General features: G+C 29.8%; 3 protein-coding genes across 6 annotated transcripts in view; all 3 read right to left on the bottom strand.

The window, feature by feature from the left end:
- LOC136202371 (probable LRR receptor-like serine/threonine-protein kinase At3g47570) overlaps nucleotides 1-1,858 on the bottom strand; it is an 8,958-nt gene extending 7,100 nt beyond the window's left edge. The window contains exons 1-2 of one of the 2 annotated variants that reach the window (XM_065992943.1): nucleotides 1,334-1,858; nucleotides 992-1,063 (exon numbers count right to left, since the gene is read on the bottom strand). In XM_065992943.1, coding sequence (XP_065849015.1) covers nucleotides 992-1,063; nucleotides 1,334-1,817 — 556 coding nt within the window. In that variant the 5' untranslated portion in view covers nucleotides 1,818-1,858. The remainder of the gene's footprint in view (nucleotides 1-991; nucleotides 1,064-1,333) is intronic. The other variant, XM_065992944.1, reaches the window with a different exon arrangement.
- A 17,770-nt stretch (nucleotides 1,859-19,628) lies between these two features.
- On the bottom strand, nucleotides 19,629-28,586 carry LOC136202597 (probable LRR receptor-like serine/threonine-protein kinase At3g47570). Of its 2 annotated transcripts, XM_065993319.1 has the most exons (5): nucleotides 28,065-28,586; nucleotides 27,723-27,794; nucleotides 24,781-24,924; nucleotides 20,120-22,105; nucleotides 19,629-20,036 (listed from the first exon to the last, which is right to left on the bottom strand). In XM_065993319.1, the coding sequence occupies exons 1-5, from the start codon at nucleotides 28,546-28,548 to the stop codon at nucleotides 19,681-19,683; spliced, it is 3,042 nt and encodes a 1,013-aa protein (XP_065849391.1). In that variant the 5' UTR covers nucleotides 28,549-28,586; the 3' UTR covers nucleotides 19,629-19,680. The 2 variants fall into 2 exon arrangements, with proteins under 2 accessions (XP_065849391.1, XP_065849392.1); XM_065993320.1 differs by lacking the exon at nucleotides 27,723-27,794.
- A 17,042-nt stretch (nucleotides 28,587-45,628) lies between these two features.
- On the bottom strand, nucleotides 45,629-54,586 carry LOC136202379 (probable LRR receptor-like serine/threonine-protein kinase At3g47570). 2 transcript variants are annotated; one of them, XM_065992952.1, is made up of 5 exons: nucleotides 54,062-54,586; nucleotides 53,720-53,791; nucleotides 50,781-50,924; nucleotides 46,120-48,105; nucleotides 45,629-46,036 (listed from the first exon to the last, which is right to left on the bottom strand). In XM_065992952.1, exons 1-5 carry the CDS (start codon nucleotides 54,543-54,545, stop codon nucleotides 45,681-45,683), a joined length of 3,042 nt encoding a protein of 1,013 aa, XP_065849024.1. In that variant the 5' UTR covers nucleotides 54,546-54,586; the 3' UTR covers nucleotides 45,629-45,680. The 2 variants fall into 2 exon arrangements, with proteins under 2 accessions (XP_065849024.1, XP_065849025.1); XM_065992953.1 differs by lacking the exon at nucleotides 53,720-53,791.
- Between the last annotated feature and the right edge of the window lie 17,503 nt (nucleotides 54,587-72,089).

The following is a 72,089-nucleotide window of genomic DNA, read 5'->3' as shown; positions in this document are numbered from 1 at the left end:
TGCCCAAAGTTTTTATTAGGAAATTTGGAAAGAATCCGAGATAAATTAGGGAATTTAGAAAGAATATTTAATAACTGATGCCAACGTTTTTTATTTGGAAAAACTAATTTGGAAAGAATCTAAAGTCAACGTCAACTATATTTTTTTTTAATTTAATCAAGTATAATTTAATAGGTACTAATGCATCACTATAATTAGGGCCCTTCTCATCCTTGGGCCCTGGGCAGGCGCCCCTACTGTCCATGCTCAGGGACGGGGCTGATGATTTTTTCCATATTAATAGTCTCCAATGAAATCTCAAGAAATGTTATCTGTGTCTAATAAGATTTATAAAAAATGATTTTTTTATATAGAAAGCACAATATTTAATCAAGCAAATGTTTAGTGTCTAAACATAACTTGAAGATAGATGAATTTGGTTGAGAATAAATACATTTGTTACCATATAATTAATATTTTTTTACATGTCAATTCAATATGTTAATCCATGTCATTTGAATTAATTTAATATAAATATCAAAAATTTACCAAATTAGTCATATATTTTATATAATGTAAATTTCTTCTAAATCCCAATAAAATGGGCTCTTATTCATATTTATTAAACACACGAATTATTATTTTTAAATATCATAAAACTCAACTTTTATTTCTATAATATATACCAAAAGTAATTAAAAACTTCAATTTCATATATATGTTAGTGTTTTAGGTTAATTTCATTATGTTTTATTTTACTATGTTTTTTTGTACCGAATTATACTTTTAATTTTAATTAAATTTTATATAAGTTTCACTAAATTACACATGCAATTCAGTAGGTTCACATGAATTTAAAATAGAAAATTGTAAGAGACAAAAGTTAATGCACGAATATGAGCAAATGTATTTGATGAAAGATTGCTGTTAGATCTATGGAAAAATCCAACCATCGAAGTGATGACACTAATTATGAGTAATATAAACAATTATTTATAGTAGATATATTGACCTTCAATATTATTGATTCCCAAATAAAGATGATGGAGTTTTGATAAGTTGCATATTTGTAAGGGAATGCCACCTGTAACGATACATGAAAATTAATATATGAAATTATTCCCATCATTAAAACATTATTTATGTCAATGGAGATTAAAAAGACGGTCATTTCATCCTATTGGGTAAAAAAATTCATCTTTTGTTAATGAAGTTTAAAATTGAACAATCTAGTAGACCTTAGGTTTAAGATTGCACCGTTGTACATTGAGACTAAATCTCCAAATTAAGCTTAAGATTGAAATGTTTTTACAACATGAAAAAAGGTAACAAATAAGGGAAAGAAGAAATTAACCTCCAAAGTGATTAGTGTCGAGACCAAGTAACTGAAGTTGGGAGAAAGATCCAATCCAAGAGGGGATAGTCCCAGTGAAAAGATTATATGCCAAGAGAAAAAACTTCAATCGGCGTAAATTGGAAAGTTCAACCGGCAAAGAGCCATGGAATGAGTTATTGAATAAAGAGAATGTGCCTAGGAATGAAAGGTTCCCAATTTGTGGAGGAACGGTTCCTGTTAATCTGGTGTTTTCAAGTAGTATCTTCGTAACTCTGCGATGACGAGTTCCACAAGTAATACCAATCCAATTGCACACTGATGTATCTTTAGACCAGTTTGATGCTAATAGATTTTGAGGATCATTAGTGATACGAGCTTTCAAGGCAAGCAACGCATCCTCATCAGCATTGATATTACTTATGGCTTTGCTTTCATCTATGCATTTCAGTAAACACATGAAACACAAAATAATTATGACTGAAAAAGAATTTATTTTCTCCATGACTCACTCAATATTGAGAAAGGTGTTGAGGAGTTGTTATAAAATAAAAGTATTTGAAACTACATATATATATATATATAGTTCCAATTTGAAGCAGTAAGTACAAAAAAAAAAAAAAAAAATAATAATAAATAAAATAAAAACTCCTTAATGTCTATTATTCCCTTACCCCACTTCTTAGCAAACTTGACCACTGAAATTTCTATGAAAAACAATTAAAAGTATTATATTTAATAATTAAAAAAAAGTATTATAAATATTAATGAAACAGGTAAAGGCTATGCTTATTTTGTTTTTGACAAAGTAAGCCTTACTTTGTGTGTTTTCACCATTGGATTAATTTTATACTCCATCATCCAATGGTGAAAACATATCAAGTAATGGTACTTTGTCAAAAACAAAGTAACCATAGAAGGCATATATTATTTTAACTATGTATACTATTCATTCGTATACTACGTTGTAATATCAATTAAAAGAAAAGAAATTTTGGCAGTAACGAAATTAGATTAACATAATTAATTTTTTATAGATGAATTATCCATAGGTAACTATCTATTCAGTATGTGTGGTGAAGCTCTTAGCCTAGTGGTTGAGAGCTTACCTATGCCTTGGGAGGTCATGGGTTCGAATCACATCCAGGTTTGGTGGGGATTTTTCTTTCTTCTTTAATGTAAGCGCATTGTGCGCAAATTTTTTTTTTTAAAAAAAAAAAATATTTGTTTTTGTTAGTTATTTATTTGACAAAAAAAAAACATTATCAAGTTCTGATTTTTTATTTTTTATTCATTAAGGTCTTTATTTTATATTTTTGATCATATATAGCACTAATGACCAAAAATAATAATTTTGAATATAAAATTCGGTTAATAAATAGTTTTTCATTTTACCTGCATTTAAAATATGCATTTTTCACGGTTTTAGAGCAGTTGAAAATAGATTTTTATGTGTGTAACATGACTATAGGCAAACTATAAAACCTTATTTCAAACGGTAAAAAATATAATTTCAAACACAAATGAAATTACATATATATTTTTTACTAAATTAAATGTTTAGAACTAACTAATTTCGTAAGTAAGGTCTTAATGCAATAAAAAAACAAAAATCGGAAACTTAATGTATCCAAATAAAATATTAGTGGCTTAATGAACTAAAAACTGAAAAATTAAAGGCCTCATATAATGTTTTTTGCCTAATTATTTTTATGTGTTAATTGCAAATGCGTTTTTGTTCAAATATTCCTCCCATGCAGTAATAATTGTTGTTGTTTACTTGATTAATAATTACTAAAAATCTACGAAACTGTTTCAATTTATTGAGAAATTTGTTTGGAAAGTCTGATATGACAGTTAAATAACAGTTAAGCAAGTCTTACAAATTTTCGATACCACGTGATCAAAATTGATCTTGTTTAAAAACATTCGATGTAAGTTTACATTCGGTTTAATTGTTAGAGTTAGATTTGACATTTATTCCCGTTAAAATTAATTATATTTCTTAAATATTTGTGACTTAATCTTATCTACTTGTAAGAGATGCAGCATTCGAGTTTAATTATGTAGGGCTTCTTAAATTAATTATCATAAAGTAGTTTGGTAGCCAGCCATCTACAAAGTTTTGAATTTTCTATTAGCTGGTCATTTAAGCAAACTGTACATCCTTGAAAAATGAAAATTGGGGCTATGAAAATTAATTATGAAGCTTGCGGACTTGGATGATTAAAAAGATGTTTGAAGACTAGAAAACTAATTATGAAATTTGATTCTAAGAATTTTTTTTTTTTTTTTTCTGAAGGGAAATGAGATTTCTCATTAAATAAAATACAAAGCATCAGAATAGAATACAATGCAGATTCCAGAAAAAGGAGGAATTGTAAAAGAAGTAAAAGGATTAGCATTGGAAATGGCATTTTTAGCTAAAGTATGAGCTACCATGTTCGCTAACTATGGACGAAAAGACACGCTAATATCATGTCGGTTTTGAAAAAGTAATTGACAATCTTTTATAATATTTCCGAAATCCGAGAGATCCTCCTTGGATGAGTGGAAACTATCCACAACTGTCTTGGCATCTGACACGATCATTACTGACTGAAAACCTAACTCCAGAATTCTAAGAAGTTTTGATTTAGTAAATTTAACTCTAACATTTTCAAGAAATATCAATTTTAGCTTATATTACCAAATTTTTTAAAATATTAGTTTAACTATTATTTAAACATATTAGTCTGTCCAAACAAGTTTATCAATGAACTGAAATAGTTTCGTGCATTTTCTATTGGCTACTTGTAACTATATTAGTAATACGGTAAACGTTTTAGACACTTTCACAAATTTTTTTATGATTAACTTATGTGTCGGACTTAATTATTAACATTTTAACAGGTCTTTTGTAACTATGTGAGTAAGGCCTGTTCTTTATCACTTAATTTCAGTAACAATCAGTTCAGTTCAGTTCAGTTCAGTTCAGTTCAGTTCAGCATTCAGTTTTAGCATTCAGTTTCAGCATCCAGTTTCAGTATTCAGTTTCAGTATTCAGTAATTTATCCTTATTTATTATATTATAATTATTTATATATAATTTATAATAATAATAATTATTATTTAATTTATTATTATTTATTATTATTATTATTTATAGTTTATCATTTCTATAAATTAGATAAAAGTTAAGAAATGATAGTCAAGAAATGATAGTTTATTAAAGTATATATCGTTTAATAAAAAAAATTAAAACTAAAGTATACTTCCATATTTAAAAATTAGGAATTGCACTCAAATTTATCGAATTTATCAATGTTAGGGATAAAATTGCACCATTTTAGATGTTAGAGGTAAAATTACCCATGACCCAAAAATTTAGGGATATTTTTACACTTTAACCCTTAATTAGAATAAAAAGTTAAGAGTTTGTATTCATATAAAAATTTGTATTTGATTTCATAGGCTTTAAACTATATGTAAATTTGTGTTTGGATATAATTTGTATTTTTAATTTAAATTAGACTCATTTTTATTTAATTTTATAGGTTTTTATCGAGCCAAAATTTTATCAAGCCGAGCTTTTATTTGATATTCAATTTAGTTTTATCTTTAATAATATATTTATTTATTTATTATTGATATTATTAAATTTATTAGAACCATCATTATTATTATTATAAGTTTATTAATGTCCACTATTATCAATTAAATTATTTTAAAGTCTAATATCATCATTAGTGTTTAGTTCGGTTCAGTTCGGTAGTATTCAGTTAAGTTCAGTAGTATTCAATTAAATTCAGTTCAGTTCAGTTCAGTTCAATTCAGTTCAGTTCAGTTCAGTTCAGTTCAGTTTTTTTCAGCAATAAAGAACAAAGCCTAACACATTAAATATTTTCAAAATAATTGATGTCTGATGTGATAGTTAAATAACAGTCAAACAAGTCTTTTCAAATTTTTGATAATGTATGGTTAAAATTGAACTTGCTTGGAAATATTTTAGGGGTTCAATTTGAATCATTTTTTAAATTAGGATTAAATCTGAACTTTACCAAATATATTGGGTGAAATTTGACATTATCCCAGCAAATTAATTATGTAGGGCTTCTTCCATAGTTAATGTAGTAGTTGGTGACAGGATGTTGATATTACTACTTGTGGCTTGCTATTTAGGAAATTAATTAGTACCGTTGAAAATGAAACAGAAAATAGTTTCAGTACTGTTTGGTAAAGAGTTTTTTGGGGTAAAATTAGAAGTTTGAGCCATTTTATAGGTTTTGATTAGTCAATTTTTTATTTTTTTTTTGTTACAATGGAGGAGCTAACCTTAAGAAAACATCAAATACAGACCGATCTTTAAAGAATGGTCATTCTGGGAAGCCCATACCCACAAAAATTAGAAAAAAGAATGTCATGAATGCTTGCAGGAAGCGCATCACACTCGTGAAGACCTAAACTCAAACTCTCTGCGTAGTTTGCCATCCAGTCAGATACCCCGTTCCCTCGTAGGATATGAACGAGCCGCACCTCCCAATCTCTATCATATAGATCACGACACGTCATAATAAGTCAAGAAAAACGATGTCGTTGAACCACCTCATGACTAACAAGCCGAATTACTACCAAAGAGTCCATTTCGAATACTACCATGCGGACCTCTTGGAAAGTCCTCGTGTTGCACCCCTAAACTTTAGAGTCCCTTTGGGAGATCCGATGATTAGTTTGTTTGGTGAATAGATGTTTGAAAGAGCTTGTTGGATCTAAAAAGCTAATTTTGAAAATACTCATCTTATGAGTTTTTTCAATTAGCTTATTCATTGTTCCATCTCTTTTGAATAACATTTTTACCCCTGTTTATTACCATCTAACTCCAAATAAAGACTTTATCATGTCCTTATTTATCATTACGCAAACAACTATTAATAATCAGTTAAGTTTTACCAAACAATTTTACATAATCAGCTAGTCAAATCAGCTAACCAAAAAGATAATCAGCTATCAACTAACAGCTAACGATTATTTGCCAAACAGGCCTCAATTTAACTATTTAAGGCTTACTTTGTAAAAAACTCATAAAAAACACTTTAATCTTAATATTTTCAAACAAGATCAATTTTAAAAGTTTCAAAAGTTTAAATGGACTAGTTTAACGGTTATATGATTAACATATCGGACATTTCAAATAAATTTATAGATAAACTGACATCGCTTTGTACATTTTCTATGAGATTATTTCTAATTATTTTAATAACATAATAAAATTTTATTGTTAATGGTATAAAGCAATCAATCAGTGATAAAGTAACATTGAAATTTCATTCCTATTTTGCTTTTATTTATGTTTTATCCAATTTGAATCGATTTATGAGACGTTCTAAACAAGTTTATAAGCAAAATAACACATTTTGTATATTTTCTGTTAATTATTTCTAGTTATTTTAGTAACACACTAAAAATATGTTATCCGATTGCTTATATTTGGCTATTTTTTATTTATTTATTTATTATTTTGAACCTGAAAAATGATATTCATATATAAGTGGGATTGACATACTCAACAATAACGTTTGACAGCCATTCCGGCACTACAGTTGACAAAAAAATCGCTAGCATTGGAACAGGCCTGCCTAGCTACCAAATGTGCAGCCCTATTCGCTAAACGAGGAATAAAAGACAATGTAAAAGAAGAGTTGGATTTCAAAATAGCTCGGCAATCATGAATAAGCGATCCAAACTCCAAGATATCTTGTTTACAAGACTGAATTGCATCAACAACAAGCTTAGCATCACATTCAAATTCAACATTCGTATACGTCATAGTAGCAAGCCAAATCAGGCTCGTGCGTAGAGCAAGTGCCTCAATCACCCGTGGTTCTCTTATACCTGGAATGAAGCTACTACTACAAAATAGGAATGCTCCCACTTCATCTCCGATTACTGCGCCCATATCACAACTCTTTATTTCCTTGAAAATGGCGCAGTGAATATTGCACTCTGAACCGGCGGCCGGCGGCTTCCATTTCTGATTTGCCATCGTTTGCAATGAGAGCCTGCTGTACAGGAACACTGATGTTTGTGCTGCTGTTTGGGATATGGCACTGATGTTCGACCGAATTCGCTGGTGTTCCCGGAGCTGGCGCTGCTGTTCCGCGAAAAAACAAAATTAATTCATTTATTTATTTTTGTTTCTGATCAATTTAAGTCGAGTCATCAATTATACACTAGCGCAAAAAAAAAAAAAAACAAAATTAATTCATTAATCATAAGAAAAAAAATGTCAGCCGAGAGAATTGTGTGGAAATAAAGAGGAAACATCCACATTGTGATAAGCGGATAATATTCATATGGTTGTAATGAAAGATGATGTTGTTAGTCTTTATTTTGTATTATAGTTATTTAAAGGACAAATTAGCCTAATTCAACAGGTTCATTTATATATCTAATTCACTTTAGTTCTATCTCATCAAATTAGACACTTTTATCTATTTTAGACAAAATTATCGCTAGTTCTATTCGATCGATCCATCTGCTCCTGCTCCAGCTTCTTCTTCTTCTTTCGCTTCGTCCGCTTATTCTTCTTCTTTTTGTTTCAACTTTTTCTTAGGTTCATATTCTTCAATTTCTGATACCAATCATTAACGGTTTTTGAAATTATTGAAGTATTATGTTCAATTTTCCGTAGAAGATGTTGAGAGTCTGGGGAAGAAGGTGAAAGGTATTTTTGTCCAAAGTGGATGAAAGTATCTAATTTGATGAGATGAAAACAAAGTGAGTCAAATATATTAACGGACCTCTTCAAATCAGCTAGATTAATAATTAGCCCTAAAAAAATGTATTGGTGAGTTTTTGAATAAATGTCCCATTAGCTAGATTTCAAAATGTTAATAGAAGAAAAATAAAAAATTTGGCGTTGTATTATTATAGAAATTGCTGGGAAACTCATTTGAGTGAGGTGTAAATATATATGTGGTATTTTATCAAATATATATATATATAGTAAAACCTTTATAAATTAATAATGTTGGGATCATGAAATTTTATTAATTTATAGAGGTTATTAATTTATCGAGTATAAAATTAGTGATCTGGTCCAAATCGGGACCAGAAGAAATTATTATTTTAAAGAGGTTATTAATTTATCGAGTATTAATTTATGAAGGTTTGCCTGTATATATATAGGGGTGAAGATCTAGTGTGACAAGGGGTTAGGATATGACAATGAGCTTATTGTGTTACATAACAAAACTACGTAGTTTTGATTATAATTAAAAAGGGCAATGTGGCAAATTTGTAAATAAAATGAAAGAGAGGATAGAGAAAATTGTTTTATTTCTTTTCTTTAAAATACATTTTCCCAATATCTCTAACATCGTTTTTCAAAATTTTTTATACTATTAGACTCGTCTAAATTAGACGGTCATTTTAAGACCCCTGAAGCTCAAGTAAAAAAAATTCTGGTGAACGGAATCCGGGTGGACGTTTTTTGGCGAGACAAAAAGTTCCAAAAAATTCTCAAAAAAATCCAGAAAATGTAAAACATTATTCTAAGAAACTTTAATTCTTGGGTCGAAGCATAATTTCTTACGGTTTAGTCCCAATAAAACATTTTTCTTAATTTTATCCATTTTACAAGCTTCAACAATTTATTGGGTTATAACCGTAAGGAATCTCGTTTTGAGCCAAGAATTAAAATTTTTTAAAATGATGTTTTAAATATTTTGAAATTTTTTGATAATTTTCTGGGCACGTTTTTTGTCCTACTTACATTGTTCAAAATCAGTGTACCATTTGTTCCACCATAATACTTATATTGTTCCAACAGAAAATTGTTTTATTTCTTTTCTTTAAAATACATTTTTCTGACATTTCTAACCTCATTTTTCGAAAAATTTTATACTATTAGACTTGTCTAAATTAGACGGTCATTTTAAGATCCCTGAAGTTCAAGTAAAAAAAATTCCGGTGAACGGAATCCGGGTGGGCATTTTCTGGTGAGAAAAAAAGTGTTCAAAAAATTCTCAAAAAATTTCAAAAAATGTGAAACATTATTCTAAAAAATTTTAATTCTTGGGTCGAAGCGGGATTTCTTATGGTTTAATCCCAATAAAACTTGTTCCTTAATTTTATGCATTTTACATGATTGAACAATTTATTGGGTTAAAACTATAAGGAATCACGCTTTGAGCCAAGAATTAAAATTTCTTAAAATGATGTTTTACATGTTTTGGAATTTTTTGATAATTTTCTGGGCACATTTTTTTTTCTACTTACATTGTTCCAAATCAGTGTACCATTTGTTCCAACATAATACTTATATTGTTCCAACAGAAAAATGTTTTATTTCTTTTCTTTAAAATACATTTTCTTGATATTTCTAACCTCGTTTTTCAAAAAATTTTATACTATTAGACTCGTCTAAATTAGACGGTCATTTTAAGATCCCTGAAGCTCAAGTAAAAAAAATTCCGGTGAACGGAATCCGGGTGGGCGTTTTCTGGCGAGCAATAAGGTGCCCATAAAATTCTCAAAAAATTTCAGAAAATGTAAAATATTATTCTAAGAAACTTTAATTCTTGGGCCAAAGTGGGATTTCTTACGGTTTTGACCTAATAAATTATTGAAGGATGTAAAATGGATAAAATTAAGGAAAACGTTTTATTGGGACTAAACCGTAAGAAATCCTACTTTGACTCAAGAATTAAAGTTTCTCAAAATAATGTTTTACATTGTTTGGAAGGTTTTGAGAATTTTCTGGGTACTTTCGGGTTTTTTTATCGGAAAACGCTCATCTAACCGCCGGATTCCGTTGATTTGGGACTAAACCGTAAGGAATCTCATTTTGAGTGAATTAAAGTTTCTTAGAATAACGTTTTACATTTTCTGGAATTTTTTGAGAATTTTCTGGACATTTTTTTCTCACAGAAAAACATATCGTCGGATTCCATTCACCGGAAATTTTTTTACCCAAGCTTCTGGGATCTTAAAATGACCATCTAATTAAGACGAGTCCAACGGTATAAATTTTTTTGAAAAACAAGGTTGAAAAAGTTGGGAAAATGCATTTTGAAGAAAAAAATAAAATAATTTTTTCTTTCCTTTTATTTACAAATTTGCCACCTCATTTTGGTTAGTTACAAAATTGGTCATTGTCACATCGATCTCATCTCTCTCTCTATATATATATATAGTCACATTTAATAGAAAATGTACGTGGAGGTGATAGGTTTGATTCAAAATCTAATAATTAGTTATTTTGATTTATTAGTTATGAAAAAATATTTAATATATTTTAATAAATAAAGTTACTAAAATTAATATGTAATAAATAACTTAAGGGTTACCGTAACTAATAGCTACTAAATAGGTTAGTAGTTACTAAATATTGGTCTATATATAGGCTAATTGTTTATGATTTAAAAAGAACCAAGAACCAATATCAATAATAAAATAGAAATTAAGTGGAGATGTAGATCCTTTAATTTTATTAGTTTCCCTATTTATTTTATTTCTTTATTTCTATCTAAAAAACCCAACAAAGTGACATAAATTAGGGATGACAAGGGGTAGGTTACTTGTAGATAATGTAAATCTCAAACTCTTCGTACTCGTTTCATTACTTTAACGGTATACTTTATGAATTCCATTCTCATCCCATTTAAATCGCGGGTAACCGCAAGTAGCTTTACGCATTAAAAATCAATAGATAAAATAAAAATATTACAAAGAATAAATTTAATAATTATCTGCAAATTAACAATTCAAAATTAAAATTAAAATCCTAAATCCCCCAATTATCAATAAATTAAGCAAATATATGACGGGTACCGAATAACATGTACCTAGGAGTCTTCTCATACCTGTCTCATACTTATTTATACAGAGTACACATAATCTCATTAGGATCGGATAGTGTTGGGTACCCACTAGTGCATTCCCCATTACCATCATTAACATAAATTGTACATCTTTCATGGATACTTAAATTAAGGGGGTAATACATCATTTCATAATTAAATAACAGTTAAATCAGCTTATTCAAATTTTAGGTAACATAAGACTATGTTTAAAAACGTTATGATTAAATTTACAAAATTTCATATTTAGAGCTAAATTTGTACTTCTTAAAAATGTTAGGATCAAAATTGATCCTTATTAGTAATAAAATAAAATAAAAAAACATTTGCAATCAAATATATAGTCACTATATTAGTCTTAAAACTCTAGTACTCCTTTACCCCATTCGTTAAGCAAACTTGACCAATGTAAAAGTATATGGAAAAACAATTAAAAATATTTAATTTAATGTACTAAATATTAATAAATTACAATATAATTAATGAAAAGTTTATAAAACATATATTAAGACAACTAAAACTAAGGTTAAATGTTGAAAAATATTGTGTTAGAAAATAAAATATTTTTTGATGTTTGACATAATATCGAAAAACAAAAAAAAGTAATGGATGACTATTATTTTGAAATGGATACGAAAAAAATCAAGTAAGGTTACAAAAGTTTATGAAAATGTTTTATTCTCTTCAAAGGTATAAAACATTTCACTTTCTAACAAACACCGAAAATCAGAAAAATATTTTTTTGCCAACAAACGGCACCTAAATTATCTTTATTTTAGACCGACTCAAAATCATTGAATCTACAAACATAATTCTAATTGTTTTTTTTTTCAAAAGAATTCTAATTGGTTTTAAACCATAGATTAAATACGTTTTCCAGAAAACACACTTTCATTCTTTGTGGTAAGTATGAATTTGAAAAACCGACAAAAAGAAAGATATAAATTTTATTGGGTAAATTACATCCATGACCACTGAACTTTACCATTTTAACATAGTGGTTACTGAACTTCAATTTTTAACAGTATGATCACCGAACTTTACACTTTTTAATACCGGTGGCCGCTCAACACCTCAAAACGACCGTTTACGGCGTCAAAATAAAAAATTAGAAGAGTTAATGATATTTTAAGGAACTTTAATTCTTGAAAATTTTCATTTTGAGGTTATTTAGGCGTTGTTAGTTTAGGAGAGAGAACGAAAGATCCAAAATATGTGATTTTGGAAAATAAAAAATGTGGTTTCATGGTAAATGTGGTTCTGAACAACTTTAATTCTTGAATATTTTCATTTTGAGATCGTTAACGGTTATTTTAAGGTGTTAGTTAAAATTGAGTGGCAACCGATGTTAAAAAGTGTAAAGTTCAGTGGCCATACCGTTCAGAATTGAAATTTAATGACCATAATATTAAAATGGGTAAAGTGCAGTTGTCATAGGTGTAATTTACCCAAATTTTATTTGAATGTAGTATAATTTGATTTTTTTGTTCAAAATTGATGAATAGAATTTTCCAACTACTCAATTGGGTTGATTTTTCTTATGTTTCTGAAAGAGATGCTTGAGACTAGAAAATTAATTTCTTCTCCCTAATCTGACAGTGCTAAGAGTAAATTATACTAGTGCTACTTAAACTTTAGTTCACGCGCATTAGTACTTAGATTATTTTTTATCAAAAATATACCTGAAGTAACGATGATCGGTCAATACGAGTTTGACTAGTAAATTATACTAATGGTATCTGAACTTTATCTTAATTCACATTTTGGTACCTAGATTTCATTTTGTTTAAAAAATAAACCTCAAATAAAAATGACTCAACATTTTAACGGATAAATAAAGTTTAGAATAACTTGAAATATGTCAATGTATTCTATGTCATGAGATCTTTTTAACAGTATATTATAAACTCAAAACGGACAAGTGATGAATGAGAAATGGATGTTCAAAATGAACCACTTGAAATGGTTTGAAAAGAAATGAGAATTTTAACTATTTTATAAGCAAATGGCTTTTACAAGCATTTAACCAATTACTAGGGGAAAAGATTTCTCACATACAGGGGTGCAGTTGAAGTACTATTAGGTTAGGGGCGCACTCACACGACATGGGCGCTGCGAATGTCACACCGAAACGAAACCCCTTGGATCTGCTTACTTTTCCTAAAATTATATTTTAATTAGAAAAAAATCATTTATAAAACACATTTATTTATTTTTTTAACAAATTTTTTATTGTAATAAATTAACAAAAAAACCGGGGTTGCACCGGTTCCTGGTTCGACTACTGGGCACTGGTGGAATCCCGGTTACGTCGGTTTGTTGATGGGTTCAACAAATTGGTACAGTTCGGACGGAACTCTTTACTAGTTCCTAGTTGAACCCGTTGATCCGGTACGAGCCTAATAACATTGGCGAAAAGACAAATTCAAGTTAAGTGTTTAATTTTGTCCCTTTTATCAATTAATTCATCAATTATACATTCTGAACCCATAGAACGGTGCAAAAGACTAAAGTCAAGTCAATTTAAAAAAAAAAAAAAATCTCAGTTTACCAAGTCTTACCAAAGACTTAATGGAGTCAATTGTGATGAAATTCTAGGAAGTTTCATAACCACATAATTTCCTATCCAATTAATTGTAGTTTCATTTTGAGCTGATGATCATAACTCATTTAGCCACTGTTTAATCTATAAAATAAATGGATTGGATTGATTCATTTATAAGTTGGGTTATAAATAGATTGATACACCTAATTCATATAATAAATGTATTGAATTTCGAGTTAATTGGGCTGATTTATTAATTCATTTAATAATTTATGAAAAACGAAAAAAAAAGAGAAAACATGAAAAATGGAAATCTGAAAAATGAAAAAACGTGAAAATATGAAAAACATAACCGTAAAAATTAGAAAAAAAATAAAAAAACTGATATATATATATGAATATACATTAAAAGTGAAATAATCTCACGTATGACTTTTAATTGGATTTGGTAGATATGTAATATGTATAGCCTAATCCCAATTCAAATTAATAATATAAAGTTTTTGTTTTTATTTATATAAAACCTTAAGCTAATAAGATCAATTTTTCTTTTTCTTCTTTTTTATAAAAATTGGGACGATGCATTATCCTGAAACCTGACATCCACTCTAGGTTGGCACCCCATGAACGCGAAAAAGCAAAACCCGAAAGGAATCAGTAAATAAAAATATAGAGTTAAACAAGAGGGGGAGCAAAAGAATGAAACAATAAAGAATAAAAGGTAAAACTACAAAAACAAAGAATTAACGAAATCTAAAGTGATCGATGTTGCAAACATCATCAGACAACAACGAAGCAGAAAATGCAGGGGCCGAATTCCACCAAGAAATGGTCGGGGAGGAAACACCAAAACGAGCTAAGGCATCAGTGACCCATTTGCCTTCCCTGAAGATATGTGAAACAATAATAGTCATCTGTGAACACTGGTTCAGACATTTCATCCAATCCTAGTGAACAGACCACAGAACCTGAGATAAGCCTGCTTTGAGCTTATTGGTGACCAACAGAGAGTTTGATTCAATCCATAAGTGCTATCAGTTCTTCTCCCTCGCGATATCTACTACAAAAATTGCGGCTTTTAATTCGACAAGAAAGGCAACCAGAGAAGGGATTGGGAAAACAAAGCTACCACGAGAAAATCCCCTACTCGTGCGGAAAACTCCACCGACATCCGCAGGTCCAAGAGCACCCAGAGTTGAACCGTCAACATTAACTTTAAGGCAGCCGTGTGGCGGACTGATGCGCCTAGCAGCGTCGGACCACTAAGCTCACTAAGTGTACCTCGTCGTTATCAAGTAATAAAATCTGGACAAGTCCAGGTATTGAATCCACAGGATTTATTCCTGCAAGTATCAAGCTACTCGGTCTCTAGTGTTATCTAGGCTTTGGGGGGTTTGATATTGATTTGATTAAGTTAAGCTACTCCTAATTAAATTACTCTACTCCTAGCTAAGTTATTCTACTCCTAGGTGATCTTTTACTAATGTAATTGCTCGAAGGGACATGGAATGATACGATAATAATGAAGATAGATTGTGCAGATAACTGATTTAAAACCTAATCTAAGTCACTTGTGTCCGAGGCGATTAACCCTACTTATCCTTCTGAGGTTCCTAGTTCGTGATTCCCTTGTAAGGCCGAAACTAGCTCTAATGCTCAGCAATTTGGGCTTAATCATCTATAGGGTCGTCAATCCTATAAGCACTGACTAGGTCAGATTCAGCTCGCAATATGTGTCAACTTAATATTTGGATTATTGAATGAGTTAAACCAATCAGACAAAGCGTAAGACAAAGATAAAAGCAATAAACCAATTGAAGAAAACAAAACTATAATATTATTAAAGATGGAAAGTATTGTCACGGAGATACAATTAGTCTAGGTGATAAGCCCAAAATATACCAAAAATATCATTAATAATTACGTCAGTTTTGTAGTGAAATTGTGCTAATTATATTCAATTAGAGTACTTTTACGTCTATATATGTTTCTTTGATGAAAGTGAATGTATATAAGTAAATTTCTTTATTCTTGATCTTATTTTATATCATGCAAATTCATGATAAATATAAATCTTATTTTCAATTTTCAATTAGGTTTATAGGCATAAATCGAACTAACAATTTTAGCTTTTTAGCTCGGTTTGACTTCGTCTTACATCAAAAACAAATTGAATTTTTTAAGGAAACTTTAGCCGTAATACATGTTGAATTTTAAGTCAATATAGGATGAATGTACTATTTTTCTTTCCCATTTTAAATTTTGCTTTTTTATAACTCGTGTTAATTAAATCAAGTTATCGTATTCTTAACTTTTGGCAACGATTGAGACCAACCTTATCACAATCGAGGTATGAAAGGGGAGAAAAAGTAAATAAATGGTACTTTTGGCCACAATTGCGAGAACCCTTATCACAATCGAGGTATGAAAGGAACGTTAAAAATAAAGCAAAAATTAAACGTGTTAAGTTTAAAGTAACGATTGCGTCCACCCATGGTATGGTCGATACCTAGTGAACACAAAAGCAATTTAATTAATATTAAGTCATAGTCGAGACCACCCTTATCACGGATGTGACTAGCAAATAAATTAAACCTAAGTCCTTATTTAATTCATATTTCATATAATAGATTAGGTTTGGGAAATGAAATTTTGTGCTTTGAAATGCCTTGAGACGAAAGACTCAAAAACATGCGTGCTTACACTGTCCCGAATACTTCAATATAAAAATTGAAATACAAGACGAATGATATATCGCTTTTACATTAGCTAGTTTGATGTTTTGCGTATAAATTTACCATGCAAGTTAATCTTTCAGTTTAACTAATTTAAAAAGGAATACATGGATATATGTTTTATTTTCATAAAGAGATTGGTTAAAGAATAAATTCAGTGAAATTTTACTCGGTTAATAATTACCTAAAATATCATTAATAATTACGTCGGTTTTGTAGTGAAATCATGCTAATTATATTCAATTAGAGTACTTTTACGTCTATATATGTTTCTTTGATGCAAAGTACTTAATTATTTGGTTAAATCCAAATAGGAGCTAAATGAAGGAAAATAGGCAAACGTTTGGCAGCGGAAATATAAAAATTTTAACCTATTTCCATTAAACCAAGATCCGTTAATCGTTATTTCATATAAAGATGGATAGAAGGAAATACCTTTTGGAGTTCTATCTACCATTGCAATCGTAGTGCCCACAACTCTTACTCTGAGTTCTCGAGCACAAAACAAAAACACAATTCAAAATCAAATTAGAACTCAACCGTATAAAACAACCAAAGTAGATTGTCTCTAATTAATCAACACAAGATCAAGGAAAAAGAGAAAAAGATGAAATCAATTGAATCGGTAGGAAGCGGTGGATTATTTCGTCCTCAACAAGGGGTGTCAAAATTCTCTCTCCCGGGATTGTCTGTCTTGGTCGAAATTTACCAATAGGGGGGTTATAAATACTCTCTTGTATCTAAACCCTAGTTAGATAAAATTAGGTTACTGAATAAGAATTTAATTCGGAATATAATTCTTATTTATTATTTACAATTATATCTTAAATATAAAGATAACAATAATAACCTTATAGGATAATAATAGGAGCAATTTAATCTCATTAAACTTCCTAACTTATTTATCCTTTAATTAATTTAATTCACAATTATAATCTAATTAGAATTGTTTAAAAATCAAATTAATTATTCATGTATTTCACTACATAAAATCGCCCCCCTCATTTACTGGGCCTTAGTGGACTCAGTTGGGCTTCCATCAATTAATTAACATCTGTTTCTCTTTTGGGTTCCAAGTCTTATGTGTGACCCATTAGGTTCTTATTGCTTCTAGCCGTATGCAACTATTAAATTAATTTTCTCAGAATTATATTTAATCTTTGCATAACGGAATGAGTACGCGAAATGTGATTAGCAAATCCGAAACATTCCCCCAGAGCTATAAGAAGACAGGTTGATTCTGTCGTTGACCTTTCCATATTAGTTACAGTATAATTCGAACCTTTATCAACTACATCCTTGAACTGAATCTTATGACTATGGATAATGTCAAGTCACATATAGCGAGACGTTCGTTTTACTTGTACAGGCCGAGTTAACTCCAATTAGATAGGTTAAGTGAATCTGTATTTCAAGTCTTAAGCTATCTGCTCGCTGAATCTTCAGAATAGTGACAGTTCCTTTGACTACCAAAATGTAAACTAATATGAACAAATCTTAATCTAAATCTAAATGCTACTGTGTTTGTATTTATTTGATAAACAACTTGTGTACGGCAAGATGCCTTTTACAAAATCGAACTCTAATCTCTGACTCATTTCTGAGTCAGAGTTTCTGCATAAACTCTGCACTAATCTTACAAATCTAACTCTCTCTTTCTATATTTCAACTCTCAATCAACTCTCTATTTATAGATGTTGAAGAGTCGTGATTGAAGTGTCGTGTCCATTGTGAAGGGTCGTATGCGCTGCGAAGAGACGTTTCTATCCACCCGAACGAACGCGTTTCTTGGAATTTAAACATGTGAATTTAGTGCTGCAAAGGCTGCTGATCTTACCGGGAATGAGAATGTGATTTTTGGTCTTCGAAATAAAGGAGAGAGGCACTGGACTTTAGCGTGTCGCGACCGAGAATTTGGGATTCTCGATCGTGACCCATAATTCTCTATCGAGAATTTGGATTCTCAACCGAAAATAGGAATTTTTCTCCCGTTTCTGACTTCGTTCTCATCTTCCTCGTATCGGTGTGCTGATTTCTTCGTCTTTTGGCTCCTAACTTAGGGTTTTTCCTTCGTTTTTGACCTCTTTTCATTCCTATTTGGATTTTACCAAATATTTAGGTACCTTGCATGAAAGAAACATATTCGGACGTAAAAGTACTCTAAATAGATATAAACAGCATGATTTCATAGCAAAACTGATGTAAATATTAATGATATTTTAGGTATATTTTGGGCTTAACAGACGATACGAAAACAAATGTTTGTCATGTATCTTGTGTCATGTGAAAGGGAAAATAACATAGTGATGTTCTCAATTAACTTATGAGCTTATTCCGAGACATGAAATCAACACTTGATAAATTTTTCTAGCGCTATTTTCCGACTAGGTAAATTTATCTTCCCCCTTTTTTCAATTTGTTTATGTTAGATATGACTGGTAATTTTAATGAGAAGGGTGGTTTAGTGAATTTGATCAACATATCCGGTGAGTTTAAATAATAAAGGGTAATGCAAAAATACCCATAATGTTTACAACAAGAGCAATTTTACTCCTAATATCTAAAATGGTACAATTTTATGCCTAATGTTGGCAGCCAGGAGCAATTTTACCGTTGACAAATTTGATCAATTTGAGAAATAATTCATCAAAGAAGTCTTCTCAATCATGAATCTTGTCATCAATGCTTCACATGTCAATCATTTTATCACTCATTAGTAGCAGATTACAAACATATGATTAGACGTAAAAAAAAATAAAAAAATAAAATAAAAAATACTATATTTTGTACGAGCTGGAAAAAAATTATATATTTTACCGAATTTATAAATATTAGTCTCTAATTCAATTATTACATCACAAAAAATATGAAATCTTTCTTTAGAACCAACTGATATGTAATTGGTATAGAATAAGAAACAAAATATATGTGTTACATAATAATATATGAAATTGACCCAACTTGTCAACGTTAGGGGTGAAATTGCTCTTACCTGCTAACGTTATGGATAAAATTGTTTCTGACTGTAAACGTTATTGATATTTTTACATTTTATTCCAAATAATAATAAGGAAACACTTTGCAAGACTATGAACAAAAATATTGAAACCAAGAAATACCGAGTGTTTAAAATTCTGTTGATACTATAAAGCTGATATTTATTTATGACAAATTGCTAGAATAAAAAAAATAAGTAAAGCATTAACACCATAAATTAATTTTAATATATGAATGATTACATACTTATTAAGTTAATTGAACATCATTGAGAAGCTTAACTTTGATCTTGTTGAGAGTAATTAGAACATCTTTGATACCAATCCTCTCCTTAGGTACATCTACACAACATTTTAAGGCTAAGTTCATAATTGAAGATGTGCAATCTATCTTAGCCAAATAATGTCGTTCGTTGACCCTAAGCAAATTGGGATCAACAAGTTGAGTGACTCCAGAAGGTACTGAATCTTTAACCCATTTCTTCATACTCATATCTTCGTTAAACATCTCATCCGTAGGCCTTTTTCTTGTGAAAGTTTCGATCAACAGAATACCAAAACTGTATATATCACCCTTTATAGAAACAAGTCCTTCTGATCCATACTCTGCATCAAAATTTGTTTTAATTAGTGTCGCACAATAAATTACTATTTCAAGTATAATATATATACAGAAAATCAAACATCACCTGGGGCCATGTATCCAATAGTTGCAAGATTTATAGTTTGTATGAAAGATTGATCTTCTCCGACGAGCTTCGCTATGCCAAAATCAGTTACATGAGCAACCACATCGTCATCTAGAAGGATATTACTAGGCTTCAAATCACAATGAACAATAGGAGTCATATAACCATGATGAATATATTCAACTGCTGATGCAACATCAATCATTATGTTCAATCTCTGAAAAATGTCCAAAAAGTAGTTGTGAGAATACAACCACTTTTCCAGGCTCCAATTAGGCATGAAGTCCATGACTAAAGCCTTAAATTCAGTGGTACAACAACTCGTGATTATTTTCACAAGGTTTCTATGTCGAATCTCACGCAGTACTTCACACTCCACATCAAAACTCCGGAATGCTCCTTCTAACTCCAAATTGAAAACCTTAACTGCAACGGACAAGCCATTTGAAAGATTCCCTCTATATACCGAACCAAAACTCCCCTTGCCAAGCAAATTCACCTCATCAAATTTATTTGTTGCCCGTTGAAGCTCATGAATAGAAATTCTTTGCCATATTGGTAAAGGTGGAAAATTCACTTGGTGAGTCAACAATCTTGTTTTCCTTTTCCAATGCCAAATTAGGACAACAATAACAATTCCAAGTGCCAAAGTTGTTAATACAATTGCAACCAGTGTTATCTTGATTTTCTTTGAATGGTTCTCATTGCTAGTTCTGCATGGATTGACTTGGAATTTAGGTGCCCCACAAAGTCCTTTATTTCCTATAAATGATTGGGTTGTTAAGTTCATAAACGGCCCTCCATTAGGAATTTCTCCTTGTAGTTCATTGAAGGACACATTAAAATCCTTGATATATTTTAATTTCTCTAGGGAATTGGGTATTTTTCCTGAGAGATTATTGAATGACAAATCTATGAATTCCAAACTTATAGCATCACCAAATGATTCAGGAATGGAACCCTCCAATCTATTATTAGATAAAGAGAGACGCTTTAGAGTTTGAAGGCATTCAAAGATGGGTGGTATACTACCTGATAATTGATTTCTAGACAAATCAAGTAATGTAATAGCTCTCAAACTGCCAATATCTATTGGAAGATCACCGCTTAAGGAATTTGATGATAGCTTGAGTTCAAGCACATCTTTAAGCCTCCAAAAAGTTGATGGAATAGTAGAATTGAGTTTGTTAGAATCCAAATAGAGCTTTCTAAGAGAACTGAGATTACCCAAACAAGACGGGATATTTCTAGAGAGCTTATTACCCCCAAAATATATGTCACTCAATCTCTGTAAACCACATAATTCAGTAGGTATGGACCCTTGGATTCTATTTAACTCAATATCTAATATTTGAAGCTTCCTCATTTTTCTAATTGTCCTAGGAATGAATCCTTTTAAATTGTTATCTCCTAGATTCAATGAAATCAAGCTAGTTAAGTTTCCAATTTCCTTGGGAATGGTTCCTATTAGTCCAGAACCATACATTTTAAAATATTCGAGGGAAGAAGATAGGTTTCCTATGAAAATTGGTAGAGTAGCCTTCAATGGATTGTTACCCAAGTCTAAAAATGTCAACTTTTTGCAATTCGTCAATGAGGAAAATAAAGTCAGTAAAGGTTGACTATTGAGTTGATTGTTCCATAAATTGAGAAATTGAAGCTTTCTTAAATTTCCAAGAGCAACTGGAATAATGCCAGAGAACATGTTTAAATCCAAGTCAATCTCAGTGAGTTTAGAGGCATTAGAGAGAGATATGGGAATAGGACCATGGAAATTATTGTCTCCAATATAAATTCCCTCAAGGTTGGGAAGATAGAGACCAAAACTTGGAGGAAGACTGCCTGAGAGATTATTAGTATCTAACACTAAATTCTTTAATGTTGTAATTTTAAAAATGTTGGAAGGAAGCATTCCATCAAGGTTGTTAACTCCGAGATATAGTTCCTCCAGGTAAGCAATGTTACCCATTTCAAAGGGAATGCTGCCTGCCGTCACAATTCATTTGAAAAATTCTAAATTAAAATTGTGTTTATAAAAAAATTCAACTAAAATTTGAAGGAAGATATATATTTAAACCCAATAACAAATTTAACATCTCATAAAAGTACAAATATATATTTGTCATTTTTCAACATGGTTTCTCCAAAGTTAAGAATTTTGGTTCATTGTATTATCCAAGAGTTATGTATGTTTCCTAAGAGTTATGTTGTTTCTTAAGAGTCATGTTGTTTTGTCCAAGAGTTATATATACTGCCTAAGAGGTGTGTTGTTTATTAAGACCCATGTTTTTTCTAGTAATTGAAATCTTCCTCCCTACTTCCAAACTTCAATTTTCTATCCAACTAGATTTCTTATTGATGAATGAACTTTACAATACACAAGGTTACTTGAATAACTTTTTAATAATAAAACAATTTTTACTAATGTAAAATTTTGCAATTCAATTGTATATAAAGTATATAATTTAAATGAAAAAGAAATATGATAAACTTGGTCTCTCATAGACTTAAAATGGCTGCAAATTGGATTTTCTATTAACTAGAATTATACAAAAAAAAATGGGTAATTAATTTATTAGTCCCTATATTTTGACAAAACACACTGTTTAGTCCCTGTATTTTCAAAAACACATGGTAAGGTCCCTAACCTTTTTATCAATGAACTGTTTAGTCCTTCCGTCTGTTTGTTATATTTTTTTTACCGTTTATGACTTCAGAAATGACTAAATTACCCTTTACTATTTACCTTCAAACTTTAGAAGAGAAAGTCTAATTTAAAAGAAGTTATTTGTATGGAGAACAAGAAAAAGAAAAGACCCAATGCATACGAATTTGAACGATTAAGAAGAAAATCAAGAAGAAGAACATTCAAAGTTGATTTCAGATGCATTAGAGTTTAAAGGAAATGAAAAGAAGATCGCAAATCCAAATTGACTAACAAAATCTTCATGAGAGTCTAACGGCAGGGACTAAACAGTTCACCGAGAAAAATGTTAGGGACTAAACAGTTCATTGAGAAAAAAGTTAGGGACTTTATCATGTGTTTTTGAAAATACAAGGACTAAACCGTGTGTTTTGTCAAAATATAGGGACTAATAAATTAATTACCCAAAAAAATTTAATAAGAAATGAATTAAGAAGAAGAAAGTGCAATTTGCCAATAGAAATTCTTTGAAGTTTATTCAGTTGTTTCTTTTCGTGTTCTGTAACTTAAATATATGAAAGAGTCAAAAAGTAATTTGTGTCCTCCAAATTTATAATTTTATAATTGCTTACATGTTATGTAATGGTTAATTTGTGTCTACATCCATGACATAGCCACAACCAACAATTTACAATATAATTATGAAAATCGGTTTAATGCATATATACATACCTAAATTTGGCAAGTTTTATCTAATAGCACCCTAAACTTTTAAAATAACATATCACATATTTATAGTTGACTTTAAAAACATATGACACACTTATAGTTAGTTTTAAAAATCTATCACACACCTATAGTTGGCTCATTCGGACCTCAATGCATATATACACACCTAAATTTGGCAAGTTTTATCTAATAGCACCCTAAACTTTTAAAATAACATATCACACATTTATAGTTGACTTTAAAAACCTATGACACACTTATAGTTAGTTTTAAAAATCTATCACACACTTATAGTTGGCTCATTCGGACCTCATGCACACAAAATCGTTGATTTTTCGTCTTTGACAGATGAGGTGGCATACCGAACGAATTCACGCGCTTTTCTTTTTTTCTATAACACGTATACCAACTTGTTCGTTAAAGACAAAAGATCAATGATTTTGTGTGTAGGAGGTCCGAATGAACTAACTATAAGTGTGTAATAGGTTTTTAAAGCCAACTATAAGTGTGTGATAGGTTATTTTAAAAGTTCAGGGTGTCAATAGACAAAATGTGCCAAGTTTAAGGGTATAAATAGACATTAAACCTATGAAAATCACACTAAACTAAGAACTTTCCTAGAAAATATATATAAAAAATTACTACAACTCTCTACCTAATGCTCATATAAGAAAACACATTTATAGTCACTAAATCTTAGCACTCAAGACAACTTGATGTCCAATTTGTTAGACTTAGTCCTTACTCCATATTTGTAAAATTTAGTCTTCAAAATTTTGATCTTTTGCACTTACGGTACATATTAACAAATTGGTTCAAATTGGTTAGTTAAGTTCCATTGATAATATGTAACTGCTAAGTAGGTATCAAGATTCAATACTTTGATATAAAATATATTTTCAATTGTCTCGATAATTTCATCATAATGAAGAATCAAACTAGATTCTAAAACATTTTATTACTAATAGAAATTTTGTGCTGGTAAATGAAAACCACCTCAACCAGATCAGAATAAAAAACCTGATAACAAAGTATTATTAAACGAAGTCCTTACTCCGTATGGTTAATATCTCCAAATTTTTGTAAATTGACAATAGACTTCTGAATTTCAACTTTTTCAAAGTACAGTGGGATAGTTAACTTTTTTAGACAGGTCTAGGGAGTAAAAGGTGTAATTAACTTTTAAGTATGTAAATGCAAGTACGTATAAAGATTTAACAGTTTCATATAAAATAGTAAAGATTGAATTTAGATTAATTCTAAAACATCTACGAGTACGGATAAATACCTGTCAATTTGTTTTCTCCGAAGTCAAGAGTCCTTAATGCGGTAAGATTTCCAATAGATGAAGGAATTTGACCACCAATGGAATTTCTTACCATGGCTAATGTCTCCAAATTTATAAGATTACCAATGCACTTTGGAATTTCTCCTATAAAAATCAAAGGATAAATTTGTAACTGATTAATTTAATTCATTTGTTAGTTATATATATATACACACACATGAGATTATAAGTAGAATATGTAACTGTAAATAGATGTTATCTATATGGAGTTATAGTTTATGTATAGAGTTACTTTATGTATAATTTAAAATATTTATTCAATTTTTCTGTTCATAGTCATAGAACTATGCTATTTGCAACATTCCAATTGAATCTTTCATAGGAGAATTAACTGTTCGACCAAATTTGGCTCAGTTCTACGATAAATTATTAAAGCAATCGGATCTTCTAATATATATGGAGGACTGTCCATATAAAAATTGATATATAAATAAATAAAATGATTTTTTAACTTGTCAATGTGTATACAACACGTATAAATTTTTCTATAGAAAATCCTTCATTTGAGTCGGAGAATCTGATTCCTCTAATAATGTATGCAATTTCATTAAATTTAAAATTATTCATTCTTAATCCTTAAGACTATAGAAATTTAATTTTATTGATTTCTACAAAAACATTTTATAGCTTTAGGAACTTTTGGTGAAGATAAAATATCCTTATCCACTTACTTTGCCTAGCCAACAACTAAAAAAATTGTAGCAACCAAATATAACAGATATATGCTTCTTTGATTAGCTTCTATTTTCCATTAATGTGCTATATTTTCTTTTCTAGATTCCGAATGAAAATTCAAAATCTGTTTAGGTCAATTAGTCTATTTTTAATATACTTATGTATAAAAGAACCTTCCTTGAAGGAGATTCATATTGTATGTCACTTTTTTTTTATAAAAAAAAAATTCACATTAAGTCCCTTGGTTGTCAAATTAGCTAATTATAAACATTAGTTAATATAAATTCACTTATTTTATTTGTGTTTAAAATTATATTTTTTTTTTTACAAATTGAAAATAAGATTCACTCATTTTATTTTTTCTCAATAATATCATATCACACGTATAAAAAAAATTATTTTTAAACTATTATAAATGAAAATCAAAATACATTTGAATTATGAGGGACTTAACAAAAACAAAAATAAAAATTTCAAGAACTTAATACATCAAAATCATAATGATTATAGATCTTATGATGCTTTTCAGGGCTGATCCTGAGATTTTAGAGGCCCGAGGGCGAATTACCAAATGGGACCCTAATAAATAAGCGGAAATTAAAAAAAAATAAGTAGAAAAGTAAAGTATATAAAAGAAGATTACTTAAAAATGACACTTTTCTTGTTACATTTAATAAAATATCTAATAAAAACATTTTATATTGCTTTAAGTACCCAATTTCTTATACAAAATGATGTCTATGAACATTTCTAGAAGTAAATTTCTTAAATTTAATAAATTATGAAATAGTTCTAATAGATTTTATGCTCTTTACAATACAAAGCATGATAACGGAAAAGTGAAAAACCAAATTTGAAAATCACATCATTTAACGAGGTTTAGCACCTAAGTTCTTGAAATTGGAAGATTTTGATACATTTTTCCGAAACTTCTTTTGAAGACCGAGTCAATCAGAATCTGATAGAATTTCTCAAAGACAACAAAAAAGATTATTAGTAATTGGAAGTTTCACAGTGAGGTGATTAGAAAACAAAATTGATTATATAGCTGATGAATTGAAATGAACTGCGGATGTAGGATAATATTACTGTTTAATATTCTTTGGGATTGGAGTGTGATTAAAAAAGGGAGAGATAAATTATAAATTTTTGTTGGGATTGATAGGTGGGAAAGATAATTATAGAAATACTTTGAGATAAATTAAGGAATTGATGCCCAAAGTTTTTATTAGGAAATTTGGAAAGAATCCGAGATAAATTAGGGAATTTAGAAAGACTATTTAATAACTGATGCCAACGTTTTTTATTTGGAAAAACTAATTTGGAAAGAATCTAAAGTCAACGTCAACTATATTTTTTTTTAATTTAATCAAGTATAATTTAATAGGTACTAATGCATCACTATAATTAGGGCCCTTCTCATCCTTGGGCCCTGGGCAGGCGCCCCTACTGTCCATGCTCAGGGACGGGGCTGATGATTTTTTCCATATTAATAGTCTCCAATGAAATCTCAAGAAATGTTATCTGTGTCTAATAAGATTTATAAAAAATGATTTTTTTATATAGAAAGCAGAATATTTAATCAAGCAAATGTTTAGTGTCTAAACATAACTTGAAGATAGATGAATTTGGTTGAGAATAAATACATTTGTTACCATATAATTAATATTTTTTTACATGTCAATTCAATATGTTAATCCATGTCATTTGAATTAATTTAATATAAATATCAAAAATTTACCAAATTAGTCATATATTTTATATAATGTAAATTTCTTCTAAATCCCAATAAAATGGGCTCTTATTCATATTTATTAAACACACGAATTATTATTTTTAAATATCATAAAACTCAACTTTTATTTCTATAATATATACCAAAAGTAATTAAAAACTTCAATTTCATATATATGTTAGTGTTTTAGGTTAATTTCATTATGTTTTATTTTACTATGTTTTTTTGTACCGAATTATACTTTTAATTTTAATTAAATTTTATATAAGTTTCACTAAATTACACATGCAATTCAGTAGGTTCACATGAATTTAAAATAGAAAATTGTAAGAGACAAAAGTTAATGCACGAATATGAGCAAATGTATTTGATGAAAGATTGCTGTTAGATTATCTATGGAAAAATCCAACCATCGAAGTGATGACACTAATTATGAGTAATATAAACAATTATTTATAGTAGATATATTGACCTTCAATATTATTGATTCCCAAATAAAGATGATGGAGTTTTGATAAGTTGCATATTTGTAAGGGAATGCCACCTGTAACGATACATGAAAATTAATATATGAAATTATTCCCATCATTAAAACATTATTTATGTCAATGGAGATTAAAAAGACGGTCATTTCATCCTATTGGGTAAAAAAATTCATCTTTTGTTAATGAAGTTTAAAATTGAACAATCTAGTAGACCTTAGGTTTAAGATTGCACCGTTGTACATTGAGACTAAATCTCCAAATTAAGCTTAAGATTGAAATGTTTTTACAACATGAAAAAAGGTAACAAATAAGGGAAAGAAGAAATTAACCTCCAAAGTGATTAGTGTCGAGACCAAGTAACTGAAGTTGGGAGAAAGATCCAATCCAAGAGGGGATAGTCCCAGTGAAAAGATTATATGCCAAGAGAAAAAACTTCAATCGGCGTAAATTGGAAAGTTCAACCGGCAAAGAGCCATGGAATGAGTTATTGAATAAAGAGAATGTGCCTAGGAATGAAAGGTTCCCAATTTGTGGAGGAACGGTTCCTGTTAATCTGGTGTTTTCAAGTAGTATCTTCGTAACTCTGCGATGACGAGTTCCACAAGTAATACCAATCCAATTGCACACTGATGTATCTTTAGACCAGTTTGATGCTAATAGATTTTGAGGATCATTAGTGATACGAGCTTTCAAGGCAAGCAACGCATCCTCATCAGCATTGATATTACTTATGGCTTTGCTTTCATCTATGCATTTCAGTAAACACATGAAACACAAAATAACTATGACTGAAAAAGAATTTATTTTCTCCATGACTCACTCAATATTGAGAAAGGTGTTGAGGAGTTGTTATAAAATAAAAGTATTTGAAACTATATATATATATATAGTTCCAATTTGAAGCAGTAAGTACAAAAAAAAAAAAAAAAATAATAAATAAAATAAAAACTCCTTAATGTCTATTATTCCCTTACCCCACTTCTTAGCAAACTTGACCACTGAAATTTCTATGAAAAACAATTAAAAGTATTATATTTAATAATTAAAAAAAAGTATTATAAATATTAATGAAACAGGTAAAGGCTATGCTTATTTTGTTTTTGACAAAGTAAGCCTTACTTTGTGTGTTTTCACCATTGGATTAATTTTATACTCCATCATCCAATGGTGAAAACATATCAAGTAATGGTACTTTGTCAAAAACAAAGTAACCATAGAAGGCATATATTATTTTAACTATGTATACTATTCATTCGTATACTACGTTGTAATATCAATTAAAAGAAAAGAAATTTTGGCAGTAACGAAATTAGATTAACATAATTAATTTTTTATAGATGAATTATCCATAGGTAACTATCTATTCAGTATGTGTGGTGAAGCTCTTAGCCTAGTGGTTGAGAGCTTACCTATGCCTTGGGAGGTCATGGGTTCGAATCACATCCAGGTTTGGTGGGGATTTTTCTTTCTTCTTTAATGTAAGCGCATTGTGCGCAAATTTTTTTTTTTAAAAAAAAAAAATATTTGTTTTTGTTAGTTATTTATTTGACAAAAAAAAAACATTATCAAGTTCTGATTTTTTATTTTTTATTCATTAAGGTCTTTATTTTATATTTTTGATCATATATAGCACTAATGACCAAAAATAATAATTTTGAATATAAAATTCGGTTAATAAATAGTTTTTCATTTTACCTGCATTTAAAATATGCATTTTTCACGGTTTTAGAGCAGTTGAAAATAGATTTTTATGTGTGTAACATGACTATAGGCAAACTATAAAACCTTATTTCAAACGGTAAAAAATATAATTTCAAACACAAATGAAATTACATATATATTTTTTACTAAATTAAATGTTTAGAACTAACTAATTTCGTAAGTAAGGTCTTAATGCAATAAAAAAACAAAAATCGGAAACTTAATGTATCCAAATAAAATATTAGTGGCTTAATGAACTAAAAACTGAAAAATTAAAGGCCTCATATAATGTTTTTTGCCTAATTATTTTTATGTGTTAATTGCAAATGCGGTTTTGTTCAAATATTCCTCCCATGCAGTAATAATTGTTGTTGTTTACTTGATTAATAATTACTAAAAATCTACGAAACTGTTTCAATTTATTGAGAAATTTGTTTGGAAAGTCTGATATGACAGTTAAATAACAGTTAAGCAAGTCTTACAAATTTTCGATACCACGTGATCAAAATTGATCTTGTTTAAAAACATTCGATCTAAGTTTACATTCGGTTTAATTGTTAGAGTTAGATTTGACATTTATTCCCGTTAAAATTAATTATATTTCTTAAATATTTGTGACTTAATCTTATCTACTTGTAAGAGATGCAGCATTCGAGTTTAATTATGTAGGGCTTCTTAAATTAATTATCATAAAGTAGTTTGGTAGCCAGCCATCTACAAAGTTTTGAATTTTCTATTAGCTGGTCATTTAAGCAAACTGTACATCCTTGAAAAATGAAAATTGGGGCTATGAAAATTAATTATGAAGCTTGCGGACTTGGATGATTAAAAAGATGTTTGAAGACTAGAAAACTAATTATGAAATTTGATTCTAAGAATTTTTTTTTTTTTTTTTCTGAAGGGAAATGAGATTTCTCATTAAATAAAATACAAAGCATCAGAATAGAATACAATGCAGATTCCAGAAAAAGGAGGAATTGTAAAAGAAGTAAAAGGATTAGCATTGGAAATGGCATTTTTAGCTAAAGTATGAGCTACCATGTTCGCTAACTATGGACGAAAAGACACGCTAATATCATGTCGGTTTTGAAAAAGTAATTGACAATCTTTTATAATATTTCCGAAATCCGAGAGATCCTCCTTGGATGAGTGGAAACTATCCACAACTGTCTTGGCATCTGACACGATCATTACTGACTGAAAACCTAACTCCAGAATTCTAAGAAGTTTTGATTTAGTAAATTTAACTCCAGAATTCTAAGAGTTTGTATTCATATAAAAATTTGTATTTGATTTCATAGGCTTTAAACTATATGTAAATTTGTGTTTGGATATAATTTGTATTTTTAATTTAAATTAGACTCATTTTTATTTAATTTTATAGGTTTTTATCGAGCCAAAATTTTATCAAGCCGAGCTTTTATTTGATATTCAATTTAGTTTTATCTTTAATAATATATTTATTTATTTATTATTGATATTATTAAATTTATTAGAACCATCATTATTATTATTATAAGTTTATTAATGTCCACTATTATCAATTAAATTATTTTAAAGTCTAATATCATCATTAGTGTTTAGTTCGGTTCAGTTCGGTAGTATTCAGTTAAGTTCAGTAGTATTCAATTAAATTCAGTTCAGTTCAGTATTCAGCAGTATTCAGTTCAATTCAGTTCAGTTCAGTTCAATTCAGTTCAGTTCAGTTCAGTTCAGTTTTTTTCAGCAATAAAGAACAAAGCCTAACACATTAAATATTTTCAAAATAATTGATGTCTGATGTGATAGTTAAATAACAGTCAAACAAGTCTTTTCAAATTTTTGATAATGTATGGTTAAAATTGAACTTGCTTGGAAATATTTTAGGGGTTCAATTTGAATCATTTTTTAAATTAGGATTAAATCTGAACTTTACCAAATATATTGGGTGAAATTTGACATTATCCCAGCAAATTAATTATGTAGGGCTTCTTCCATAGTTAATGTAGTAGTTGGTGACAGGATGTTGATATTACTACTTGTGGCTTGCTATTTAGGAAATTAATTAGTACCGTTGAAAATGAAACAGAAAATAGTTTCAGTACTGTTTGGTAAAGAGTTTTTTGGGGTAAAATTAGAAGTTTGAGCCATTTTATAGGTTTTGATTAGTCAATTTTTTATTTTTTTTTTGTTACAATGGAGGAGCTAACCTTAAGAAAACATCAAATACAGACCGATCTTTAAAGAATGGTCATTCTGGGAAGCCCATACCCACAAAAATTAGAAAAAAGAATGTCATGAATGCTTGCAGGAAGCGCATCACACTCGTGAAGACCTAAACTCAAACTCTCTGCGTAGTTTGCCATCCAGTCAGATACCCCGTTCCCTCGTAGGATATGAACGAGCCGCACCTCCCAATCTCTATCATATAGATCACGACACGTCATAATAAGTCAAGAAAAACGATGTCGTTGAACCACCTCATGACTAACAAGCCGAATTACTACCAAAGAGTCCATTTCGAATACTACCATGCGGACCTCTTGGAAAGTCCTCGTGTTGCACCCCTAAACTTTAGAGTCCCTTTGGGACATCCGATGATTAGTTTGTTTGGTGAATAGATGTTTGAAAGAGCTTGTTGGATCTAAAAAGCTAATTTTGAAAATACTCATCTTATGAGTTTTTTCAATTAGCTTATTCATTGTTCCATCTCTTTTGAATAACATTTTTACCCCTGTTTATTACCATCTAACTCCAAATAAAGACTTTATCATGTCCTTATTTATCATTACGCAAACAACTATTAATAATCAGTTAAGTTTTACCAAACAATTTTACATAATCAGCTAGTCAAATCAGCTAACCAAAAAGATAATCAGCTATCAACTAACAGCTAACGATTATTTGCCAAACAGGCCTCAATTTAACTATTTAAGGCTTACTTTGTAAAAAACTCATAAAAAACACTTTAATCTTAATATTTTCAAACAAGATCAATTTTAAAAGTTTCAAAAGTTTAAATGGACTAGTTTAACGGTTATATGATTAACATATCGGACATTTCAAATAAATTTATAGATAAACTGACATCGCTTTGTACATTTTCTATGAGATTATTTCTAATTATTTTAATAACATAATAAAATTTTATTGTTAATGGTATAAAGCAATCAATCAGTGATAAAGTAACATTGAAATTTCATTCCTATTTTGCTTTTATTTATGTTTTATCCAATTTGAATCGATTTATGAGACGTTCTAAACAAGTTTATAAGCAAAATAACACATTTTGTATATTTTCTGTTAATTATTTCTAGTTATTTTAGTAACACACTAAAAATATGTTATCCGATTGCTTATATTTGGCTATTTTTTATTTATTTATTTATTATTTTGAACCTGAAAAATGATATTCATATATAAGTGGGATTGACATACTCAACAATAACGTTTGACAGCCATTCCGGCACTACAGTTGACAAAAAAATCGCTAGCATTGGAACAGGCCTGCCTAGCTACCAAATGTGCAGCCCTATTCGCTAAACGAGGAATAAAAGACAATGTAAAAGAAGAGTTGGATTTCAAAATAGCTCGGCAATCATGAATAAGCGATCCAAACTCCAAGATATCTTGTTTACAAGACTGAATTGCATCAACAACAAGCTTAGCATCACATTCAAATTCAACATTCGTATACGTCATAGTAGCAAGCCAAATCAGGCTCGTGCGTAGAGCAAGTGCCTCAATCACCCGTGGTTCTCTTATACCTGGAATGAAGCTACTACTACAAAATAGGAATGCTCCCACTTCATCTCCGATTACTGCGCCCATATCACAACTCTTTATTTCCTTGAAAATGGCGCAGTGAATATTGCACTCTGAACCGGCGGCCGGCGGCTTCCATTTCTGATTTGCCATCGTTTGCAATGAGAGCCTGCTGTACAGGAACACTGATGTTTGTGCTGCTGTTTGGGATATGGCACTGATGTTCGACCGAATTCGCTGGTGTTCCCGGAGCTGGCGCTGCTGTTCCGCGAAAAAACAAAATTAATTCATTTATTTATTTTTGTTTCTGATCAATTTAAGTCGAGTCATCAATTATACACTAGCGCAAAAAAAAAAAAAAAACAAAATTAATTCATTAATCATAAGAAAAAAAATGTCAGCCGAGAGAATTGTGTGGAAATAAAGAGGAAACATCCACATTGTGATAAGCGGATAATATTCATATGGTTGTAATGAAAGATGATGTTGTTAGTCTTTATTTTGTATTATAGTTATTTAAAGGACAAATTAGCCTAATTCAACAGGTTCATTTATATATCTAATTCACTTTAGTTCTATCTCATCAAATTAGACACTTTTATCTATTTTAGACAAAATTATCGCTAGTTCTATTCGATCGATCCATCTGCTCCTGCTCCAGCTTCTTCTTCTTCTTTCGCTTCGTCCGCTTATTCTTCTTCTTTTTGTTTCAACTTTTTCTTAGGTTCATATTCTTCAATTTCTGATACCAATCATTAACGGTTTTTGAAATTATTGAAGTATTATGTTCAATTTTCCGTAGAAGATGTTGAGAGTCTGGGGAAGAAGGTGAAAGGTATTTTTGTCCAAAGTGGATGAAAGTATCTAATTTGATGAGATGAAAACAAAGTGAGTCAAATATATTAACGGACCTCTTCAAATCAGCTAGATTAATAATTAGCCCTAAAAAAATGTATTGGTGAGTTTTTGAATAAATGTCCCATTAGCTAGATTTCAAAATGTTAATAGAAGAAAAATAAAAAATTTGGCGTTGTATTATTATAGAAATTGCTGGGAAACTCATTTGAGTGAGGTGTAAATATATATGTGGTATTTTATCAAATATATATATATATAGTAAAACCTTTATAAATTAATAATGTTGGGATCATGAAATTTTATTAATTTATAGAGGTTATTAATTTATCGAGTATAAAATTAGTGATCTGGTCCAAATCGGGACCAGAAGAAATTATTATTTTAAAGAGGTTATTAATTTATCGAGTATTAATTTATGAAGGTTTGCCTGTATATATATAGGGGTGAAGATCTAGTGTGACAAGGGGTTAGGATATGACAAGGAGCTTATTGTATTACATAACAAAACTACGTAGTTTTGATTATAATTAAAAAGGGCAATGTGGCAAATTTGTAAATAAAATGAAAGAGAGGATAGAGAAAATTGTTTTATTTCTTTTCTTTAAAATACATTTTCCCAATATCTCTAACATCGTTTTTCAAAATTTTTTATACTATTAGACTCGTCTAAATTAGACGGTCATTTTAAGACCCCTGAAGCTCAAGTAAAAAAAATTCTGGTGAACGGAATCCGGGTGGACGTTTTTCGGCGAGACAAAAAGTTCCAAAAAATTCTCAAAAAAATCCAGAAAATGTAAAACATTATTCTAAGAAACTTTAATTCTTGGGTCGAAGCATAATTTCTTACGGTTTAGTCCCAATAAAACATTTTTCTTAATTTTATCCATTTTACAAGCTTCAACAATTTATTGGGTTATAACCGTAAGGAATCTCGTTTTGAGCCAAGAATTAAAATTTTTTAAAATGATGTTTTAAATATTTTGAAATTTTTTGATAATTTTCTGGGCACGTTTTTTGTCCTACTTACATTGTTCAAAATCAGTGTACCATTTGTTCCACCATAATACTTATATTGTTCCAACAGAAAATTGTTTTATTTCTTTTCTTTAAAATACATTTTTCTGACATTTCTAACCTCATTTTTTGAAAAATTTTATACTATTAGACTTGTCTAAATTAGACGGTTATTTTAAGATCCCTGAAGTTCAAGTAAAAAAAATTCCGGTGAACGGAATCCGGGTGAGCATTTTCTGGTGAGAAAAAAAGTGTTCAAAAAATTCTCAAAAAATTTCAAAAAATGTGAAACATTATTCTAAAAAATTTTAATTCTTGTGTCGAAGCGGGATTTCTTATGGTTTAATCCCAATAAAACTTGTTCCTTAATTTTATGCATTTTACATGATTGAACAATTTATTGGGTTAAAACTATAAGGAATCACGCTTTGAGCCAAGAATTAAAATTTCTTAAAATGATGTTTTACATGTTTTGGAATTTTTTGATAATTTTCTGGGCACATTTTTTTTTCTACTTACATTGTTCCAAATCAGTGTACCATTTGTTCCAACATAATACTTATATTGTTCCAACAGAAAAATGTTTTATTTCTTTTCTTTAAAATACATTTTCTTGATATTTCTAACCTCGTTTTTCAAAAAATTTTATACTATTAGACTCGTCTAAATTAGACGGTCATTTTAAGATCCCTGAAGCTCAAGTAAAAAAAATTCCGGTGAACGGAATCCGGGTGGGCGTTTTCTGGCGAGCAATAAGGTGCCCATAAAATTCTCAAAAAATTTCAGAAAATGTAAAATATTATTCTAAGAAACTTTAATTCTTGGGCCAAAGTGGGATTTCTTACGGTTTTGACCTAATAAATTATTGAAGGATGTAAAATGGATAAAATTAAGGAAAACGTTTTATTGGGACTAAACCGTAAGAAATCCTACTTTGACTCAAGAATTAAAGTTTCTCAAAATAATGTTTTACATTGTTTGGAAGGTTTTGAGAATTTTCTGGGTACTTTCGGGTTTTTTTATCGGAAAACGCTCATCTAACCGCCGGATTCCGTTGATTTGGGACTAAACCGTAAGGAATCTCATTTTGAGTGAATTAAAGTTTCTTAGAATAACGTTTTACATTTTCTGGAATTTTTTGAGAATTTTCTGGACATTTTTTTCTCACAGAAAAACATATCGTCGGATTCCATTCACCGGAAATTTTTTTACCCAAGCTTCTGGGATCTTAAAATGACCATCTAATTAAGACGAGTCCAACGGTATAAATTTTTTTGAAAAACAAGGTTGAAAAAGTTGGGAAAATGCATTTTGAAGAAAAAAATAAAATAATTTTTTCTTTCCTTTTATTTACAAATTTGCCACCTCATTTTGGTTAGTTACAAAATTGGTCATTGTCACATCGATCTCATCTCTCTCTATATATATATATAGTCACATTTAATAGAAAATGTACGTGGAGGTGATAGGTTTGATTCAAAATCTAATAATTAGTTATTTTGATTTATTAGTTATGAAAAAATATTTAATATATTTTAATAAATAAAGTTACTAAAATTAATATGTAATAAATAACTTAAGGGTTACCGTAACTAATAGCTACTAAATAGGTTAGTAGTTACTAAATATTGGTCTATATATAGGCTAATTGTTTATGATTTAAAAAGAACCAAGAACCAATATCAATAATAAAATAGAAATTAAGTGGAGATGTAGATCCTTTAATTTTATTAGTTTCCCTATTTATTTTATTTCTTTATTTCTATCTAAAAAACCCAACAAAGTGACATAAATTAGGGATGACAAGGGGTAGGTTACTTGTAGATAATGTAAATCTCAAACTCTTCGTACTCGTTTCATTACTTTAACGGTATACTTTATGAATTCCATTCTCATCCCATTTAAATCGCGGGTAACCGCAAGTAGCTTTACGCATTAAAAATCAATAGATAAAATAAAAATATTACAAAGAATAAATTTAATAATTATCTGCAAATTAACAATTCAAAATTAAAATTAAAATCCTAAATCCCCCAATTATCAATAAATTAAGCAAATATATGACGGGTACCGAATAACATGTACCTAGGAGTCTTCTCATACCTGTCTCATACTTATTTATACAGAGTACACATAATCTCATTAGGATCGGATAGTGTTGGGTACCCACTAGTGCATTCCCCATTACCATCATTAACATAAATTGTACATCTTTCATGGATACTTAAATTAAGGGGGTAATACATCATTTCATAATTAAATAACAGTTAAATCAGCTTATTCAAATTTTAGGTAACATAAGACTATGTTTAAAAACGTTATGATTAAATTTACAAAATTTCATATTTAGAGCTAAATTTGTACTTCTTAAAAATGTTAGGATCAAAATTGATCCTTATTAGTAATAAAATAAAATAAAAAAACATTTGCAATCAAATATATAGTCACTATATTAGTCTTAAAACTCTAGTACTCCTTTACCCCATTCGTTAAGCAAACTTGACCAATGTAAAAGTATATGGAAAAACAATTAAAAATATTTAATTTAATGTACTAAATATTAATAAATTACAATATAATTAATGAAAAGTTTATAAAACATATATTAAGACAACTAAAACTAAGGTTAAATGTTGAAAAATATTGTGTTAGAAAATAAAATATTTTTTGATGTTTGACATAATATCGAAAAACAAAAAAAAGTAATGGATGACTATTATTTTGAAATGGATACGAAAAAAATCAAGTAAGGTTACAAAAGTTTATGAAAATGTTTTATTCTCTTCAAAGGTATAAAACATTTCACTTTCTAACAAACACCGAAAATCAGAAAAATATTTTTTTGCCAACAAACGGCACCTAAATTATCTTTATTTTAGACCGACTCAAAATCATTGAATCTACAAACATAATTCTAATTGTTTTTTTTTTCAAAAGAATTCTAATTGGTTTTAAACCATAGATTAAATACGTTTTCCAGAAAACACACTTTCATTCTTTGTGGTAAGTATGAATTTGAAAAACCGACAAAAAGAAAGATATAAATTTTATTGGGTAAATTACATCCATGACCACTGAACTTTACCATTTTAACATAGTGGTTACTGAACTTCAATTTTTAACAGTATGATCACCGAACTTTACACTTTTTAATACCGGTGGCCGCTCAACACCTCAAAACGACCGTTTACGGCGTCAAAATAAAAAATTAGAAGAGTTAATGATATTTTAAGGAACTTTAATTCTTGAAAATTTTCATTTTGAGGTTATTTAGGCGTTGTTAGTTTAGGAGAGAGAACGAAAGATCCAAAATATGTGATTTTGGAAAATAAAAAATGTGGTTTCATGGTAAATGTGGTTCTGAACAACTTTAATTCTTGAATATTTTCATTTTGAGATCGTTAACGGTTATTTTAAGGTGTTAGTTAAAATTGAGTGGCAACCGATGTTAAAAAGTGTAAAGTTCAGTGGCCATACCGTTCAGAATTGAAATTTAATGACCATAATATTAAAATGGGTAAAGTGCAGTTGTCATAGGTGTAATTTACCCAAATTTTATTTGAATGTAGTATAATTTGATTTTTTTGTTCAAAATTGATGAATAGAATTTTCCAACTACTCAATTGGGTTGATTTTTCTTATGTTTCTGAAAGAGATGCTTGAGACTAGAAAATTAATTTCTTCTCCCTAATCTGACAGTGCTAAGAGTAAATTATACTAGTGCTACTTAAACTTTAGTTCACGCGCATTAGTACTTAGATTATTTTTTATCAAAAATATACCTGAAGTAACGATGATCGGTCAATACGAGTTTGACTAGTAAATTATACTAATGGTATCTGAACTTTATCTTAATTCACATTTTGGTACCTAGATTTCATTTTGTTTAAAAAATAAACCTCAAATAAAAATGACTCAACATTTTAACGGATAAATAAAGTTTAGAATAACTTGAAATATGTCAATGTATTCTATGTCATGAGATCTTTTTAACAGTATATTATAAACTCAAAACGGACAAGTGATGAATGAGAAATGGATGTTCAAAATGAACCACTTGAAATGGTTTGAAAAGAAATGAGAATTTTAACTATTTTATAAGCAAATGGCTTTTACAAGCATTTAACCAATTACTAGGGGAAAAGATTTCTCACATACAGGGGTGCAGTCGAAGTACTATTAGGTTAGGGGCGCACTCACACGACATGGGCGCTGCGAATGTCACACCGAAACGAAACCCCTTGGATCTGCTTACTTTTCCTAAAATTATATTTTAATTAGAAAAAAATCATTTATAAAACACATTTATTTATTTTTTTAACAAATTTTTTATTGTAATAAATTAACAAAAAAAACCGGGGTTGCACCGGTTCCTGGTTCGACTACTGGGCACTGGTGGAATCCCGGTTACGTCGGTTTGTTGATGGGTTCAACAAATTGGTACAGTTCGGACGGAACTCTTTACTAGTTCCTAGTTGAACCCGTTGATCCGGTACGAGCCTAATAACATTGGCGAAAAGACAAATTCAAGTTAAGTGTTTAATTTTGTCCCTTTTATCAATTAATTCATCAATTATACATTCTGAACCCATAGAACGGTGCAAAAGACTAAAGTCAAGTCAATTTAAAAAAAAAAAAAAATCTCAGTTTACCAAGTCTTACCAAAGACTTAATGGAGTCAATTGTGATGAAATTCTAGGAAGTTTCATAACCACATAATTTCCTATCCAATTAATTGTAGTTTCATTTTGAGCTGATGATCATAACTCATTTAGCCACTGTTTAATCTATAAAATAAATGGATTGGATTGATTCATTTATAAGTTGGGTTATAAATAGATTGATACACCTAATTCATATAATAAATGTATTGAATTTCGAGTTAATTGGGCTGATTTATTAATTCATTTAATAATTTATGAAAAACGAAAAAAAAAGAGAAAACATGAAAAATGGAAATCTGAAAAATGAAAAAACGTGAAAATATGAAAAACATAACCGTAAAAATTAGAAAAAAAATAAAAAAACTGATATATATATATGAATATACATTAAAAGTGAAATAATCTCACGTATGACTTTTAATTGGATTTGGTAGATATGTAATATGTATAGCCTAATCCCAATTCAAATTAATAATATAAAGTTTTTGTTTTTATTTATATAAAACCTTAAGCTAATAAGATCAATTTTTCTTTTTCTTCTTTTTTTATAAAAATTGGGACGATGCATTATCCTGAAACCTGACATCCACTCTAGGTTGGCACCCCATGAACGCGAAAAAGCAAAACCCGAAAGGAATCAGTAAATAAAAATATAGAGTTAAACAAGAGGGGGAGCAAAAGAATGAAACAATAAAGAATAAAAGGTAAAACTACAAAAACAGAGAATTAACGAAATCTAAAGTGATCGATGTTGCAAACATCATCAGACAACAACGAAGCAGAAAATGCAGGGGCCGAATTCCACCAAGAAATGGTCGGGGAGGAAACACCAAAACGAGCTAAGGCATCAGTGACCCATTTGCCTTCCCTGAAGATATGTGAAACAATAATAGTCATCTGTGAACACTGGTTCAGACATTTCATCCAATCCTAGTGAACAGACCACAGAACCTGAGATAAGCCTGCTTTGAGCTTATTGGTGACCAACAGAGAGTTTGATTCAATCCATAAGTGCTATCAGTTCTTCTCCCTCGCGATATCTACTACAAAAATTGCGGCTTTTAATTCGACAAGAAAGGCAACCAGAGAAGGGATTGGGAAAACAAAGCTACCACGAGAAAATCCCCTACTCGTGCGGAAAACTCCACCGACATCCGCAGGTCCAAGAGCACCCAGAGTTGAACCGTCAACATTAACTTTAAGGCAGCCGTGTGGCGGACTGATGCGCCTAGCAGCGTCGGACCACTAAGCTCACTAAGTGTACCTCGTCGTTATCAAGTAATAAAATCTGGACAAGTCCAGGTATTGAATCCACAGGATTTATTCCTGCAAGTATCAAGCTACTCGGTCTCTAGTGTTATCTAGGCTTTGGGGGGTTTGATATTGATTTGATTAAGTTAAGCTACTCCTAATTAAATTACTCTACTCCTAGCTAAGTTATTCTACTCCTAGGTGATCTTTTACTAATGTAATTGCTCGAAGGGACATGGAATGATACGATAATAATGAAGATAGATTGTGCAGATAACTGATTTAAAACCTAATCTAAGTCACTTGTGTCCGAGGCGATTAACCCTACTTATCCTTCTGAGGTTCCTAGTTCGTGATTCCCTTGTAAGGCCGAAACTAGCTCTAATGCTCAGCAATTTGGGCTTAATCATCTATAGGGTCGTCAATCCTATAAGCACTGACTAGGTCAGATTCAGCTCGCAATATGTGTCAACTTAATATTTGGATTATTGAATGAGTTAAACCAATCAGACAAAGCGTAAGACAAAGATAAAAGCAATAAACCAATTGAAGAAAACAAAACTATAATATTATTAAAGATGGAAAGTATTGTCACGGAGATACAATTAGTCTAGGTGATAAGCCCAAAATATACCAAAAATATCATTAATAATTACGTCAGTTTTGTAGTGAAATTGTGCTAATTATATTCAATTAGAGTACTTTTACGTCTATATATGTTTCTTTGATGAAAGTGAATGTATATAAGTAAATTTCTTTATTCTTGATCTTATTTTATATCATGCAAATTCATGATAAATATAAATCTTATTTTCAATTTTCAATTAGGTTTATAGGCATAAATCGAACTAACAATTTTAGCTTTTTAGCTCGGTTTGACTTCGTCTTACATCAAAAACAAATTGAATTTTTTAAGGAAACTTTAGCCGTAATACATGTTGAATTTTAAGTCAATATAGGATGAATGTACTATTTTTCTTTCCCATTTTAAATTTTGCTTTTTTATAACTCGTGTTAATTAAATCAAGTTATCGTATTCTTAACTTTTGGCAACGATTGAGACCAACCTTATCACAATCGAGGTATGAAAGGGGAGAAAAAGTAAATAAATGGTACTTTTGGCCACAATTGCGAGAACCCTTATCACAATCGAGGTATGAAAGGAACGTTAAAAATAAAGCAAAAATTAAACGTGTTAAGTTTAAAGTAACGATTGCGTCCACCCATGGTATGGTCGATACCTAGTGAACACAAAAGCAATTTAATTAATATTAAGTCATAGTCGAGACCACCCTTATCACGGATGTGACTAGCAAATAAATTAAACCTAAGTCCTTATTTAATTCATATTTCATATAATAGATTAGGTTTGGGAAATGAAATTTTGTGCTTTGAAATGCCTTGAGACGAAAGACTCAAAAACATGCGTGCTTACACTGTCCCGAATACTTCAATATAAAAATTGAAATACAAGACGAATGATATATCGCTTTTACATTAGCTAGTTTGATGTTTTGCGTATAAATTTACCATGCAAGTTAATCTTTCAGTTTAACTAATTTAAAAAGGAATACATGGATATATGTTTTATTTTCATAAAGAGATTGGTTAAAGAATAAATTCAGTGAAATTTTACTCGGTTAATAATTACCTAAAATATCATTAATAATTACGTCGGTTTTGTAGTGAAATCATGCTAATTATATTCAATTAGAGTACTTTTACGTCTATATATGTTTCTTTGATGCAAAGTACTTAATTATTTGGTTAAATCCAAATAGGAGCTAAATGAAGGAAAATAGGCAAACGTTTGGCAGCGGAAATATAAAAATTTTAACCTATTTCCATTAAACCAAGATCCGTTAATCGTTATTTCATATAAAGATGGATAGAAGGAAATACCTTTTGGAGTTCTATCTACCATTGCAATCGTAGTGCCCACAACTCTTACTCTGAGTTCTCGAGCACAAAACAAAAACACAATTCAAAATCAAATTAGAACTCAACCGTATAAAACAACCAAAGTAGATTGTCTCTAATTAATCAACACAAGATCAAGGAAAAAGAGAAAAAGATGAAATCAATTGAATCGGTAGGAAGCGGTGGATTATTTCGTCCTCAACAAGGGGTGTCAAAATTCTCTCTCCCGGGATTGTCTGTCTTGGTCGAAATTTACCAATAGGGGGGTTATAAATACTCTCTTGTATCTAAACCCTAGTTAGATAAAATTAGGTTACTGAATAAGAATTTAATTCGGAATATAATTCTTATTTATTATTTACAATTATATCTTAAATATAAAGATAACAATAATAACCTTATAGGATAATAATAGGAGCAATTTAATCTCATTAAACTTCCTAACTTATTTATCCTTTAATTAATTTAATTCACAATTATAATCTAATTAGAATTGTTTAAAAATCAAATTAATTATTCATGTATTTCACTACATAAAATCGCCCCCCTCATTTACTGGGCCTTAGTGGACTCAGTTGGGCTTCCATCAATTAATTAACATCTGTTTCTCTTTTGGGTTCCAAGTCTTATGTGTGACCCATTAGGTTCTTATTGCTTCTAGCCGTATGCAACTATTAAATTAATTTTCTCAGAATTATATTTAATCTTTGCATAACGGAATGAGTACGCGAAATGTGATTAGCAAATCCGAAACATTCCCCCAGAGCTATAAGAAGACAGGTTGATTCTGTCGTTGACCTTTCCATATTAGTTACAGTATAATTCGAACCTTTATCAACTACATCCTTGAACTGAATCTTATGACTATGGATAATGTCAAGTCACATATAGCGAGACGTTCGTTTTACTTGTACAGGCCGAGTTAACTCCAATTAGATAGGTTAAGTGAATCTGTATTTCAAGTCTTAAGCTATCTGCTCGCTGAATCTTCAGAATAGTGACAGTTCCTTTGACTACCAAAATGTAAACTAATATGAACAAATCTTAATCTAAATCTAAATGCTACTGTGTTTGTATTTATTTGATAAACAACTTGTGTACGGCAAGATGCCTTTTACAAAATCGAACTCTAATCTCTGACTCATTTCTGAGTCAGAGTTTCTGCATAAACTCTGCACTAATCTTACAAATCTAACTCTCTCTTTCTATATTTCAACTCTCAATCAACTCTCTATTTATAGATGTTGAAGAGTCGTGATTGAAGTGTCGTGTCCATTGTGAAGGGTCGTATGCGCTGCGAAGAGATGTTTTTATCCACCCGAACGAACGCGTTTCTTGGAATTTAAACATGTGAATTTAGTGCTGCAAAGGCTGCTGATCTTACCGAGAATGAGAATGTGATTTTTGGTCTTCGAAATAAAGGAGAGAGGCACTGGACTTTAGCGTGTCGCGACCGAGAATTTGGGATTCTCGATCGTGACCCATAATTCTCTATCGAGAATTTGGATTCTCAACCGAAAATAGGAATTTTTCTCCCGTTTCTGACTTCGTTCTCATCTTCCTCGTATCGGTGTGCTGATTTCTTCGTCTTTTGGCTCCTAACTTAGGGTTTTTCCTTCGTTTTTGACCTCTTTTCGTTCCTATTTGGATTTTACCAAATATTTAGGTACCTTGCATGAAAGAAACATATTCGGACGTAAAAGTACTCTAAATAGATATAAACAGCATGATTTCATAGCAAAACTGATGTAAATATTAATGATATTTTAGGTATATTTTGGGCTTAACAGACGATACGAAAACAAATGTTTGTCATGTATCTTGTGTCATGTGAAAGGGAAAATAACATAGTGATGTTCTCAATTAACTTATGAGCTTATTCCGAGACATGAAATCAACACTTGATAAATTTTTCTAGCGCTATTTTCCGACTAGGTAAATTTATCTTCCCCCTTTTTTCAATTTGTTTATGTTAGATATGACTGGTAATTTTAATGAGAAGGGTGGTTTAGTGAATTTGATCAACATATCCGGTGAGTTTAAATAATAAAGGGTAATGCAAAAATACCCATAATGTTTACAACAAGAGCAATTTTACTCCTAATATCTAAAATGGTACAATTTTATGCCTAATGTTGGCAGCCAGGAGCAATTTTACCGTTGACAAATTTGATCAATTTGAGAAATAATTCATCAAAGAAGTCTTCTCAATCATGAATCTTGTCATCAATGCTTCACATGTCAATCATTTTATCACTCATTAGTAGCAGATTACAAACATATGATTAGACGTAAAAAAAAATAAAAAAATAAAATAAAAAATACTATATTTTGTACGAGCTGGAAAAAAATTATATATTTTACCGAATTTATAAATATTAGTCTCTAATTCAATTATTACATCACAAAAAATATGAAATCTTTCTTTAGAACCAACTGATATGTAATTGGTATAGAATAAGAAACAAAATATATGTGTTACATAATAATATATGAAATTGACCCAACTTGTCAACGTTAGGGGTGAAATTGCTCTTACCTGCTAACGTTATGGATAAAATTGTTTCTGACTGTAAACGTTATTGATATTTTTACATTTTATTCCAAATAATAATAAGGAAACACTTTGCAAGACTATGAACAAAAATATTGAAACCAAGAAATACCGAGTGTTTAAAATTCTGTTGATACTATAAAGCTGATATTTATTTATGACAAATTGCTAGAATAAAAAAAATAAGTAAAGCATTAACACCATAAATTAATTTTAATATATGAATGATTACATACTTATTAAGTTAATTGAACATCATTGAGAAGCTTAACTTTGATCTTGTTGAGAGTAATTAGAACATCTTTGATACCAATCCTCTCCTTAGGTACATCTACACAACATTTTAAGGCTAAGTTCATAATTGAAGATGTGCAATCTATCTTAGCCAAATAATGTCGTTCGTTGACCCTAAGCAAATTGGGATCAACAAGTTGAGTGACTCCAAAAGGTACTGAATCTTTAACCCATTTCTTCATACTCATATCTTCGTTAAACATCTCATCCGTAGGCCTTTTTCTTGTGAAAGTTTCGATCAACAGAATACCAAAACTGTATATATCACCCTTTATAGAAACAAGTCCTTCTGATCCATACTCTGCATCAAAATTTGTTTTAATTAGTGTCGCACAATAAATTACTATTTCAAGTATAATATATATACAGAAAATCAAACATCACCTGGGGCCATGTATCCAATAGTTGCAAGATTTATAGTTTGTATGAAAGATTGATCTTCTCCGACGAGCTTCGCTATGCCAAAATCAGTTACATGAGCAACCACATCGTCATCTAGAAGGATATTACTAGGCTTCAAATCACAATGAACAATAGGAGTCATATAACCATGATGAATATATTCAACTGCTGATGCAACATCAATCATTATGTTCAATCTCTGAAAAATGTCCAAAAAGTAGTTGTGAGAATACAACCACTTTTCCAGGCTCCAATTAGGCATGAAGTCCATGACTAAAGCCTTAAATTCAGTGGTACAACAACTCGTGATTATTTTCACAAGGTTTCTATGTCGAATCTCACGCAGTACTTCACACTCCACATCAAAACTCCGGAATGCTCCTTCTAACTCCAAATTGAAAACCTTAACTGCAACGGACAAGCCATTTGAAAGATTCCCTCTATATACCGAACCAAAACTCCCCTTGCCAAGCAAATTCACCTCATCAAATTTATTTGTTGCCCGTTGAAGCTCATGAATAGAAATTCTTTGCCATATTGGTAAAGGTGGAAAATTCACTTGGTGAGTCAACAATCTTGTTTTCCTTTTCCAATGCCAAATTAGGACAACAATAACAATTCCAAGTGCCAAAGTTGTTAATACAATTGCAACCAGTGTTATCTTGATTTTCTTTGAATGGTTCTCATTGCTAGTTCTGCATGGATTGACTTGGAATTTAGGTGCCCCACAAAGTCCTTTATTTCCTATAAATGATTGGGTTGTTAAGTTCATAAACGGCCCTCCATTAGGAATTTCTCCTTGTAGTTCATTGAAGGACACATTAAAATCCTTGATATATTTTAATTTCTCTAGGGAATTGGGTATTTTTCCTGAGAGATTATTGAATGACAAATCTATGAATTCCAAACTTATAGCATCACCAAATGATTCAGGAATGGAACCCTCCAATCTATTATTAGATAAAGAGAGACGCTTTAGAGTTTGAAGGCATTCAAAGATGGGTGGTATACTACCTGATAATTGATTTCTAGACAAATCAAGTAATGTAATAGCTCTCAAACTGCCAATATCTATTGGAAGATCACCGCTTAAGGAATTTGATGATAGCTTGAGTTCAAGCACATCTTTAAGCCTCCAAAAAGTTGATGGAATAGTAGAATTGAGTTTGTTAGAATCCAAATAGAGCTTTCTAAGAGAACTGAGATTACCCAAACAAGACGGGATATTTCTAGAGAGCTTATTACCCCCAAAATATATGTCACTCAATCTCTGTAAACCACATAATTCAGTAGGTATGGACCCTTGGATTCTATTTAACTCAATATCTAATATTTGAAGCTTCCTCATTTTTCTAATTGTCCTAGGAATGAATCCTTTTAAATTGTTATCTCCTAGATTCAATGAAATCAAGCTAGTTAAGTTTCCAATTTCCTTGGGAATGGTTCCTATTAGTCCAGAACCATACATTTTAAAATATTCGAGGGAAGAAGATAGGTTTCCTATGAAAATTGGTAGAGTAGCCTTCAATGGATTGTTACCCAAGTCTAAAAATGTCAACTTTTTGCAATTCGTCAATGAGGAAAATAAAGTCAGTAAAGGTTGACTATTGAGTTGATTGTTCCATAAATTGAGAAATTGAAGCTTTCTTAAATTTCCAAGAGCAACTGGAATAATGCCAGAGAACATGTTTAAATCCAAGTCAATCTCAGTGAGTTTAGAGGCATTAGAGAGAGATATGGGAATAGGACCATGGAAATTATTGTCTCCAATATAAATTCCCTCAAGGTTGGGAAGATAGAGACCAAAACTTGGAGGAAGACTGCCTGAGAGATTATTAGTATCTAACACTAAATTCTTTAATGTTGTAATTTTAAAAATGTTGGAAGGAAGCATTCCATCAAGGTTGTTAACTCCGAGATATAGTTCCTCCAGGTAAGCAATGTTACCCATTTCAAAGGGAATGCTGCCTGCCGTCACAATTCATTTGAAAAATTCTAAATTAAAATTGTGTTTATAAAAAAATTCAACTAAAATTTGAAGGAAGATATATATTTAAACCCAATAACAAATTTAACATCTCATAGAAGTACAAATATATATTTGTCATTTTTCAACATGGTTTCTCCAAAGTTAAGAATTTTGGTTCATTGTATTATCCAAGAGTTATGTATGTTTCCTAAGAGTTATGTTGTTTCTTAAGAGTCATGTTGTTTTGTCCAAGAGTTATATATACTGCCTAAGAGGTGTGTTGTTTATTAAGACCCATGTTTTTTCTAGTAATTGAAATCTTCCTCCCTACTTCCAAACTTCAATTTTCTATCCAACTAGATTTCTTATTGATGAATGAACTTTACAATACACAAGGTTACTTGAATAACTTTTTAATAATAAAACAATTTTTACTAATGTAAAATTTTGCAATTCAATTGTATATAAAGTATATAATTTAAATGAAAAGGAAATATGATAAACTTGGTCTCTCATAGACTTAAAATGGCTGCAAATTGGATTTTCTATTAACTAGAATTATACAAAAAAAAATGGGTAATTAATTTATTAGTCCCTATATTTTGACAAAACACACTGTTTAGTCCCTGTATTTTCAAAAACACATGGTAAGGTCCCTAACCTTTTTATCAATGAACTGTTTAGTCCTTCCGTCTGTTTGTTATATTTTTTTTACCGTTTATGACTTCAGAAATGACTAAATTACCCTTTACTATTTACCTTCAAACTTTAGAAGAGAAAGTCTAATTTAAAAGAAGTTATTTGTATGGAGAACAAGAAAAAGAAAAGACCCAATGCATACGAATTTGAACGATTAAGAAGAAAATCAAGAAGAAGAACATTCAAAGTTGATTTCAGATGCATTAGAGTTTAAAGGAAATGAAAAGAAGATCGCAAATCCAAATTGACTAACAAAATCTTCATGAGAGTCTAACGGCAGGGACTAAACAGTTCACCGAGAAAAATGTTAGGGACTAAACAGTTCATTGAGAAAAAAGTTAGGGACTTTATCATGTGTTTTTGAAAATACAAGGACTAAACCGTGTGTTTTGTCAAAATATAGGGACTAATAAATTAATTACCCAAAAAAATTTAATAAGAAATGAATTAAGAAGAAGAAAGTGCAATTTGCCAATAGAAATTCTTTGAAGTTTATTCAGTTGTTTCTTTTCGTGTTCTGTAACTTAAATATATGAAAGAGTCAAAAAGTAATTTGTGTCCTCCAAATTTATAATTTTATAATTGCTTACATGTTATGTAATGGTTAATTTGTGTCTACATCCATGACATAGCCACAACCAACAATTTACAATATAATTATGAAAATCGGTTTAATGCATATATACATACCTAAATTTGGCAAGTTTTATCTAATAGCACCCTAAACTTTTAAAATAACATATCACATATTTATAGTTGACTTTAAAAACATATGACACACTTATAGTTAGTTTTAAAAATCTATCACACACCTATAGTTGGCTCATTCGGACCTCAATGCATATATACACACCTAAATTTGGCAAGTTTTATCTAATAGCACCCTAAACTTTTAAAATAACATATCACACATTTATAGTTGACTTTAAAAACCTATGACACACTTATAGTTAGTTTTAAAAATCTATCACACACTTATAGTTGGCTCATTCGGACCTCATGCACACAAAATCGTTGATTTTTCGTCTTTGACAGATGAGGTGGCATACCGAACGAATTCACGCGCTTTTCTTTTTTTCTATAACACGTATACCAACTTGTTCGTTAAAGACAAAAGATCAATGATTTTGTGTGTAGGAGGTCCGAATGAACTAACTATAAGTGTGTAATAGGTTTTTAAAGCCAACTATAAGTGTGTGATAGGTTATTTTAAAAGTTCAGGGTGTCAATAGACAAAATGTGCCAAGTTTAAGGGTATAAATAGACATTAAACCTATGAAAATCACACTAAACTAAGAACTTTCCTAGAAAATATATATAAAAAATTACTACAACTCTCTACCTAATGCTCATATAAGAAAACACATTTATAGTCACTAAATCTTAGCACTCAAGACAACTTGATGTCCAATTTGTTAGACTTAGTCCTTACTCCATATTTGTAAAATTTAGTCTTCAAAATTTTGATCTTTTGCACTTACGGTACATATTAACAAATTGGTTCAAATTGGTTAGTTAAGTTCCATTGATAATATGTAACTGCTAAGTAGGTATCAAGATTCAATACTTTGATATAAAATATATTTTCAATTGTCTCGATAATTTCATCATAATGAAGAATCAAACTAGATTCTAAAACATTTTATTACTAATAGAAATTTTGTGCTGGTAAATGAAAACCACCTCAACCAGATCAGAATAAAAAACCTGATAACAAAGTATTATTAAACGAAGTCCTTACTCCGTATGGTTAATATCTCCAAATTTTTGTAAATTGACAATAGACTTCTGAATTTCAACTTTTTCAAAGTACAGTGGGATAGTTAACTTTTTTAGACAGGTCTAGGGAGTAAAAGGTGTAATTAACTTTTAAGTATGTAAATGCAAGTACGTATAAAGATTTAACAGTTTCATATAAAATAGTAAAGATTGAATTTAGATTAATTCTAAAACATCTACGAGTACGGATAAATACCTGTCAATTTGTTTTCTCCGAAGTCAAGAGTCCTTAATGCGGTAAGATTTCCAATAGATGAAGGAATTTGACCACCAATGGAATTTCTTACCATGGCTAATGTCTCCAAATTTATAAGATTACCAATGCACTTTGGAATTTCTCCTATAAAAATCAAAGGATAAATTTGTAACTGATTAATTTAATTCATTTGTTAGTTATATATATATACACACACATGAGATTATAAGTAGAATATGTAACTGTAAATAGATGTTATCTATATGGAGTTATAGTTTATGTATAGAGTTACTTTATGTATAATTTAAAATATTTATTCAATTTTTCTGTTCATAGTCATAGAACTATGCTATTTGCAACATTCCAATTGAATCTTTCATAGGAGAATTAACTGTTCGACCAAATTTGGCTCAGTTCTACGATAAATTATTAAAGCAATCGGATCTTCTAATATATATGGAGGACTGTCCATATAAAAATTGATATATAAATAAATAAAATGATTTTTTAACTTATCAATGTGTATACAACACGTATAAATTTTTCTATAGAAAATCCTTCATTTGAGTCGGAGAATCTGATTCCTCTAATAATGTATGCAATTTCATTAAATTTAAAATTATTCATTCTTAATCCTTAAGACTATAGAAATTTAATTTTATTGATTTCTACAAAAACATTTTATAGCTTTAGGAACTTTTGGTGAAGATAAAATATCCTTATCCACTTACTTTGCCTAGCCAACAACTAAAAAAATTGTAGCAACCAAATATAACAGATATATGCTTCTTTGATTAGCTTCTATTTTCCATTAATGTGCTATATTTTCTTTTTTAGATTCCGAATGAAAATTCAAAATCTGTTTAGGTCAATTAGTCTATTTTTAATATACTTATGTATAAAAGAACCTTCCTTGAAGGAGATTCATATTGTATGTCACTTTTTTTTTATAAAAAAAAAATTCACATTAAGTCCATTGGTTGTCAAATTAGCTAATTATAAACATTAGTTAATATAAATTCACTTATTTTATTTGTGTTTAAAATTATATTTTTTTTTTTACAAATTGAAAATAAGATTCACTCATTTTATTTTTTCTCAATAATATCATATCACACGTATAAAAAAAATTATTTTTAAACTATTATAAATGAAAATCAAAATACATTTGAATTATGAGGGACTTAACAAAAACAAAAATAAAAATTTCAAGAACTTAATACATCAAAATCATAATGATTATAGATCTTATGATGCTTTTCAGGGCTGATCCTGAGATTTTAGAGGCCCGATGGCGAATTACCAAATGGGACCCTAATAAATAAGCGGAAATTAAAAAAAAATAAGTAGAAAAGTAAAGTATATAAAAGAAGATTACTTAAAAATGACACTTTTCTTGTTACATTTAATAAAATATCTAATAAAAACATTTTATATTGCTTTAAGTACCCAATTTCTTATACAAAATGATGTCTATGAACATTTCTAGAAGTAAATTTCTTAAATTTAATAAATTATGAAATAGTTCTAATAGATTTTATGCTCTTTACAATACAAAGCATGATAACGGAAAAGTGAAAAACCAAATTTGAAAATCACATCATTTAACGAGGTTTAGCACCTAAGTTCTTGAAATTGGAAGATTTTGATACATTTTTCCGAAACTTCTTTTGAAGACCGAGTCAATCAGAATCTGATAGAATTTCTCAAAGACAACAAAAAAGATTATTAGTAATTGGAAGTTTCACAGTGAGGTGATTAGAAAACAAAATTGATTATATAGCTGATGAATTGAAATGAACTGCGGATGTAGGATAATATTACTGTTTAATATTCTTTGGGATTGGAGTGTGATTAAAAAAGGGAGAGATAAATTATAAATTTTTGTTGGGATTGATAGGTGGGAAAGATAATTATAGAAATACTTTGAGATAAATTAAGGAATTGATGCCCAAAGTTTTTATTAGGAAATTTGGAAAGAATCCGAGATAAATTAGGGAATTTAGAAAGACTATTTAATAACTGATGCCAACGTTTTTTATTTGGAAAAACTAATTTGGAAAGAATCTAAAGTCAACGTCAACTATATTTTTTTTTAATTTAATCAAGTATAATTTAATAGGTACTAATGCATCACTATAATTAGGGCCCTTCTCATCCTTGGGCCCTGGGCAGGCGCCCCTACTGTCCATGCTCAGGGACGGGGCTGATGATTTTTTCCATATTAATAGTCTCCAATGAAATCTCAAGAAATGTTATCTGTGTCTAATAAGATTTATAAAAAATGATTTTTTTATATAGAAAGCACAATATTTAATCAAGCAAATGTTTAGTGTCTAAACATAACTTGAAGATAGATGAATTTGGTTGAGAATAAATACATTTGTTACCATATAATTAATATTTTTTTACATGTCAATTCAATATGTTAATCCATGTCATTTGAATTAATTTAATATAAATATCAAAAATTTACCAAATTAGTCATATATTTTATATAATGTAAATTTCTTCTAAATCCCAATAAAATGGGCTCTTATTCATATTTATTAAACACACGAATTATTATTTTTAAATATCATAAAACTCAACTTTTATTTCTATAATATATACCAAAAGTAATTAAAAACTTCAATTTCATATATATGTTAGTGTTTTAGGTTAATTTCATTATGTTTTATTTTACTATGTTTTTTTGTACCGAATTATACTTTTAATTTTAATTAAATTTTATATAAGTTTCACTAAATTACACATGCAATTCAGTAGGTTCACATGAATTTAAAATAGAAAATTGTAAGAGACAAAAGTTAATGCACGAATATGAGCAAATGTATTTGATGAAAGATTGCTGTTAGATCTATGGAAAAATCCAACCATCGAAGTGATGACACTAATTATGAGTAATATAAACAATTATTTATAGTAGATATATTGACCTTCAATATTATTGATTCCCAAATAAAGATGATGGAGTTTTGATAAGTTGCATATTTGTAAGGGAATGCCACCTGTAACGATACATGAAAATTAATATATGAAATTATTCCCATCATTAAAACATTATTTATGTCAATGGAGATTAAAAAGACGGTCATTTCATCCTATTGGGTAAAAAAATTCATCTTTTGTTAATGAAGTTTAAAATTGAACAATCTAGTAGACCTTAGGTTTAAGATTGCACCGTTGTACATTGAGACTAAATCTCCAAATTAAGCTTAAGATTGAAATGTTTTTACAACATGAAAAAAGGTAACAAATAAGGGAAAGAAGAAATTAACCTCCAAAGTGATTAGTGTCGAGACCAAGTAACTGAAGTTGGGAGAAAGATCCAATCCAAGAGGGGATAGTCCCAGTGAAAAGATTATATGCCAAGAGAAAAAACTTCAATCGGCGTAAATTGGAAAGTTCAACCGGCAAAGAGCCATGGAATGAGTTATTGAATAAAGAGAATGTGCCTAGGAATGAAAGGTTCCCAATTTGTGGAGGAACGGTTCCTGTTAATCTGGTGTTTTCAAGTAGTATCTTCGTAACTCTGCGATGACGAGTTCCACAAGTAATACCAATCCAATTGCACACTGATGTATCTTTAGACCAGTTTGATGCTAATAGATTTTGAGGATCATTAGTGATACGAGCTTTCAAGGCAAGCAACGCATCCTCATCAGCATTGATATTACTTATGGCTTTGCTTTCATCTATGCATTTCAGTAAACACATGAAACACAAAATAATTATGACTGAAAAAGAATTTATTTTCTCCATGACTCACTCAATATTGAGAAAGGTGTTGAGGAGTTGTTATAAAATAAAAGTATTTGAAACTACATATATATATATATAGTTCCAATTTGAAGCAGTAAGTACAAAAAAAAAAAAAAAAAATAATAATAAATAAAATAAAAACTCCTTAATGTCTATTATTCCCTTACCCCACTTCTTAGCAAACTTGACCACTGAAATTTCTATGAAAAACAATTAAAAGTATTATATTTAATAATTAAAAAAAAGTATTATAAATATTAATGAAACAGGTAAAGGCTATGCTTATTTTGTTTTTGACAAAGTAAGCCTTACTTTGTGTGTTTTCACCATTGGATTAATTTTATACTCCATCATCCAATGGTGAAAACATATCAAGTAATGGTACTTTGTCAAAAACAAAGTAACCATAGAAGGCATATATTATTTTAACTATGTATACTATTCATTCGTATACTACGTTGTAATATCAATTAAAAGAAAAGAAATTTTGGCAGTAACGAAATTAGATTAACATAATTAATTTTTTATAGATGAATTATCCATAGGTAACTATCTATTCAGTATGTGTGGTGAAGCTCTTAGCCTAGTGGTTGAGAGCTTACCTATGCCTTGGGAGGTCATGGGTTCGAATCACATCCAGGTTTGGTGGGGATTTTTCTTTCTTCTTTAATGTAAGCGCATTGTGCGCAAATTTTTTTTTTTAAAAAAAAAAAATATTTGTTTTTGTTAGTTATTTATTTGACAAAAAAAAAACATTATCAAGTTCTGATTTTTTATTTTTTATTCATTAAGGTCTTTATTTTATATTTTTGATCATATATAGCACTAATGACCAAAAATAATAATTTTGAATATAAAATTCGGTTAATAAATAGTTTTTCATTTTACCTGCATTTAAAATATGCATTTTTCACGGTTTTAGAGCAGTTGAAAATAGATTTTTATGTGTGTAACATGACTATAGGCAAACTATAAAACCTTATTTCAAACGGTAAAAAATATAATTTCAAACACAAATGAAATTACATATATATTTTTTACTAAATTAAATGTTTAGAACTAACTAATTTCGTAAGTAAGGTCTTAATGCAATAAAAAAACAAAAATCGGAAACTTAATGTATCCAAATAAAATATTAGTGGCTTAATGAACTAAAAACTGAAAAATTAAAGGCCTCATATAATGTTTTTTGCCTAATTATTTTTATGTGTTAATTGCAAATGCGTTTTTGTTCAAATATTCCTCCCATGCAGTAATAATTGTTGTTGTTTACTTGATTAATAATTACTAAAAATCTACGAAACTGTTTCAATTTATTGAGAAATTTGTTTGGAAAGTCTGATATGACAGTTAAATAACAGTTAAGCAAGTCTTACAAATTTTCGATACCACGTGATCAAAATTGATCTTGTTTAAAAACATTCGATCTAAGTTTACATTCGGTTTAATTGTTAGAGTTAGATTTGACATTTATTCCCGTTAAAATTAATTATATTTCTTAAATATTTGTGACTTAATCTTATCTACTTGTAAGAGATGCAGCATTCGAGTTTAATTATGTAGGGCTTCTTAAATTAATTATCATAAAGTAGTTTGGTAGCCAGCCATCTACAAAGTTTTGAATTTTCTATTAGCTGGTCATTTAAGCAAACTGTACATCCTTGAAAAATGAAAATTGGGGCTATGAAAATTAATTATGAAGCTTGCGGACTTGGATGATTAAAAAGATGTTTGAAGACTAGAAAACTAATTATGAAATTTGATTCTAAGAATTTTTTTTTTTTTTTTTCTGAAGGGAAATGAGATTTCTCATTAAATAAAATACAAAGCATCAGAATAGAATACAATGCAGATTCCAGAAAAAGGAGGAATCGTAAAAGAAGTAAAAGGATTAGCATTGGAAATGGCATTTTTAGCTAAAGTATGAGCTACCATGTTCGCTAACTATGGACGAAAAGACACGCTAATATCATGTCGGTTTTGAAAAAGTAATTGACAATCTTTTATAATATTTCCGAAATCCGAGAGATCCTCCTTGGATGAGTGGAAACTATCCACAACTGTCTTGGCATCTGACACGATCATTACTGACTGAAAACCTAACTCCAGAATTCTAAGAAGTTTTGATTTAGTAAATTTAACTCTAACATTTTCAAGAAATATCAATTTTAGCTTATATTACCAAATTTTTTAAAATATTAGTTTAACTATTATTTAAACATATTAGTCTGTCCAAACAAGTTTATCAATGAACTGAAATAGTTTCGTGCATTTTCTATTGGCTACTTGTAACTATATTAGTAATACGGTAAACGTTTTAGACACTTTCACAAATTTTTTTATGATTAACTTATGTGTCGGACTTAATTATTAACATTTTAACAGGTCTTTTGTAACTATGTGAGTAAGGCCTGTTCTTTATCACTTAATTTCAGTAACAATCAGTTCAGTTCAGTTCAGTTCAGTTCAGTTCAGTTCAGCATTCAGTTTTAGCATTCAGTTTCAGCATCCAGTTTCAGTATTCAGTTTCAGTATTCAGTAATTTATCCTTATTTATTATATTATAATTATTTATATATAATTTATAATAATAATAATTATTATTTAATTTATTATTATTTATTATTATTATTATTTATAGTTTATCATTTCTATAAATTAGATAAAAGTTAAGAAATGATAGTCAAGAAATGATAGTTTATTAAAGTATATATCGTTTAATAAAAAAAATTAAAACTAAAGTATACTTCCATATTTAAAAATTAGGAATTGCACTCAAATTTATCGAATTTATCAATGTTAGGGATAAAATTGCACCATTTTAGATGTTAGAGGTAAAATTACCCATGACCCAAAAAGTTAGGGATATTTTTACACTTTAACCCTTAATTAGAATAAAAAGTTAAGAGTTTGTATTCATATAAAAATTTGTATTTGATTTCATAGGCTTTAAACTATATGTAAATTTGTGTTTGGATATAATTTGTATTTTTAATTTAAATTAGACTCATTTTTATTTAATTTTATAGGTTTTTATCGAGCCAAAATTTTATCAAGCCGAGCTTTTATTTGATATTCAATTTAGTTTTATCTTTAATAATATATTTATTTATTTATTATTGATATTATTAAATTTATTAGAACCATCATTATTATTATTATAAGTTTATTAATGTCCACTATTATCAATTAAATTATTTTAAAGTCTAATATCATCATTAGTGTTTAGTTCGGTTCAGTTCGGTAGTATTCAGTTAAGTTCAGTAGTATTCAATTAAATTCAGTTCAGTTCAGTATTCAGCAGTATTCAGTTCAATTCAGTTCAGTTCAGTTCAATTCAGTTCAGTTCAGTTCAGTTCAGTTTTTTTCAGCAATAAAGAACAAAGCCTAACACATTAAATATTTTCAAAATAATTGATGTCTGATGTGATAGTTAAATAACAGTCAAACAAGTCTTTTCAAATTTTTGATAATGTATGGTTAAAATTGAACTTGCTTGGAAATATTTTAGGGGTTCAATTTGAATCATTTTTTAAATTAGGATTAAATCTGAACTTTACCAAATATATTGGGTGAAATTTGACATTATCCCAGCAAATTAATTATGTAGGGCTTCTTCCATAGTTAATGTAGTAGTTGGTGACAGGATGTTGATATTACTACTTGTGGCTTGCTATTTAGGAAATTAATTAGTACCGTTGAAAATGAAACAGAAAATAGTTTCAGTACTGTTTGGTAAAGAGTTTTTTGGGGTAAAATTAGAAGTTTGAGCCATTTTATAGGTTTTGATTAGTCAATTTTTTATTTTTTTTTTGTTACAATGGAGGAGCTAACCTTAAGAAAACATCAAATACAGACCGATCTTTAAAGAATGGTCATTCTGGGAAGCCCATACCCACAAAAATTAGAAAAAAGAATGTCATGAATGCTTGCAGGAAGCGCATCACACTCGTGAAGACCTAAACTCAAACTCTCTGCGTAGTTTGCCATCCAGTCAGATACCCCGTTCCCTCGTAGGATATGAACGAGCCGCACCTCCCAATCTCTATCATATAGATCACGACACGTCATAATAAGTCAAGAAAAACGATGTCGTTGAACCACCTCATGACTAACAAGCCGAATTACTACCAAAGAGTCCATTTCGAATACTACCATGCGGACCTCTTGGAAAGTCCTCGTGTTGCACCCCTAAACTTTAGAGTCCCTTTGGGACATCCGATGATTAGTTTGTTTGGTGAATAGATGTTTGAAAGAGCTTGTTGGATCTAAAAAGCTAATTTTGAAAATACTCATCTTATGAGTTTTTTCAATTAGCTTATTCATTGTTCCATCTCTTTTGAATAACATTTTTACCCCTGTTTATTACCATCTAACTCCAAATAAAGACTTTATCATGTCCTTATTTATCATTACGCAAACAACTATTAATAATCAGTTAAGTTTTACCAAACAATTTTACATAATCAGCTAGTCAAATCAGCTAACCAAAAAGATAATCAGCTATCAACTAACAGCTAACGATTATTTGCCAAACAGGCCTCAATTTAACTATTTAAGGCTTACTTTGTAAAAAACTCATAAAAAACACTTTAATCTTAATATTTTCAAACAAGATCAATTTTAAAAGTTTCAAAAGTTTAAATGGACTAGTTTAACGGTTATATGATTAACATATCGGACATTTCAAATAAATTTATAGATAAACTGACATCGCTTTGTACATTTTCTATGAGATTATTTCTAATTATTTTAATAACATAATAAAATTTTATTGTTAATGGTATAAAGCAATCAATCAGTGATAAAGTAACATTGAAATTTCATTCCTATTTTGCTTTTATTTATGTTTTATCCAATTTGAATCGATTTATGAGACGTTCTAAACAAGTTTATAAGCAAAATAACACATTTTGTATATTTTCTGTTAATTATTTCTAGTTATTTTAGTAACACACTAAAAATATGTTATCCGATTGCTTATATTTGGCTATTTTTTATTTATTTATTTATTATTTTGAACCTGAAAAATGATATTCATATATAAGTGGGATTGACATACTCAACAATAACGTTTGACAGCCATTCCGGCACTACAGTTGACAAAAAAATCGCTAGCATTGGAACAGGCCTGCCTAGCTACCAAATGTGCAGCCCTATTCGCTAAACGAGGAATAAAAGACAATGTAAAAGAAGAGTTGGATTTCAAAATAGCTCGGCAATCATGAATAAGCGATCCAAACTCCAAGATATCTTGTTTACAAGACTGAATTGCATCAACAACAAGCTTAGCATCACATTCAAATTCAACATTCGTATACGTCATAGTAGCAAGCCAAATCAGGCTCGTGCGTAGAGCAAGTGCCTCAATCACCCGTGGTTCTCTTATACCTGGAATGAAGCTACTACTACAAAATAGGAATGCTCCCACTTCATCTCCGATTACTGCGCCCATATCACAACTCTTTATTTCCTTGAAAATGGCGCCGTGAATATTGCACTCTGAACCGGCGGCCGGCGGCTTCCATTTCTGATTTGCCATCGTTTGCAATGAGAGCCTGCTGTACAGGAACACTGATGTTTGTGCTGCTGTTTGGGATATGGCACTGATGTTCGACCGAATTCGCTGGTGTTCCCGGAGCTGGCGCTGCTGTTCCGCGAAAAAACAAAATTAATTCATTTATTTATTTTTGTTTCTGATCAATTTAAGTCGAGTCATCAATTATACACTAGCGCAAAAAAAAAAAAAAACAAAATTAATTCATTAATCATAAGAAAAAAAATGTCAGCCGAGAGAATTGTGTGGAAATAAAGAGGAAACATCCACATTGTGATAAGCGGATAATATTCATATGGTTGTAATGAAAGATGATGTTGTTAGTCTTTATTTTGTATTATAGTTATTTAAAGGACAAATTAGCCTAATTCAACAGGTTCATTTATATATCTAATTCACTTTAGTTCTATCTCATCAAATTAGACACTTTTATCTATTTTAGACAAAATTATCGCTAGTTCTATTCGATCGATCCATCTGCTCCTGCTCCAGCTTCTTCTTCTTCTTTCGCTTCGTCCGCTTATTCTTCTTCTTTTTGTTTCAACTTTTTCTTAGGTTCATATTCTTCAATTTCTGATACCAATCATTAACGGTTTTTGAAATTATTGAAGTATTATGTTCAATTTCCCGTAGAAGATGTTGAGAGTCTGGGGAAGAAGGTGAAAGGTATTTTTGTCCAAAGTGGATGAAAGTATCTAATTTGATGAGATGAAAACAAAGTGAGTCAAATATATTAATGGACCTCTTCAAATCAGCTAGATTAATAATTAGCCCTAAAAAAATGTATTGGTGAGTTTTTGAATAAATGTCCCATTAGCTAGATTTCAAAATGTTAATAGAAGAAAAATAAAAAATTTGGCGTTGTATTATTATAGAAATTGCTGGGAAACTCATTTGAGTGAGGTGTAAATATATATGTGGTATTTTATCAAATATATATATATATAGTAAAACCTTTATAAATTAATAATGTTGGGATCATGAAATTTTATTAATTTATAGAGGTTATTAATTTATCGAGTATAAAATTAGTGATCTGGTCCAAATCGGGACCAGAAGAAATTATTATTTTAAAGAGGTTATTAATTTATCGAGTATTAATTTATGAAGGTTTGCCTGTATATATATAGGGGTGAAGATCTAGTGTGACAAGGGGTTAGGATATGACAAGGAGCTTATTGTGTTACATAACAAAACTACGTAGTTTTGATTATAATTAAAAAGGGCAATGTGGCAAATTTGTAAATAAAATGAAAGAGAGGATAGAGAAAATTGTTTTATTTCTTTTCTTTAAAATACATTTTCCCAATATCTCTAACATCGTTTTTCAAAATTTTTTATACTATTAGACTCGTCTAAATTAGACGGTCATTTTAAGACCCCTGAAGCTCAAGTAAAAAAAATTCTGGTGAACGGAATCCGGGTGGACGTTTTTCGGCGAGACAAAAAGTTCCAAAAAATTCTCAAAAAAATCCAGAAAATGTAAAACATTATTCTAAGAAACTTTAATTCTTGGGTCGAAGCATAATTTCTTACGGTTTAGTCCCAATAAAACATTTTTCTTAATTTTATCCATTTTACAAGCTTCAACAATTTATTGGGTTATAACCGTAAGGAATCTCGTTTTGAGCCAAGAATTAAAATTTTTTAAAATGATGTTTTAAATATTTTGAAATTTTTTGATAATTTTCTGGGCACGTTTTTTGTCCTACTTACATTGTTCAAAATCAGTGTACCATTTGTTCCACCATAATACTTATATTGTTCCAACAGAAAATTGTTTTATTTCTTTTCTTTAAAATACATTTTTCTGACATTTCTAACCTCATTTTTCGAAAAATTTTATACTATTAGACTTGTCTAAATTAGACGGTCATTTTAAGATCCCTGAAGTTCAAGTAAAAAAAATTCCGGTGAACGGAATCCGGGTGGGCATTTTCTGGTGAGAAAAAAAGTGTTCAAAAAATTCTCAAAAAATTTCAAAAAATGTGAAACATTATTCTAAAAAATTTTAATTCTTGGGTCGAAGCGGGATTTCTTATGGTTTAATCCCAATAAAACTTGTTCCTTAATTTTATGCATTTTACATGATTGAACAATTTATTGGGTTAAAACTATAAGGAATCACGCTTTGAGCCAAGAATTAAAATTTCTTAAAATGATGTTTTACATGTTTTGGAATTTTTTGATAATTTTCTGGGCACATTTTTTTTTCTACTTACATTGTTCCAAATCAGTGTACCATTTGTTCCAACATAATACTTATATTGTTCCAACAGAAAAATGTTTTATTTCTTTTCTTTAAAATACATTTTCTTGATATTTCTAACCTCGTTTTTCAAAAAATTTTATACTATTAGACTCGTCTAAATTAGACGGTCATTTTAAGATCCCTGAAGCTCAAGTAAAAAAAATTCCGGTGAACGGAATCCGGGTGGGCGTTTTCTGGCGAGCAATAAGGTGCCCATAAAATTCTCAAAAAATTTCAGAAAATGTAAAATATTATTCTAAGAAACTTTAATTCTTGGGCCAAAGTGGGATTTCTTACGGTTTTGACCTAATAAATTATTGAAGGATGTAAAATGGATAAAATTAAGGAAAACGTTTTATTGGGACTAAACCGTAAGAAATCCTACTTTGACTCAAGAATTAAAGTTTCTCAAAATAATGTTTTACATTGTTTGGAAGGTTTTGAGAATTTTCTGGGTACTTTCGGGTTTTTTTATCGGAAAACGCTCATCTAACCGCCGGATTCCGTTGATTTGGGACTAAACCGTAAGGAATCTCATTTTGAGTGAATTAAAGTTTCTTAGAATAACGTTTTACATTTTCTGGAATTTTTTGAGAATTTTCTGGACATTTTTTTCTCACAGAAAAACATATCGTCGGATTCCATTCACCGGAAATTTTTTTACCCAAGCTTCTGGGATCTTAAAATGACCATCTAATTAAGACGAGTCCAACGGTATAAATTTTTTTGAAAAACAAGGTTGAAAAAGTTGGGAAAATGCATTTTGAAGAAAAAAATAAAATAATTTTTTCTTTCCTTTTATTTACAAATTTGCCACCTCATTTTGGTTAGTTACAAAATTGGTCATTGTCACATCGATCTCATCTCTCTCTCTATATATATATATAGTCACATTTAATAGAAAATGTACGTGGAGGTGATAGGTTTGATTCAAAATCTAATAATTAGTTATTTTGATTTATTAGTTATGAAAAAATATTTAATATATTTTAATAAATAAAGTTACTAAAATTAATATGTAATAAATAACTTAAGGGTTACCGTAACTAATAGCTACTAAATAGGTTAGTAGTTACTAAATATTGGTCTATATATAGGCTAATTGTTTATGATTTAAAAAGAACCAAGAACCAATATCAATAATAAAATAGAAATTAAGTGGAGATGTAGATCCTTTAATTTTATTAGTTTCCCTATTTATTTTATTTCTTTATTTCTATCTAAAAAACCCAACAAAGTGACATAAATTAGGGATGACAAGGGGTAGGTTACTTGTAGATAATGTAAATCTCAAACTCTTCGTACTCGTTTCATTACTTTAACGGTATACTTTATGAATTCCATTCTCATCCCATTTAAATCGCGGGTAACCGCAAGTAGCTTTACGCATTAAAAATCAATAGATAAAATAAAAATATTACAAAGAATAAATTTAATAATTATCTGCAAATTAACAATTCAAAATTAAAATTAAAATCCTAAATCCCCCAATTATCAATAAATTAAGCAAATATATGACGGGTACCGAATAACATGTACCTAGGAGTCTTCTCATACCTGTCTCATACTTATTTATACAGAGTACACATAATCTCATTAGGATCGGATAGTGTTGGGTACCCACTAGTGCATTCCCCATTACCATCATTAACATAAATTGTACATCTTTCATGGATACTTAAATTAAGGGGGTAATACATCATTTCATAATTAAATAACAGTTAAATCAGCTTATTCAAATTTTAGGTAACATAAGACTATGTTTAAAAACGTTATGATTAAATTTACAAAATTTCATATTTAGAGCTAAATTTGTACTTCTTAAAAATGTTAGGATCAAAATTGATCCTTATTAGTAATAAAATAAAATAAAAAAACATTTGCAATCAAATATATAGTCACTATATTAGTCTTAAAACTCTAGTACTCCTTTACCCCATTCGTTAAGCAAACTTGACCAATGTAAAAGTATATGGAAAAACAATTAAAAATATTTAATTTAATGTACTAAATATTAATAAATTACAATATAATTAATGAAAAGTTTATAAAACATATATTAAGACAACTAAAACTAAGGTTAAATGTTGAAAAATATTGTGTTAGAAAATAAAATATTTTTTGATGTTTGACATAATATCGAAAAACAAAAAAAAGTAATGGATGACTATTATTTTGAAATGGATACGAAAAAAATCAAGTAAGGTTACAAAAGTTTATGAAAATGTTTTATTCTCTTCAAAGGTATAAAACATTTCACTTTCTAACAAACACCGAAAATCAGAAAAATATTTTTTTGCCAACAAACGGCACCTAAATTATCTTTATTTTAGACCGACTCAAAATCATTGAATCTACAAACATAATTCTAATTGTTTTTTTTTTCAAAAGAATTCTAATTGGTTTTAAACCATAGATTAAATACGTTTTCCAGAAAACACACTTTCATTCTTTGTGGTAAGTATGAATTTGAAAAACCGACAAAAAGAAAGATATAAATTTTATTGGGTAAATTACATCCATGACCACTGAACTTTACCATTTTAACATAGTGGTTACTGAACTTCAATTTTTAACAGTATGATCACCGAACTTTACACTTTTTAATACCGGTGGCCGCTCAACACCTCAAAACGACCGTTTACGGCGTCAAAATAAAAAATTAGAAGAGTTAATGATATTTTAAGGAACTTTAATTCTTGAAAATTTTCATTTTGAGGTTATTTAGGCGTTGTTAGTTTAGGAGAGAGAACGAAAGATCCAAAATATGTGATTTTGGAAAATAAAAAATGTGGTTTCATGGTAAATGTGGTTCTGAACAACTTTAATTCTTGAATATTTTCATTTTGAGATCGTTAACGGTTATTTTAAGGTGTTAGTTAAAATTGAGTGGCAACCGATGTTAAAAAGTGTAAAGTTCAGTGGCCATACCGTTCAGAATTGAAATTTAATGACCATAATATTAAAATGGGTAAAGTGCAGTTGTCATAGGTGTAATTTACCCAAATTTTATTTGAATGTAGTATAATTTGATTTTTTTGTTCAAAATTGATGAATAGAATTTTCCAACTACTCAATTGGGTTGATTTTTCTTATGTTTCTGAAAGAGATGCTTGAGACTAGAAAATTAATTTCTTCTCCCTAATCTGACAGTGCTAAGAGTAAATTATACTAGTGCTACTTAAACTTTAGTTCACGCGCATTAGTACTTAGATTATTTTTTATCAAAAATATACCTGAAGTAACGATGATCGGTCAATACGAGTTTGACTAGTAAATTATACTAATGGTATCTGAACTTTATCTTAATTCACATTTTGGTACCTAGATTTCATTTTGTTTAAAAAATAAACCTCAAATAAAAATGACTCAACATTTTAACGGATAAATAAAGTTTAGAATAACTTGAAATATGTCAATGTATTCTATGTCATGAGATCTTTTTAACAGTATATTATAAACTCAAAACGGACAAGTGATGAATGAGAAATGGATGTTCAAAATGAACCACTTGAAATGGTTTGAAAAGAAATGAGAATTTTAACTATTTTATAAGCAAATGGCTTTTACAAGCATTTAACCAATTACTAGGGGAAAAGATTTCTCACATACAGGGGTGCAGTCGAAGTACTATTAGGTTAGGGGCGCACTCACACGACATGGGCGCTGCGAATGTCACACCGAAACGAAACCCCTTGGATCTGCTTACTTTTCCTAAAATTATATTTTAATTAGAAAAAAATCATTTATAAAACACATTTATTTATTTTTTTAACAAATTTTTTATTGTAATAAATTAACAAAAAAAACCGGGGTTGCACCGGTTCCTGGTTCGACTACTGGGCACTGGTGGAATCCCGGTTACGTCGGTTTGTTGATGGGTTCAACAAATTGGTACAGTTCGGACGGAACTCTTTACTAGTTCCTAGTTGAACCCGTTGATCCGGTACGAGCCTAATAACATTGGCGAAAAGACAAATTCAAGTTAAGTGTTTAATTTTGTCCCTTTTATCAATTAATTCATCAATTATACATTCTGAACCCATAGAACGGTGCAAAAGACTAAAGTCAAGTCAATTTAAAAAAAAAAAAAAATCTCAGTTTACCAAGTCTTACCAAAGACTTAATGGAGTCAATTGTGATGAAATTCTAGGAAGTTTCATAACCACATAATTTCCTATCCAATTAATTGTAGTTTCATTTTGAGCTGATGATCATAACTCATTTAGCCACTGTTTAATCTATAAAATAAATGGATTGGATTGATTCATTTATAAGTTGGGTTATAAATAGATTGATACACCTAATTCATATAATAAATGTATTGAATTTCGAGTTAATTGGGCTGATTTATTAATTCATTTAATAATTTATGAAAAACGAAAAAAAAAGAGAAAACATGAAAAATGGAAATCTGAAAAATGAAAAAACGTGAAAATATGAAAAACATAACCGTAAAAATTAGAAAAAAAATAAAAAAACTGATATATATATATGAATATACATTAAAAGTGAAATAATCTCACGTATGACTTTTAATTGGATTTGGTAGATATGTAATATGTATAGCCTAATCCCAATTCAAATTAATAATATAAAGTTTTTGTTTTTATTTATATAAAACCTTAAGCTAATAAGATCAATTTTTCTTTTTCTTCTTTTTTTATAAAAATTGGGACGATGCATTATCCTGAAACCTGACATCCACTCTAGGTTGGCACCCCATGAACGCGAAAAAGCAAAACCCGAAAGGAATCAGTAAATAAAAATATAGAGTTAAACAAGAGGGGGAGCAAAAGAATGAAACAATAAAGAATAAAAGGTAAAACTACAAAAACAGAGAATTAACGAAATCTAAAGTGATCGATGTTGCAAACATCATCAGACAACAACGAAGCAGAAAATGCAGGGGCCGAATTCCACCAAGAAATGGTCGGGGAGGAAACACCAAAACGAGCTAAGGCATCAGTGACCCATTTGCCTTCCCTGAAGATATGTGAAACAATAATAGTCATCTGTGAACACTGGTTCAGACATTTCATCCAATCCTAGTGAACAGACCACAGAACCTGAGATAAGCCTGCTTTGAGCTTATTGGTGACCAACAGAGAGTTTGATTCAATCCATAAGTGCTATCAGTTCTTCTCCCTCGCGATATCTACTACAAAAATTGCGGCTTTTAATTCGACAAGAAAGGCAACCAGAGAAGGGATTGGGAAAACAAAGCTACCACGAGAAAATCCCCTACTCGTGCGGAAAACTCCACCGACATCCGCAGGTCCAAGAGCACCCAGAGTTGAACCGTCAACATTAACTTTAAGGCAGCCGTGTGGCGGACTGATGCGCCTAGCAGCGTCGGACCACTAAGCTCACTAAGTGTACCTCGTCGTTATCAAGTAATAAAATCTGGACAAGTCCAGGTATTGAATCCACAGGATTTATTCCTGCAAGTATCAAGCTACTCGGTCTCTAGTGTTATCTAGGCTTTGGGGGGTTTGATATTGATTTGATTAAGTTAAGCTACTCCTAATTAAATTACTCTACTCCTAGCTAAGTTATTCTACTCCTAGGTGATCTTTTACTAATGTAATTGCTCGAAGGGACATGGAATGATACGATAATAATGAAGATAGATTGTGCAGATAACTGATTTAAAACCTAATCTAAGTCACTTGTGTCCGAGGCGATTAACCCTACTTATCCTTCTGAGGTTCCTAGTTCGTGATTCCCTTGTAAGGCCGAAACTAGCTCTAATGCTCAGCAATTTGGGCTTAATCATCTATAGGGTCGTCAATCCTATAAGCACTGACTAGGTCAGATTCAGCTCGCAATATGTGTCAACTTAATATTTGGATTATTGAATGAGTTAAACCAATCAGACAAAGCGTAAGACAAAGATAAAAGCAATAAACCAATTGAAGAAAACAAAACTATAATATTATTAAAGATGGAAAGTATTGTCACGGAGATACAATTAGTCTAGGTGATAAGCCCAAAATATACCAAAAATATCATTAATAATTACGTCAGTTTTGTAGTGAAATTGTGCTAATTATATTCAATTAGAGTACTTTTACGTCTATATATGTTTCTTTGATGAAAGTGAATGTATATAAGTAAATTTCTTTATTCTTGATCTTATTTTATATCATGCAAATTCATGATAAATATAAATCTTATTTTCAATTTTCAATTAGGTTTATAGGCATAAATCGAACTAACAATTTTAGCTTTTTAGCTCGGTTTGACTTCGTCTTACATCAAAAACAAATTGAATTTTTTAAGGAAACTTTAGCCGTAATACATGTTGAATTTTAAGTCAATATAGGATGAATGTACTATTTTTCTTTCCCATTTTAAATTTTGCTTTTTTATAACTCGTGTTAATTAAATCAAGTTATCGTATTCTTAACTTTTGGCAACGATTGAGACCAACCTTATCACAATCGAGGTATGAAAGGGGAGAAAAAGTAAATAAATGGTACTTTTGGCCACAATTGCGAGAACCCTTATCACAATCGAGGTATGAAAGGAACGTTAAAAATAAAGCAAAAATTAAACGTGTTAAGTTTAAAGTAACGATTGCGTCCACCCATGGTATGGTCGATACCTAGTGAACACAAAAGCAATTTAATTAATATTAAGTCATAGTCGAGACCACCCTTATCACGGATGTGACTAGCAAATAAATTAAACCTAAGTCCTTATTTAATTCATATTTCATATAATAGATTAGGTTTGGGAAATGAAATTTTGTGCTTTGAAATGCCTTGAGACGAAAGACTCAAAAACATGCGTGCTTACACTGTCCCGAATACTTCAATATAAAAATTGAAATACAAGACGAATGATATATCGCTTTTACATTAGCTAGTTTGATGTTTTGCGTATAAATTTACCATGCAAGTTAATCTTTCAGTTTAACTAATTTAAAAAGGAATACATGGATATATGTTTTATTTTCATAAAGAGATTGGTTAAAGAATAAATTCAGTGAAATTTTACTCGGTTAATAATTACCTAAAATATCATTAATAATTACGTCGGTTTTGTAGTGAAATCATGCTAATTATATTCAATTAGAGTACTTTTACGTCTATATATGTTTCTTTGATGCAAAGTACTTAATTATTTGGTTAAATCCAAATAGGAGCTAAATGAAGGAAAATAGGCAAACGTTTGGCAGCGGAAATATAAAAATTTTAACCTATTTCCATTAAACCAAGATCCGTTAATCGTTATTTCATATAAAGATGGATAGAAGGAAATACCTTTTGGAGTTCTATCTACCATTGCAATCGTAGTGCCCACAACTCTTACTCTGAGTTCTCGAGCACAAAACAAAAACACAATTCAAAATCAAATTAGAACTCAACCGTATAAAACAACCAAAGTAGATTGTCTCTAATTAATCAACACAAGATCAAGGAAAAAGAGAAAAAGATGAAATCAATTGAATCGGTAGGAAGCGGTGGATTATTTCGTCCTCAACAAGGGGTGTCAAAATTCTCTCTCCCGGGATTGTCTGTCTTGGTCGAAATTTACCAATAGGGGGGTTATAAATACTCTCTTGTATCTAAACCCTAGTTAGATAAAATTAGGTTACTGAATAAGAATTTAATTCGGAATATAATTCTTATTTATTATTTACAATTATATCTTAAATATAAAGATAACAATAATAACCTTATAGGATAATAATAGGAGCAATTTAATCTCATTAAACTTCCTAACTTATTTATCCTTTAATTAATTTAATTCACAATTATAATCTAATTAGAATTGTTTAAAAATCAAATTAATTATTCATGTATTTCACTACATAAAATCGCCCCCCTCATTTACTGGGCCTTAGTGGACTCAGTTGGGCTTCCATCAATTAATTAACATCTGTTTCTCTTTTGGGTTCCAAGTCTTATGTGTGACCCATTAGGTTCTTATTGCTTCTAGCCGTATGCAACTATTAAATTAATTTTCTCAGAATTATATTTAATCTTTGCATAACGGAATGAGTACGCGAAATGTGATTAGCAAATCCGAAACATTCCCCCAGAGCTATAAGAAGACAGGTTGATTCTGTCGTTGACCTTTCCATATTAGTTACAGTATAATTCGAACCTTTATCAACTACATCCTTGAACTGAATCTTATGACTATGGATAATGTCAAGTCACATATAGCGAGACGTTCGTTTTACTTGTACAGGCCGAGTTAACTCCAATTAGATAGGTTAAGTGAATCTGTATTTCAAGTCTTAAGCTATCTGCTCGCTGAATCTTCAGAATAGTGACAGTTCCTTTGACTACCAAAATGTAAACTAATATGAACAAATCTTAATCTAAATCTAAATGCTACTGTGTTTGTATTTATTTGATAAACAACTTGTGTACGGCAAGATGCCTTTTACAAAATCGAACTCTAATCTCTGACTCATTTCTGAGTCAGAGTTTCTGCATAAACTCTGCACTAATCTTACAAATCTAACTCTCTCTTTCTATATTTCAACTCTCAATCAACTCTCTATTTATAGATGTTGAAGAGTCGTGATTGAAGTGTCGTGTCCATTGTGAAGGGTCGTATGCGCTGCGAAGAGACGTTTCTATCCACCCGAACGAACGCGTTTCTTGGAATTTAAACATGTGAATTTAGTGCTGCAAAGGCTGCTGATCTTACCGGGAATGAGAATGTGATTTTTGGTCTTCGAAATAAAGGAGAGAGGCACTGGACTTTAGCGTGTCGCGACCGAGAATTTGGGATTCTCGATCGTGACCCATAATTCTCTATCGAGAATTTGGATTCTCAACCGAAAATAGGAATTTTTCTCCCGTTTCTGACTTCGTTCTCATCTTCCTCGTATCGGTGTGCTGATTTCTTCGTCTTTTGGCTCCTAACTTAGGGTTTTTCCTTCGTTTTTGACCTCTTTTCATTCCTATTTGGATTTTACCAAATATTTAGGTACCTTGCATGAAAGAAACATATTCGGACGTAAAAGTACTCTAAATAGATATAAACAGCATGATTTCATAGCAAAACTGATGTAAATATTAATGATATTTTAGGTATATTTTGGGCTTAACAGACGATACGAAAACAAATGTTTGTCATGTATCTTGTGTCATGTGAAAGGGAAAATAACATAGTGATGTTCTCAATTAACTTATGAGCTTATTCCGAGACATGAAATCAACACTTGATAAATTTTTCTAGCGCTATTTTCCGACTAGGTAAATTTATCTTCCCCCTTTTTTCAATTTGTTTATGTTAGATATGACTGGTAATTTTAATGAGAAGGGTGGTTTAGTGAATTTGATCAACATATCCGGTGAGTTTAAATAATAAAGGGTAATGCAAAAATACCCATAATGTTTACAACAAGAGCAATTTTACTCCTAATATCTAAAATGGTACAATTTTATGCCTAATGTTGGCAGCCAGGAGCAATTTTACCGTTGACAAATTTGATCAATTTGAGAAATAATTCATCAAAGAAGTCTTCTCAATCATGAATCTTGTCATCAATGCTTCACATGTCAATCATTTTATCACTCATTAGTAGCAGATTACAAACATATGATTAGACGTAAAAAAAAATAAAAAAATAAAATAAAAAATACTATATTTTGTACGAGCTGGAAAAAAATTATATATTTTACCGAATTTATAAATATTAGTCTCTAATTCAATTATTACATCACAAAAAATATGAAATCTTTCTTTAGAACCAACTGATATGTAA

This window comes from Euphorbia lathyris, chromosome 8 (assembly GCF_963576675.1).
Source record: "Euphorbia lathyris chromosome 8, ddEupLath1.1, whole genome shotgun sequence".
Taxonomy (NCBI): Eukaryota; Viridiplantae; Streptophyta; class Magnoliopsida; order Malpighiales; family Euphorbiaceae; genus Euphorbia; species Euphorbia lathyris.
The sequence above is the reverse complement of the archived record's forward strand: the minus strand, read 5'-3'. Positions and strand labels throughout refer to the sequence as shown.

Coding starts and splice junctions, on each gene's coding strand:
- LOC136202597 (XM_065993319.1), bottom strand. CDS start 28,548: ATGGAGAAAATAAATTCTTTTTCAGTCATAGTTATTTTGTGTTTCATG. Junction 24,925..27,722: donor GGGAATCAATAATATTGAAG/GTCAATATATCT, acceptor TGATTTTTATAG/GAGAAATTCCAAAGTGCATT. Junction 22,106..24,780: donor CGGAGAAAACAAATTGACAG/GTATTTATCCGT, acceptor TTGTGACGGCAG/GCAGCATTCCCTTTGAAATG.
- LOC136202379 (XM_065992952.1), bottom strand. CDS start 54,545: ATGGAGAAAATAAATTCTTTTTCAGTCATAATTATTTTGTGTTTCATG. Junction 50,925..53,719: donor GGGAATCAATAATATTGAAG/GTCAATATATCT, acceptor TGATTTTTATAG/GAGAAATTCCAAAGTGCATT. Junction 48,106..50,780: donor CGGAGAAAACAAATTGACAG/GTATTTATCCGT, acceptor TTGTGACGGCAG/GCAGCATTCCCTTTGAAATG.